Genomic DNA, 60,948 nt, shown 5'->3' with positions numbered 1-60,948 from the left:
GCTCACTAGCTGTTTGGCCGCCCTAAGCCGGTTTATCTCCCGACTAGGCAAGCGGGGGATGCCTCTCTACAAGCTTCTCAAAAAGATGGATGCGTTCATCTGGACTGAGGAAGCACAGCAGGCTTTGAAGAGCCTCAAAGCATCACTGACTTTGGCCCCAATCCTCATCTCTCCCGAACGGGGAGAACCCCTCCTCCTCTATGTCACAGCAAGCAACCACGTGGTGAGCGCTGCCCTAGTCATCGAAAGGGAGGAGCCAGGACACCACCTTAAGGTCCAATGACCTGTATACTTTGTCGGGGAGGTACTCACCGATGCCAAGGTTTGATACCCTCAGGTGTAGAAACTTCTATATGCCGTGTTGATGGCGACCCGAAAGCTCCTACACTACTTCACCGACCACGAAGTCTCGGTCGTCACTACATACCCACTGGGAGACATCATCCACAATCGTGACGCCGCATGGCAAATCTCCAAGTGGGCACTCGAGCTAATGGGCCACGACATCAGGTACATCTACCGCACTGCTATTAAGTCTCAGGCTCTCGCGGACTTTGTTGCCGAATGGACGGAGGTCTAGCTAACGACCCCGAACATCACCCATGAGTACTGGATGATGTACTTCAACGGGTCGGTGATGGCGCCCGGCTCGGGTGCTGGAGTGGTTCTGATCTCCCTGAACAGGAGGAGGCTCCGGTACATGATTCGCCTCTATTTTTTGTCTTCAAACAACGCCGTGGAATACGAGGCCCTCATCAACGGACTCCGCATCGCCATCAAGCTCAACGCCACGCGACTGTACGTCCATGGCGACTCGAAGTTGGTCGTCGACCAAGTCATGAAGGAATTCTCTTGCAAAAGCCCCCTCATGGCAGCATACTGCCAGGAGGTGCGCAAGCTTGAGGACAAGTTCTAGGAGACCGAACTACATCATGTCCCCCGAAAGGACAACGATGTCACCGATTTTCTCACAAAATTGCCTACTAGATAGGCTCCGTCTCCAGATGGCGTCTTCATCAATGACCTCCATGAGCTGTCAGCCCACGTCCTGGAAGGTCTGATCCAGACACACTCCGACACGAACCCAATGCCCAGGGGCTCCGACCTCGGTGCCTCCATGACGACATCACCCGCCGACGTCGCCATGGTAGCACTCGATCAAGTTGACTAGCGAGCACCGCTACTCGCCAACCTCCTCGAGGAGGTTCTCCCAACTGAAAGGACTGATGCACGATGGACCGCTTGACACGCCAAGACATTCGTCGTGTTCGGCGACAAACTTTCCAAACAAAGTCCATCGAGAGTACTCATGAAGTGCATCCCAACTGGCCAAGGGAAATAGCTCCTCCTCAAAGTCCATGCCGGAATCTACAGACATCACGTGGCCCTGAGGTCACTGGTCAGAAAAGCCTTTCGCCAAGGGTTTTACTTGCCCACCGCGCTACGAGATGCAGAGGAGGTCATCCGTAGGTGTGAGGGATGCTAGTTCTACTCTCGACAAACACATTTGCAGGCACAGGAGCTTCAAACCATCCCCATCACCTGGCCATTCAAGGTCTGGGGCCTCGACATGGTAGGACCCCTCAAAAAGGGCCCGGGCGGCTTCACTCACCTACTCATAGCGATCGACAAATTCACCAAGTGGATAGAGGCGAAGCCCATCACCAACATTCGCTCGGAAGAGGCGGTCAAGTTCTTCCTCGACATCATCTACCGTTTTGGCGTTCCTAACTGTATCATCACTGACCATGGAACTAACTTCACCGAGAAGAAGTTCCTGGACTTCTATGATGGATACGGCATCAGGATCGACTAGGCCTCGGTCGGACATCCACGTACTAACTGTCAGGTCGAACGCGCTAATGGCATGGTCCTCCAAGGACTTAAGCCACACATCTTTGACTAACTCAACTAGTACGTTGGACGATAGGTCATAGAGGTCCCAGCGATCCTCTGGAGCCTAAGAACGACCCCGAACCGATCCATAGGGTTCACACCCTTCTTCCTGGCCTATGGAGCTAAAGCAGTGTTGCCCTCAGACCTCGACCATGGTGCCCCAAGAGTGAAGGCCTTCGACCACGACCGAGCCACAGAGGCTCAGTAGGACACGGTCGACCTACTTAAGGAGGCTTGTGAGACGACCCTCATCTGGTCCGCTCGCTACCAGCAAACTCTCCGTAGGTACCATGAAAGAAGAATTAGGGGGAGAATCCTTGAGGTCGGAGATCTTGTGCTCCGAAGAACCCAATCAACGAAGGAGAAACACAAACTCTCTCCACCATGGGAAGGTCCCTATACGATGACCGAGGTGATCCAACCGGGCGCCTATCGACTGAAGGACGACAACGGCGATGTTCTCACCAACACTTGGAACATCAAACAGTTACGTCATTTCTTCCCCTAAAAATTTGGTTTTACCGCTTTCTTTCATTCAACGTTTGCCCCTGCAAACACCCCAGCCCGAACACTTTTAGCCTAGGTTGCTCGGGGGCTCCACGAGGGTGCAATACCACATCTCTTTTTTACTATCATATAGTAATACTTTTTCTGCCCGAACGAAAGGGCGTCGCCCGAGCGAAAGGGCATTCCGTTCCTTTGATTACCCTACGTGACTTTGTTTTAAACTCCCAACCAATCGCACCCCACCATGACCTACGGTTACGAGCAGCTAAGCCTCGCGGGCCATGCCCGGGTTCTTAAGGTTGCAGCATATGGGTCAACGGGCAGGTGCGAAAGAGAAAGGATAAAAAACCGAGCTATGCTAGGAAAAACACAAGGAAAGGATGGGACAAGCTTCCCCTTAACAAAGTGATTTCATCACAAAAACAAAAATGATGTATTCATGAATACACAAAAATGTTCACACAGGGCTCCCCCACGAACTTAACTGTTAGACATACTAACTACTTCTATTCTAAATTCTACTATGACCAACCGGCGGCATCTGCTGACGGCACGGGCGACGAGGATAAGGGCTGCTCGCTCTCTGAAGGGACGATGTTGGGCTCGGTCGTAGGCAGGATGACGCTCGCTTTCGACCCGGCCTCCACTCCATCCAAAGGTTGGGTGACATCTTCTTGACGCACACCATCAGCCACGCTCGCACGACGCGTCTCCATCACCCACTGCGTGGAGACTTGCTCGGCCACCATCTGCGCGTGTGGCACCAAGCTCTCCCCAAGCGCATGAATGGCGTCCGCGCTCTAGCCATCTGCGTACCCTTTGCAGATGGCGGTGAAGTCTAGGTCTGGGTGGTGTGTCGCCACTTAAGTCAGCACCCCTGATGTCCTATAGAACATCCCGTCGGAGATGAGTGCCCGAACTTCGTCCGGGACCTTCACCAGTCGGATGGCGGGCGTGCTGGTGCTCGGCACTGACCCGAACACCTCGGTGAAAACCACCTGGGCGACGTTGCGGATCTAGTCGAGCTCCCCCTCAAGAGCATGTCGCTCTTCGAGGGACTTGGCCAGCACCTCCGTGCTCCGACCGACCACCGCCTTGGCCGTCTCCAACTCCCTCTCTAGAGAGCCGATTTTTCCGCCTAGTTCTGGAAAAAGGACGACAGGCTCAGAAGCAAAGGAAAGGAACAATCAAGGCAATCAACCAAAGGAAGAACAGGTACATTCCAAGGTAGGTGCCTTCGAGGATGGAGAGCCCTTCCTCTTGCTGGGTGACCTTCTCGAGCAGTTGGGCGTTCAACTCCTCCTCCCCAAGAACCTACCCCCAGAGCGCGAGCACTTCCTAGCCAACCTCCGACCGGGCCTTCCGCTCTGACTCTAGAGCCTTCCGCTCCAACTCTAGAGCCTCCAAAGACTTCTAGAACGCTACCTCGATCTCCACTAGGTGAACCATCGCTACGTCGAGTCCTCGCTCGGCGGCAGTCGCTCCATCCGATCGTGCCGCCCGCGCCCCCGTCACCTCGGTCGCTCGGTCTTGGGACTCACGGCGGGTGGACTCTAGCTAGCGCTCGAGCTTGTCGACCTGCTGTGACATCATGGCTTCCCGCTCCATCCGATCGTGCTCCTCCCGAAGGAAACAGGACTTGGGGGACAACATCGCCTCCAAGTCCTGTGAAACGAGAAGCAAGCATGATGAGGCAACCAGTGAAAGACCAAGGAGTCAAGGACAAATGTAGAAAACTTACCTCTATGACACGGGGTAGGTCAACCATAATTGCCTGATGGACGAGCTTAACCCGCTCCAAGGCCTCCTTGAGCCTCGCCTTGGTTTGGGTGAGATCAGACTCCATCGAGAGTCCTCTCCCTCCAAGCAAGTCCCAGAGCACCACCTCCTCCTCGTCGCAAAGGACGAACCGAGCCTTCCTCGAGTCACCGGGATAGGGCCACACTAGCTCACGAGTCACCCCCAACCCGCTGGAAGGTCCAGTCGTCGCAATATCATGAGACGACTGGACCATCACCAACTCCTTTGCTGGCGGGATGGCTGGTGGCTCCACCCCATTGCCTTCCTCGATAGAGCAGGGGATCTCCATGATCTCAACTCCACAGCCTGCCGGCGGATGTCCCACCTCTGGCCTGGCCGTGTCTCCTCCGGACCCCTCCAGCTCTGACCAGGAGGGCGAGCCATGTGTTCCTCCACCGGGCGAGGCAGGGAGCCCGATCTCCCCCCCCCTCTCTTCCACCAGGACTATTGGGGGAGGGATCACAAGGGTCACCTCTGACCCAACCTCCGCTGTTGTCATCGAGATCGCCGCCATCACCGTCGCCGCTGTTGCCGCCGTACTAACGACCGATCGAGAGGGCGCAACCCCTAGAGGGGAAGGTCGTGCCACCACCAGTCTGCTTCCCTCACCGCTTGTCGCGGCTCGCTCTAGGCTAGGCCTCCACTCCTCCCACACAGGAGGCGAGGCGATGCTCAGTCCTATCACTCCTTGGCCACTGTCAAAAAGTACAGGTCAGTCTGCTCAAGAAACTCAACTGTGAGATCAAAACAACACAGATGCATACCTAGATGACAGCGGTAGGGCCCTGAAGACCCGACCCACTGGCAACAAGCCCGCCGGACGAGGATGGCTCACGGGTCGCAGCTTGTGCCCCCTCACATTGACCGAGGGGGGAGCTGACCCAATCGGTTCCTGATTGGCCCACGAGTCACCGCGACCGCCGGTCCGTGGTGCACCCGCTAGGGTAGCTGACGGGGCATCTCCCTGTTGTGGCTCACGTGCATGCGCCAACCCCAAAGATGCGGGGGTGCGGGAACGCTCCTCCAACTGGCTGGTGCGCCCCGCCATGTTCAGAGCAACGGGGGGCGAGACCTGCGACACCTCCAAAGGGCACGACGACTACGGCCGCTTTGCCTCTCGCTCGACGGCGGCGTCCGAGCTAGCGGCGTGCTTCCTTGACGTGGGAACATCGCCACGCCTCTCCGTGTCCCGCCCACCGCTGGTAGATGTGGCCACAGGCTCATGACGCCCCATCTAGGTCGCGACATCGCCGCGGTCTCCATCCTCAGAGGAGCTTGTGTCGCCGTCCAACTCCATGGGCTCCTCCGACTTGAGCTCCACCTCCACGTCGCTCCTATTTTCACTAGCCCATACCCACTGGGCGATCTCCATCTCCTTCCCGTGCCTCCTCCGAGCCTTCTCAGCTCTCTTCTTCTTAGCGTTCATCGCCTCCTTCAGGGTAGCTTGCCGAGCCACGCCCTCTGGCCCCTTCAGAAGATGCGGCTGGGACCTATAGCCCGCAAGTCCCTACGAAACAGATGACTCAAAGTCAAGATACAGGAGAGCAAAAGGGAAAAGGACATGGAATAAGGAAAGGGGAGCATACCAGATTGGACAGCTTCATGGCGTGAAGAGGTCCGAGCTTCCCTTAAAGGGACTCCTTGGCCCTCAGTTGTAGCACCCAGTCGAGTTGGCTCCAGACTGCATTCGTCGCCAACTCCATCGACGATGCGCGGTCGGGATCCATTAGGCCAGAGTACATCCATGTCGGCCGCCTCCTTTTTGCCAGCGGGGCTGATGCATCCGGCCCAAGTGGGGTTGGCCGAGGCCCAATAAATTAAGGTTGCCCGAACCCCAACAGTTCTTAGGCACACCCACTCGGGGAAAGGCCCAATGTCCCTAGAAGACTAGTCCAATAGGGAAGGGTGGCTCTCCCTTTTTAAGGTGGCTTCCTCCTCCCAAGCTAAGCAAGGTGGGATTATTCAGAGGCTCACACGGTCGCCGCCCGACTACAACTAGGCCACTTGGCCCCTTTGTTGCGTCTTTGCCAGCGGTTAATAGTGGAGGATGTCCTCATCATTCCCACCCCCTTAAACAAGGGCCCAGCTTTGATACCAAATGATGCATCCGGCCCAAGTGGGGTTGGCCGAGGCCCAATAAATTAAGGTTGCCCGAACCCCAACAGTTCTCAGGCACACCCACTCGGGGAAAGGCCCAATGTCCCTAGAAGACTAGTCCAATAGGGAAGGGTGGCTCTCCCTTTTTAAGGTGGCTTCCTCCTCCCAAGCTAAGCAAGGTGGGATTATTCAGAGGCTCACACGGTCGCCGCCCGACTACAACTAGGCCACTTGGCCCCTTTGTTGTGTCTTTGCCAGCGGTTAATAGTGGAGGATGTCCTCATCAGGGGCGACCCGATGGCGGAAGATGGTGTGGAACACCCGCAGCCCATCGAGGCCGTGCTGCACCAGCTTCTGAAGCTCTGTCGCAATGATCTATAGCTTGTTCTGCCGACTGGAGGGGCCCCACAACCAGCTCTCCTGCCTCTCTGGCCTTCTACTGGTGAACGGCGGGAATGGCGCCTCCACCGGGTTCTTGATGTAGAACCACTCCCCATGCCACCCCTGATTGGAGTCATAGGGGGAGTACACAGGGTAGGAGCCCAACGAACTTGGCTTCTTCTGCAGTGCGAAGCCCCCCAACCGGCACGGTCTTGGGTGGCTTTCCCTCTGACAAGGCTCGCCCGATGAAGATCCGCCTGAAGAAGTCCACGTGCGGCTCCATCACGAGGAAGGTCTCGTAGACGGTCACAAAGCCGACAATGTGTAGCACCCCAGTCGGATTGAGGTGCTGCAGCTCTAGGCCCCATTTGTTGAGGATCCCACACAAGAACCAATGCGCGGGATATCCTAGCCCGCGCTCGTGGAAGGTGAGGAAGGAGACGACCTCACCGGCTCGAGGTCTCGGAATAGCCTCCCCTGGCGCGGGAGCCCTCTAGTGCGCCACCTCCTTTTGTGACAGCAGCCCCTTCTCAACAAAAGCAACCAGCACCGCCTCGTCCACATTGGATGGCCTCCAGCTCAACATCGCGCTCCGGATTCACGAACGGGGTCTGTGAGTTCTCCTCTCCCTCACTCTACTCTCTCTCCCCAAGGAATTGCCACAGCGCACGAACGCACTTGGCAAAAAGGAAGAAGGAGGAGAGGCAGCAGATGGAGAAAGGCGAAGAAATGGGACGAAAACCCTCTCCCTTCCCCTATTTAAGGTGAAGAGCCAGCAGTTGGGGAAAGGCAAAGGATTGGGGCAAAAAACCCTCTCTCTTCCCCTATTTTAATGCAGATAGGCATATGACAGGATGCATCCTGACTGATGGGACGTGCCCTGCCTGACGAGACGGCGCCTAGTTAAACAGGACGTGGCCTAGGCATGGCTCACCACTACCGTACATCGGGCATAGGAAACAAGGCGCAACCGCATGCAAGCGGCCCTCCGCCTTCCCAGGCAGGACCTAGAAGGGCCCAACGATGGGATCTCCATCAAGGAGACACCAACGGGCTTCCTGAGTCAATCGGAGGGCTTAGGCGAATGCCGAGAGACATGTAAGGGGCAATGGGATGCCCCATGTGGGCCATGCCATCTCCGTCACGAACGACGAACAGGGTCCCAATCGGACATATCCGATGAGAGCTCCTCAAACCCCGTCACTCGAGTCATCAAGGTAACTTTACCAAACCTTTTATTTTATTTCTTTATATGATCATTCATTCATCCATTTTCATTCATACACTCATTCATTCATACATTAATCCCATATATACAAGCATTGCATATGTAATTGCTGCATCACAACGTTTCGTGTTGCGCCACGAAGCGGTAGTCGCCTCATTCGACATGAGCGATGACCGTCCAGGGTTCAAAGGCCGGCCCGCAAAGGGCTCGAGGCCGCCTTGCGTCAAATAGAGCCAGGGAGAAAAATGCAGATGAGCTCCAGCAGCCCTCGCCCGATCTATAGAGAAGCAGACAGGGTCATCTCGACCTTCTCGTTCGATCCTAACCTCGAGCCATGCCCATAGAATCTCTATCAAGGGGAGACCAGTGGGCCACCTAAGTCAGTCTCCGAAATGACCCGAGCATCTACCGGGACATGGGTTAAGGAGCAGTGGAATGCCACATGAGGGCTATGCCGACCCTGTTATGAATGATGGACCCAGATTCCACTCGAACATACCCATTAGTGAGCTCACCGAGCGCGTCACTCGAGCCATCGAGGCAAGCGACATTACCTCAGCCCCTCTGGTTGTGGAAAACACAGACGGGGTAACGCACGAAACTCAACTGACCCCTACCGAGTCCAATGGGGCTTAGGGGCTTGGGACGCCCAACCCCTCGGCGTGCCCGACGGCTGTGCCCGATGCCTAGGTCCGCGAGTCTGTCTCGCCCGATCCCTCGGCTGTCCCTCTGCTGCGCCCAATGTCTGGGTCTGTGAATCTATCTCGCCTGATCCCTTGGCTGTCCCTCGGCTGCGTCGGATGCCTAGGTCCATGAGTCCGTCTCACCGGATCCCTCGGCTATCCCTCGGCTGCGCTCGACACCTGGGTCCGCGAGTCCGTCTCGCCCGATCCCTCGGCAGTCCCTCGGCCACGCCCGATGCCTGGGTCCACGAGTCTGTCTCGCCCAATCCCTCGGCTATCCCTTGGCTACGCCCGATGCCTGGGTCCGTGAGTCCATCTCGCCCGATCCAACGGCCGCGCCCGACACCTTGGTTGGTGACTCCGTCTCGCATGACCCCTCAGCGCGCCCGACGCTTGGGTCCATGACTCCATCTCGCCTGGCCCCTCGGCAAGCCCAACGGCCACACCTGGCGCCTGGGCCCATGACCCCATTTCACCCAATCCCTCAGACGCCTTCGGTGCACTCGCACACGCCCGCTGGCAAGTCAAAACCCCCTAGGCGATTCTACCTAAATCGCCTGAGGGCTCAGGGGCTACACCCACCGGGTGCGCTCGCGCGCACCCACTGGCAAAACAAAAAATTCCCCCGCTGGCAAGTCAAAAACGCCCCCAGGCGATTCTACCTAAATCGCCCGGGGGCTCGGGGGCTACACCCACTAGGTGCACTCGCGCGCACCCGCTGTCAAAATGAAAAATCCCCCAAACGGTTCTACCTGAATCGCTCGGGGGCTCAGGGGCTTCTATCGGGTTCATAAACCTAGGGTCCCTAATGGGCCTACTTCCCAGCAAAAGCTTGGCCCAGCAGACGATGTTGCGAATGACGCACAACTCCTGGGTCGGCCTAGATACCTAAACAACGGGCCGAAAGAACGATCCAGTCTCCGATCGGAAGGCCTGGGCAAGGAGGAGGTGACGCATGCTTTTCTAACTCCGACCCACGTCTCCGACCAGAAGGCTTGGCCAAGGAGGAGGCGACGCTTGCTTCCGACTCTGACCCGCTACTCTGGCCGGGGATACACCGAATCTCTACTTACAGCTCTTCTCCGACCGGCGCAGTCAGAGCCGACTGGGACCAACCAACCGGGGACGCCCACTCGGTGAGGACCCTAGAAACGGGTGGAGCAAGTAAGGCAGGGCGCTCAAGTCAACCGCAATACCGAGGATCGTACCATGCACGTCTGCAGGACGGTATCGCCAGGACATGTCAGAAGGATGCTCTACAACCTTCCAGACATGTCAGAACCCAAGCAGTGTTGTGGGCGCCGACATTTGTCCTACAGTGTTGTGGGCGCCATCAATTTCCATACCAGACGAACACGGTAAAAGCCTCCCACATGCATTTGATATAAACAGTGTTGTGGACGCCGCCGACCATCTTGTACCCGATGGCGTGGGCAACAAGACTGTCGATGCGGGACCCACAGGATACCCCGCAAGGGAGAGAGAAGATCTAGTCCAACTAGGATTCTTCCCATGTAATCTTAGTAGTAGAACTATTAAGTAATCCTACTAGGAAATCTCATTGCAAACCGACTAGGACTCTGGCCTCCTGACTATATAAAGGAGGGCAGGGCTCCTGAGAGAAGAGGACGACAATTGTACAATACAACATATCACGATCAATCCAACGCAAAGGCTAACGCCGACTGGACGTAAGGTTATTACTCGATCTATGATCGAGGGCCTGAACCAGGATAAATTGACTGTCTCTTGCGTTAACCATCAAGTTCAGCATACGCCGAAGCCCGAACATACTGCCCCGGGTACCCCCGTGGCAGGCTATCAGTGGTGAAACATCGACAGCTGGCGCGCCAGGTAGGGGACTTTCGGTGACTTTGCATCCGAAAGCTCGATGGACCTCGATAACATGATCTTCCCGACGGGATCAACTTTCATCTTCGGCTCATGGATCTGCGAGGTGGACAACTACGGCAGGCTCCAAAGCCATCTCCTCAAAGATCCGGATCAGCATGAAGAATTTCCTATTTTGACAACTACGATGGATCAGCTCACCAGAAGATTCGCGCAGCTCATAATATCCGATTCGAATAAGATTTCACAGCTACGCGCATCCGACTCGAATTCAAGCTCCGTGTCCAAGATGAAGTCTTATTTGAGTGCTTTCAAGAAACCGAGTTCTTTTTTGGCAGGATTCCAGAGCACAACCCAAAACAACTCGGATTACCCTCATAGTTCTTTCAAAAAGTCGAGTTCTTTTCCATTTGGGCTCGACAACGCGGCAAAATCCTATCAAGGACAAATCGAAAGGTCTTTCAATCCAATGCTTGGGATACCACTGACAGGAGCCCAGGAGTGTCTCGTGCTAATAATAACATCGCTAGACTGTATCATCCACTAGCCAGGTTCCATTCCTGAAGATAGCGGAACCCAACTAGTCGGCACAACAACAACAGTCATTCTACCTTACCAAGAAGGAGACTCGATCTGCGACATCGAGGCATCTACTGAAGTCATCAGCAACTCTGACAGTATGAAAACTAACACCAATAACAGAACGGCTCATGCACGGGAAGTGCTCATGGTTCGACGTCCTCGGTCACCATTAAACCCCCTAGAAGCACCCGATGTCAGGTCATCAGATGAATCAGAATCCAACATATCACCCTTTGCCCAGGGCTACGATGGAGAAACCGAGAGTCAGAGACAGGCTAGAGAAAGGAAAAACAAGTTGAAGCAAGGGCGCCAACACCGTGCTAGGCAGCGCAGAGAAGCCTGGATCAGATACGAGTCAGATTTGGCTGAATACGATAAAAGAAAATCACAACAAGAAGCTAAAGAAAGACGCACGGTGAATACACCTTACGATAAGATTCGAGAAGCATTAGAAGAACTCAGGGCAACCTCACATCACGGAGAGAAGTACGAACAGCTCCAGGACTTTCTGCGGTCAATGATCCCAAGAATGCATGAAGAGAGAGCCCGATCGAGACTACCCGCCAGATCAACAACCCGCAGGCAAGAAGATCAAAATCAAAGGAAGTCCGCTTTCGAAAGACTTGGGCCAAGTGGAAGCCATAACGGAAAAAGTAGGAAGGAACATAATCAAGGCCACCAATTTGAACAACCAAGGAAGACCAGGAGTAGGGTGCCTACCCAAACAACCTCGCAGACTTATTCCCATCAAAACAACACTTGGCCAGAAGAAGGAGCCAAATCCGAATTCAAAGAAGCCGGAACGCACGACAGATTCCCCTGTTTCGCGAACAGGTTGGCATCAGTACGATTACCTCACAAATTCAAACCGTCTAACCACTCCAAGTATGATGGCAAAACCGAACCAAGGCAATGGCTCAGAATATATTCACAATCAATTGAACTAGCCGAAGGAGACGACGATATCAAAACCTTGTTCTTTCCCATGGCACTAGAAACTATGCCCCTCCAATGGTTCGACAAGTTAAATCCAGGATCTATCAGAAATTGGGAGGACTTGCAAAGAGCTTTTTGTGAAAATTTTGCAGGAATCATTACACACCCAATCACTCATGCAGAACTGAAAGGACTCAAGCAAAAGGGAGGCGAAAGTCTCAGAAATTATTATCGACGATTCGGCGAACTACGGGCTCAAGTGCATGACATCACCGAACGAGAAGTAATTGAAGCTTTCTCTCACGGAATCATGGCCAGGTGGCAATTTCAAGATTTCTGCAAAGAAAATCCGAGAAACAATGAAGAATTCAGGTGAACAGTGGAAAAGATGATTACCGCAGAAGAAAAAACACGAGAGAGGTTTCCGGATAGAAGCAACCAGGACAGCACGGACAAGCAAAATCATTGAAATAGCAGACATCAAGAAAGGAAACGTAGACCAGACAATACCGTGGCGATGGCCGACAAATCAAAGAAGTTTTCCAAACCCAGAAGATATGATGACATTGAAAACATACGTTGCCCATTGCACCCTAATGGGAGGCACACCATCGGAAATTGTTACACTTTCAATGATCGATACGCAAGAAAAGATAGTAAGGAGAACACCAAAGAGGACAATCAGAAAAAAGATGAAGACAACCACGAGGACAAAGGATTCCAAAAACCCAGGGGAACGGTAGCAGTGATCTTCTCAGGGGCTCCAGATTACAGAAGCAAACATCAAGAAAAACTAGCACTACGGACTATCATGACAGCAGAACCAGCTACACCCAGATATCTCAATTGGTCACAGTATCCTATCCAATTTACCAGAGAAGACCAATGGACTAGTGTGGGAAACGCAGGCCATTATCCACTGGTTCTAGATCCAACTATTGCTGGTATGACTGTCACCAAAGTATTAATCGATGGGGGAGCCGGACTCAACATGATCTTTTCGGAAACACTAAGGAAGATGGGACTACAACTCGCCGGGATGATCACACCAACAAGCACACCTTTTTATGGAATAGTACCCGGCAAAGCAGCCATGCCACTCGGACAAATTACTCTACCAGTCACTTTTGGAACACCCTCAAACTACCGTACGGAATTCATCAAATTTGAGGTGGCGGACTTTGAGTCATCATACCACGCGATTCTTGGACGACCAGCACTAGCAAAATTCATGGCGATACCGCATTACCCGTATTTGCTGCTCAAGATGCCAGGGCCTAATGGAGTACTTTCCCTTCGAAGTGACCTGAAACGCGCCTTTGACTGCGATGTTCAAGCAATCCAGATTGCAGCCAGAGCACAAGATGACCAAAGTAGAAAAGAAATAGCCACAATTGCTGCAGAGATAAGCCAAGAAGAATTAGAAATACCGGCTAAAAAGCCCAGCATCATCACGCCACCAAAAGAAGGCGACGTCAAGCAGATCGACCTGGGTACTGGCGATACCTCCAAGACGGCCACTATCAGTGCTCACCTCTCGGCAAAATAGGAACGCGCGCTCACCAACTTTCTTCGGGACAACAAAGATATCTTCACTTGGAAGCCGGCCGACATGCCAGGGGTCCCAAGAGAGTTGGCTGAGCACAGAATTGATGTTAATGAAAGCTCCAAGCCTATAAAGCAACGGCTACGACGATTCTCACCCGACAAAAAAGCAGCGATTAAAAAAGAAATCACAAAACTGATGGCAGCCGGATTCATTAGAGAAATCCTTCATCCAGACTGGCTAGCAAACCCGGTCCTTGTGCAGAAGAAGAACACAAACAAGTGGCGTATGTGCATCGACTACACAAATCTCAACAAACATTGCCCAAAAGATCCGTTCGGGCTACCATGCATTGACCAGATAGTCGACTCAACAGCAGGGTCTGCACTATTATCCTTTCTCGATTGCTATTCAGGGTATCACCAGATCGCATTAAAGGAACAAGACCAGAGCAAGACATCTTTTATTACTCCGTTTGGTGCTTACTATTACAAGACCATGTCGTTTGGACTAAAGAACGCCGGTGCCACATACCAAAGAGCTATCCAAACTTGCCTTGGGGATCAAATCGGTGAAAATGTGGAGGCATACGTGGATGATGTAGTGGTGAAAACAAAGAACCCAGACACTATGATTGAAGATTTAGAGCAAACATTTGAAAACTTGAAGAGATGGAGATGGAAGTTGAACCCAAATAAATGTGTATTCAGAGTTCCTTCAGGACAACTACTCGGATTTTTGGTCAGTCAGCGCGGGATTGAAGCCAGCACCAAGCAAATTCGAGCTATAACAGAAATGGGTCCACCTAGAAGTATCAAAGATGTACAGAAACTAACAGGATGCATGGCGGCCCTCAACCGTTTCATATCAAGACTCGGCGAAAAGGGGTTACCTTTCTTTAAACTACTAAAGAAGATAGACAAGTTTGAATGGACAAAGGAGGCCGACGAAGCTTTCAAGAAACTTAAGGCATACCTCACATCCTCACCAATTCTCACACCCCCCAAGGAAAGACGAAGACATGATGTTATACATTGCGGCGACTACTGCTGTGGTCAGCACGGCAGTAGTCGTAGAAAGAGAAGAAGAAGAACGCGTGTATAAAGTACAACGACCTGTATATTACATCAGCGAAGTATTATCTGAATCAAAGATACGGTACCCGCATGTACAAAAACTACTCTACGCCCTATTGATCACTTCACGCAAGCTTCGCCACTATTTTGAAAGCCACCAGATCACAATAGTGATAGACTTCCCGCTCGGAGACATCTTACACAACAGAGATGCAACGGGACGCATATCAAAGTGGGTAGTCGAACTCGGAGCTCTTAACATCAATTTCACCCCGCGAAAGGCAATCAAATCTCAAGCCCTTGCCAATTTTGTGGCCGAGTGGACAGAGATTCAACAGCCTTTATCAGATACAATCCTTGACCACTGGAAGATGTACTTTGATGGGTCACTCAAACTAGGCGGAGCCGGAGCAGGCGTCCTCCTCATTTCCCCAGAAGGAAAACAACTCAAGTACGTCCTTCAGATATTATGGCAAGCTACAAATAACGAAGCAGAATATGAAGCCCTCATCCACGGGCTACGAGTGGCAATTACCCTCGGAATAAAAAGATTACTCGTATACGGCGATTCAGCAGTAGTCATCAACCAAGTCAACAAAGATTGGGATTGCACCAAAGAAAACATGGGTGCTTACTGTGCTGAAATACGGAAACTTGAAAAACATTTCCAAGGATTAGAAATTTTACACGTCCTACGCGATTCCAACATTGCAGCAGATGTCCTTGCCAAGCTCGGATCAGACAGAGCGAAGGTTCCACCCGACGTATTCATAGAAGAGCTATCAGTTCCCTCTATCAAACAACCCGGTGAAACAACACATGAAATTTAGGCTAAAAGCGTTCAGATCTTGGTAATCAACACTTCATGGAGCCAAGTTTTCATCGACTATATCAAAGAAAACAAATTGCCAACAAATAAGGCAGAAGCCACCCAAGTTGTTCGCAGAAGCAAAAACTACGTTCTAGTAGGAGATAGACTTTACAGAAGAGCGGCATCATCAGGAGTACTCCTAAAATGTGTCTCATTTGAAGAAGGTAAAGAGATCCTAGACGAAATACACTCAGGTTGCTGTGGAAATCATGCCGCCTCAAGAACACTGGTTGGCAAAGCATTTCGCACCGGATTCTACTGGCTAACCGCTTTGAAAGACGCAGAAGAGCTTGTCAGAAGATGCAAAGGTTGCCAAATGTTTGCAAGACAAGCCCATGTACCAGCTCACAATCTTGTCTGCATCCCACCCGCTTGGCCTTTTTCCTGCTGGGGGCTGGATCAAGTAGGACCCTTGAAGAAAGCAAAAGGCGGCTTCGAGTACATCTTTGTAGCAATCGACAAGTTCACCAAGTGGATTGAATACAAACCACTCGCGAAATATAGCGCAACCAAAGCAGTCGAGTTCATCCAAGACATTATGCACCGCTTCGGCATGCCCAATCGAATCATCACAGATCTAGGCTCCCCCTTCACAGCTACAGAATTCAAGAGCTGGGCACAAGACTGTGGTTTCAGTATAGACTATGCGTCTGTTGCACATCCAGAAGCCAACGGACAAGTAGAAAGGGCTAATGGACTCATACTAGCCGGATTAAAACCAAGGTTATACGAAGAACTAGTGGACTATGGGTCCAAATGGATTGAAGAATTACCGAAAGTAGTATGGGGGCTACGAACTTAAATAAGCAGAGCAATAGGCTACTCACCCTTCTTCCTAGTTTACGGGTCAGAGGCCGTACTACCCGCCGACTTGATCTGGACATCACCAAAGATAGAACAATACGATGAAGGAGAAGCAGAACACACAAGAAGATTAGAACTCGATAGCTCAGAAGAAGTCAGAGTAAATGCTACCCTCCAATCAGCCAGATACCTACAAGGTTTAAGACGGCACTACAACAAGAGTACCCATCCTCGATCACTACAAGTCGGAGACTTAGTGCTAAGAAGGATACAAAAGACTGACGGACGACATAAGCTACTCAGTCCATGGGAAGGTCCATTCATTGTCACAAAAGTCACCAGACCAGGCACATACAAGTTAATAACCGAAGATGGAAAAGAAGTCAGCAATACATGGCACATCAGCCAGCTAAGAAGATTCTACGCGTAAAAACAACTCAAGAAAAAACAGACATGCAAGCCACAAGGGACCAACGTTCACAATCAACGAAGGACAATATTCTTCAACAACATATGTATTAGTTTATATTCATGATCAATAAAGATGATATTCATCCACAGCATGTCTTGTCATGACTTCCAACGTGTTGTTTTCCCGAAACAAAAAGCAAAATGGCTGAAAACATGCCTGAGCATCCCGGCCGAGAGCAAAATAGCTGAAAAGATGCTTGAGCCCGCCGATGAGGGTAGCTAAAAGCTAACACCCGAAACAAAAAGCAAAATGGCTGAAAACATGCCTGAGCATCCCGACCGAGAGCAAAATAGCTGAAAAGACGCTTGAGCCCGCCGATGAGGGTAGCTAAAAGCTAACACCCGAAACAAAAAGCAAAATGGCTGAAAACATGCCTGAGCATCCCGGCCGAGAGCAAAATAGCTGAAAAGACGCTTGAGCCCACCGATGAGGGTAGCTAAAAGCTAACACCCGAAACAAAAAGCAAAATGGCTGAAAACATGCCTGAGCATCCCGGCCGAGAGCAAAATAGCTGAAAAGACGCTTGAGCCCGCCGATGAGGGTAGCTAAAAGCTAACACCCGAAACAAAAAGCAAAATGGCTGAAAACATGCCTGAGCATCCCGGCCGAGAGCAAAATAGCTGAAAAGACGCTTGAGCCCGCCGATGAGGGTAGCTAAAAGCTAACACCCAAAACAAAAAGCAAAATGGCTGAAAACATGCCTGAGCATCCCGGCCGAGAGCAAAATAGCTGAAAAGACGCTTGAGCCCGCCGATGAGGGTAGCTAAAAGCTAACACCCGAAACAAAAAGCAAAATGGCTGAAAACATGCCTGAGCATCCCGGCCGAGAGCAAAATAAGCTGAAAAGACGCTTGAGCCCGCCGATGAGGGTAGCTAAAAGCTAACACCCGAAACAAAAAGCAAAATGGCTGAAAACATGCCTGAGCATCCCGGCCGACAGCAAAATAGCTGAAAAGACGCTTGAGCACACCGATGAGGGTAGCCAAAAGCTAACACCTAAAACTAGTCGACCGAAATTGAACTTCAAAAGACCCTCCAGCTCTTCATTCTGAAAAGCAAGAGGCTCGAGGGCTACATCCAGATAGGAATACTTTTTCCTCAGAAAAGCACAAGCGCCACTTGGAAAAGCATTCGGATGCCGAAGTTCATCAAGGCAACATTCTATGCCGAGTCATTTTTACATAGCGTGGACGAAAGGTTATCAACACAAAGATTTACATCTAACAAGTCATAGCGTGGACAAAGCACTCGACGGATCACAAAAGAGGAAGAAAAGAAAAGTACTCGACAAATCGAGGGGTCTCGTCAGGATAACGCACAGAGTTGTTCTGCGGAGCAGAGACGAAAACGGGACAAAGTACTCAGCAAGTCAAGTAACTTCGACCACACCCAGGCAAAGAATACATCAACAAAAATAAAGAATCTTCATTTAAAGAGGAGTGTAATATTACAAGGGGATGGTCAATCGGATCAGGCATTGTCATCAGAAAGGGAAATGTCAATATTTAGACTGTCTACAACCCTACTGGCTAAACCTTCGACCTCAGGCTCCATCCTCTCAACGGCGTCAAGGTATTCTTGGCTTTCAGCTTCCTCTGCTATCTTGGACAGAGGCGCCTCTAGAGCAAGGACCCGGACCTGGGCCAGCACATTCTTGGTACATACTTGAGCACACTTCTTCGCAAACTCTTGGAAACGAGTCGGAATCTGGGGAATGAACTGCGCCCAAGATTGCCCGTCATCCGCTGGAGTCCGGAGAACATCGGCTACTGAACGAAAAGATTTCCACAAAACGTTCCAATTTTCCGTAGCCGTCGCCAGCTTCCCGGACAAGCCTTCAATAGTTTTTTGGGCCTGCACAAGATCTCTGTCAGCTCTGCGCCTAATCAGCTTAGCAAGGGCGAGTTCTTCCTCAGCATGAGTAATTACCTCCTCAGCCTTATTATGACTAGAGCGGACAAGAGCCTTCATTTCATCGATACTCTCCGAGAGCTTCTGCTTCTCAACTCGGAGAACTAGACAAGACACCCAAGAACAAGTCAGCGAAAAAAGAAGTCAAAATACAAGAAGAAACAGGCAGAACCCGCAGCACCTTTGCATTCATTCTTCATAGACTCCACCGCGGCATCTCTCTGCTTCTCCGTCTCCACAACCCGGGCACGAAGGGTCTTCTCCTCCTTTTGGTGCATTTGACGCTCTGTCTCCAACTCAGCCCGGAGAAGGTCGAGATCGGCTTTCAGAGCGTCCACCTCAGAAGACAACTTTCTCTCATTCTCAGATGAGAAAAGAAGCCAGAATGATCACGAGAGAAAGACTGAGCAAAGAGAGGCAAAGAGAGACAAGACGTAAGGACAGAAGAAAAACAAGCACGCAAAAAAGGAGTGGCAGTAAAACCTACCTGGAGCTTTTCACCAAAAGAAGTTGCGAGGGTCGACAAGCTCCCCCAGGCTATGGTCAGCTTCGATAACCGATGGGTGGCATCGAACTGCTGCACCACGTCATCGGAAAAAGAGGGACCGCCGGAAGCAAGAGAAGGGGAAGGAGAGGCCGGCTGGGGCGAAGAAGGAGCGACCAAAGCAACCTCCAAGGAAGCCGGAGCCAAACCCTCAGAAGGACCCGGCACGACGGCCACAGTCACCTCCGGAGCAGCCAAGTCCGCAACTTCGCTAGATAGCTCCGAAGCCCCCGCAGCAACTTCATCAACAGAATGTTGTGAGTCCTGAGGCTCAGAACTCGTTGGCACGGCGGGAGGCAGAGAAGAAGTCGATGAAGAAATGAGAGAAGACGAAACACTGAAAAGTGATAAAAGGAAGCACCGATAAGAACCAGAAGAAGGGAGATAGAAGCCAAAAAGATAAAGCTAGAATCTACTCACCCAACCACTTTCTTCTTCGCGAAGCCAAAAGAAGGCCTCGCAGGGGGAACCACGACGGCGAAAACATCCCCGCCACCCGGCAATGGGAGCGGGATAGCCGACAACGGAGCCGCGGAAGAAGCCGGGGCTGGAGCCGTGGAAGAACTCCGCACTGGAGGAACGGTAGAGCTCGGTACCGAGGCTACCAAAGAACTCAACACCGGAGCTTCAGAAGAAGTCGGCACGGGAGCCTCGGAAGAACTCACACCCGACCTCCGATTACTTCAAAAAGTTCAAGACTAAAAGTCAAGACAAAGAGGAGAAATTCAATGCAACAAGAATATGAAAAACAACTCACCGCCGCATGATGAGGGGTACTTCATCATCCTCTTCTTCCTCAGCCAAGGAAACCAGAGCACCTGCTGCAAAGAGGATAAAAAGTACTCGGTTCAAGAGAGAAACAGGAAAATAAAGGAACAAAGAGTATTAAATGTGCTCACCTAAGAGCATGCTAGCAACAACTGGAGTACCTGAGGGAGTACTTGGTTTGCGAGGCTTCTTGGAGACAGGCAGGCCAGATGAAGACCCATCCGTTCGCCCCCTCTTTGGGACACTGCGAGGACCGCGAGGGACTAGACGAGGAACATATTCTTCATATACGTCAACAAATCCGGAAGAAACCCTAGGAAGGGCGGTAGAGGTTTGGGACATACTAATTGCAGAAGTTCCAGCAAGTTTATCCCCAGTCTCCGCCATGGCGGGGAGAGCATCAAGAGGGATCGGGTCGACAAAGTTCTGCCCAAGCTCCTGCAAAAAAAGGATAAAACACCGAGACAAAGAAAAGCTAAGCAAGAACAGACGCAGCAAGAGTACATAAAGTACTCAAACAAAAAGATAGACAACTCACAGCTGGGGGCGGGTTGTTAGCTGAGAACTCGGAGACAGCAGGAGGAATGATGCTCACTCCTTTCAACATCTTCTGGAGACGCTCGAGTACCTCCTCACCGGTCAGCTCAAGAGCTGGGACCATGCGTGAAGGATCCTCGGCCCCAGAATACTCGAAGCCAAGGTGCTCCCGCTCTTTCAAAGGTTGAACCCGGCGACAAAGAAAGCTCGAAACAATACCGAAGCCGGTCAAACCCTACTGTTTCAGCATACTAATCCTATCAAGGAGTGGCTGGATCACTTGAATCTCAGCAGGTGACTCAAGTTTCTTGTCCCATCGATCATTTACCATAGGACCAGATCTAGAGTGGACGACAAGGGAAGGGATCAAATTGGCAGCGTAAAACCACTCGGCACGCCAATCTTTTACAGAATCGACCAGGTCATAGTCAAAAAACTTAATCTTGAGACCCTGACGAAACTAAATCCCACAACCGCCAAGAACACTGGTTTCTTCACGGCGGGGTTGAGGTTTCAGACGAAAGAAAAAGCGAAAAAGAGATAGAGAAGGAGGGATTCCAAGGAAAGCTTCACAAAGATGAATGAAAACAGAAAGATGGAGAACGACATTGGGGGTTAGATGGTTCAGACCAACCCCGAAATAACCAAGAAACTGATGAAGGAAGGTGGAAGCAGGAAGGCAAAGTCCGGCGCGGACAAAGGAAACGAAGAGGACAATCTCACCAGGACCTGGAGCTAGAACCCGATGCTCGCCCGGAACTCTCCATTCAGCGATGACTTTACTTTGGATCAAGCCGTCGCTAACGAGCTCGCGCAGCTGGTCTTCGCTTGTTGTTGGAGCTGGCCAAACCTTCTGAGCAGCCCTCATGGCCACGAACTCCTGGTTTTCGATCAAAGAAAGGGATGACTCCTCGTCCACGAAGGTCGCCTGTGACTTGCTTGCAGTTTTCTTCTTTCCCATGAACTGGCGGAAGCAAAGAAGGCACTAGGGAAGAGGAAGCTAGGATGATGGTGCTCGGGTGACAGCGACGATGACGGCGGCGGATTTCTGAAAGCTAGGGTTTAAAGGCAAGAGCTAGGCAGCAAGGGAAAGGAAGATAAAAGGTCTTTAAATAGATTTTCCAGTAATAAAAATGGCCCACAAGGCCCGTTAAAACACAGTGTGAGAACGCAACGGTCCATTTATCGACGCAGCTAAAACGACGGAGGGCACAAATCCACACAACGGTACGAACCAACGGGCAGATTTCAGACTTATCCATCCGACACCACGGCAGGGCTATCAGATCGCTACAAGAACAACTCGTCGAACCAAGAAGAAAGAAAGGGCTACCTCACAAGGAATGAAGGAACCCGGTTATTTAAGAAAGAACTCAGTAATCCTATGAACGAACAGGGATCACAGCAGAAAAGTAAAAGACAACTCAGAAGACAAGATTCGTTACATTACAAGCGACTTCAAAAATAGAAGATTACAAATCTTACAAGACCCAACGAACTCGGCACCACAAAAAGCAAAGTAGCAAAGAGGAACGCAGACACGGCTAGGCTCTGGAACGACTACGTGTCCCAAATTGCTACTCGGAAGGACAAACCGCCATCAGCTACACTATTTTCTTCAAAGGACGGACGCAGTGCATCCAAGGCGGAAATCGGCAGCATGGCAAGACAACATGGAGCAGAGAAGGCCGGCGGGCATCTGTCTACCCAAGACCGATGTGATGCTGGATATGATGTTGATCTGCACCAGACAGTCTCAGGACAGGCGACGAGGATCAACCCAGAGCTGCCCGATGAAGAAACGAAGCCCACATCACAAGACTTCCTCCAACTACCGCCACGTACATCCTGGCACAATGCTGTCGCGGGATTAGCCTACCTCTAATCCCTATCACAAGACTTCCTCCAGCTACGACAAGACACACAGGAACTACAAAATATGCCCGGGGGCTGCTCTACTTCACAAACTACCATGTTCATGACCACGAAGGTTTCAACAGAATGTCCAATGGATGAAAACAAGCACTCCGGGACAGTATTTATAGACCAAAGGAGCGGCGCACATGGACTAGGAGTACCAACGAAATAAGCCTAACAAAGGACACAGTGAAAAGACAGGACTCAATAATAGATGACTCAGGCGAGAGGAAACAGTACTCGAAGACGGGCATATTCGAAAGAATATACCATCACAGTACAACCCGTGAACAAAAGGCATTTACACTCAACCACCACCATACAACTATATCTGACAACAGCAGACTATCAAAGAATACGCCAAGACCTCGCATCCGAGTTCTTCCTGAACAAAACAACACGGATATACGCTCGGGGGCTCGGCCAGCATCATAGCTTAATCAACACTAAGCTAGGGAGCTCGGCCTTCATTTCAACTACTCCCGGAGGCTCGGAACCAAAGACAAAGGACCAAGAATACAAGAGACTCAAGACTACAACGACGACGACACATCAAGACTCTTCTCTTCATCCGACTTCTTTTCTAAAGAGAAGAACTCGAAGAAAGCATGGGGCTACGGGATACATAGCCCTAGAATTTTTTGAAGACAAGAATCTGGACCCTCCAACTTTTGCAAGCACCCACCCAAAAAGAACCCGGACATAAGCTTAAGCTCGGAGGCTGCATGCCGCGAAACTACTCGGATGATGGTTTAATCCAAGACTAAAGGGCCGCTTCGGAAAGATACCGCAAAACTACTCGGATGATGACATAATCCAAGTCTCGGGGACTACTTCAGAACACAAATTTTCAAACAACATAAAGGTTCAAGACCCTCCAACTTTTTGTTCCAAATAGCAAGAGGCTCGGGGGCTACACTCAGTGAGTGCACTTTTTCTTCGAAAAAGCGCACGTCACCAAAAGACTTCCTCAACACAGACCACTTTAAGACATTACGACAAAAAGAACCCGGAACAAGCCATATTCGAGTTCTTTTTGATAAAGCTTCAACGGACAATCAGAGCAACTTCAAGACAAGATCCTCCAGCTCCTTGTTCCAAATAGCAAGAGGCTCGGGGGCTACAACCAGATGGATGTACTTTTTCTTCAAAAAGCACTCACCACTCGAAGATCCCAAAAAGCGCTACAAGGTTTCACTCCAGAAAGCACTCGGATGACATTTTGTTCCTACTCAACAAGACTTGAAGGAGCAAAGCGAGACTTTCAGAGCTCAACCATGAAGTGCTCGGGGGCTTGTCGATGCGGGACCCACAGGATACCCCGCAAGGGAGAGAGAAGATCTAGTCCAACTAGGATTCTTCCCATGTAATCTTAGTAGTAGAACTATTAAGTAATCCTACTAGGAAATCTCATTGCAAACCGACTAGGACTCTGGCCTCCTGACTATATAAAGGAGGGCAGGGCTCCTGAGAGAAGAGGACGACAATTGTACAATACAACATATCACGATCAATCCAACGCAAAGGCTAACGCCGACTGGACGTAAGGTTATTACTCGATCTATGATCGAGGGCCTGAACCAGGATAAATCGACTGTCTCTTGCGTTAACCATCGAGTTCAGCATACGCCGAAGCCCGAACATACTGCCCCGGGTACCCCCGTGGCAGGCTATCGGTGGTGAAACATCGACAAAGACTTAGTAGCATACGTGCACCCTCTTTCTCTCACTCTCTCACTCTTGTAAGGCCGTCCCCTTCATCTATAAAAGGGGATGCGCTCTCTCCCAATAAGGACGATCAACACACACACGATCGATTCAACACACAACAATAGAACCACGAGGCTCGAACCTCGAGCACACAGTTGAGTAGCAACCGAGCTCTCAGCGTCCATTCGACCTTTCCATCAGAGACTTGGGACATGTCCCTCTCTCGCCCGTTTGTAACCCCACAGCAAACTTCGAGCACCTGGGTTCAGTAATAAAGTCACCGACCGACTCAAACTGGACGTAGGGCACGTTGTCTGAACCGGTATAAACCATGTGTCATTGAGTGCTAGGCCACATCCGATCATAACGTACGGCAAAACGACAAATATTTACTAGTTGGTCATTTTTCGCACCGACACAATGCATATTGTCTTTTCCGAGAAATGTTGATCAAGGGAGTTATGCCTGGAGTTGTGACTTACAATACTATACTGCATGGTTTGTTTCGAACCGGGAGATTTGCTGAAGCAAAGAAACTCTACCTCAATATGATTAAAAGTGGGAAACAATGGGACATTTGCACATACAACATAATTCTAAATGGGCTTTGCAAAAACAATTGTGTTGATGAGGCATTCAAAAATTTTTGGAGCCTGTGTTCTAACGATCTTCAACTTGACATTATTACTTTCAACATCATGATTGATGCTTTGTTCAAAGGTGGAAGAAAGGAAGATGCCATGGATTTGTTTGTTGATATCCATGCTAATGGTTTGGTTCCAAATGTTGTGACCTACCGCTTAATAGCAGAAAATCTCATAGAAGAAGGATCACTAGAGGAGTTCGATCGCCTGTTTTCAGCAATGGAAAAGAGTGGTACTGCTCTAGACTCACGAATGTTAAATGCTCTAGTTAGGAGGTTGTTTCATATAGGTGACATAAGCAGGGCTGTGCCCTACCTCTCCAAACTTGATGAGAAGAACTTCTCACTTGAGGCTTCCACTACTTCCATGCTTATATCACTTTTCTCGAGGGAGGAATATAAGCACCATGCAAAGTCCCTGCCTGAAAAGTATCGTTTCTTCAATGATGCCAACAAATGAGTGTTGAAAAGAAAAGAGTTCAGTTTTTTGGGCCATGCTCTGTGGTGTGCTTTGAATGATGAAATTATTTAGAGATATTCTCTCATGACCATATCACGAGTCACTGAAAAATATATGTACACTTGTTATGGTTTGGTACCCCAAAATTTCAATGCTACCCTAGTGGCCTGGTGTTCTGTATGCAAATACATCTTTACTTTATATTCTCTTACCGAAGAATCTGCTAAATATTCTCTTGCTTACAAATTGAGCTGACATTAAAAAAAATTGTATTCTGGAAACTGCTGTGTTCATTTAGGTTTTAGTTTGCCCTTACACCATTTTTGTCTGATTCTATCCAGTCCTTTGATTTTCTTCCATATATTGAACCTCATGTGGCAATAATGGGTGATGCCTGTTGGAAGAGGATATTTATCTCATGAGTGATACAAGTGTTAGCAATGGAGGAGGTAATATGCGCGCACACACACTAGGAGGTTGGTATTATAATCTACTTGCCAGCATCAGATGCTCTCCAAAGGAAGGAAATTACAGAGGAGTTCTTCAATTACAGGAGCCTGACACAAGCAAATCTCGGATGATTATTCTGCATATGAACACTGTGCCAAAATTGAGGTACCAATTTCTACTGCTAGTTTCAAGATTTTTTTCAGACACTTTCTGTTCTTGCCTTTTAGCCTACCCCAACTTGCTTGGGACTGAAAGGCTATGTTGTTGTTGTTGTTTTTTTTTGTTCTTGCCTAGACATCTTTTAACACATGAATGAAAATAGCATCAGTCTGGTTACTTTCAAAAGGTATGACCTCTTCACCTGCACGAATACCTGGCTGAACTCTTTACATCTGGATAAATTTCATGCCTGGTTAGCAGATAGAAGCTGGCTAGCTGATCAAACCAACTACTGAAACATCGATTTCAGTTTACAGTTGAAGCTGGCTAGCAGATTGATCCATTGCCCCTTATTTTCAATTTTAAGTCTATTGCTTTGCTAGGCAGACTTCAGACAATGTAATGTACAAGTATGCACTATGTGAAGTACACTTGATAACTCCATATTAAAATTTTGCATTAACTGCTTGCTAACAATCTTCTGTTCTAGTGTTCCAGTGGTGGAAAAGAACATAACTATAATTTGTAAGCATAGTTTCAGCAGTTTCTTCATTTTAGATAGACAGAGCTTATTAAGTACAAATGGTCACCTTCATAATATCCAAAAATTCACTTCTATATTTGATATATATGCGGTGAGTTAAGGATGCCTTGCATTTCCTATCTGCACAGATTGATGCACTTAGCACTGGAAAATTGGTAGCAGCTAGAATCTAATATGGTAGCAATAATTAAGTAGTACCTTGGAAGAGAGTACAGCTCCTGTGAGTTTTGCCCGAATGAATCATGCTATAATTTCAGAGACTAAAATTTCACTGATATTATAAAGGAAATGACAGACTAAAATTTCACTTTGAAGTAAACTTTTGATGGAATATTTATAATCTCACAACACAGTCTCTGCAAGTATGACCCAAGATGATGAAAAGTCTGAACATCTTGCTGCCATGAAATGTTTCAAGAAGATGCTTTTTCCTGAAAGCATATAAGTATGTACACTCTTTCCCTTCCTGTTTCCTGAAAGCATATAAGCACATAAGTTTGAACATTTTGGGTCAGTGTCATTTTGTGGATGACGCCTTTCCTGTTTTGATGTTATATGCGTGATAGCTGGTTGCTGTTAATTAGCTAAGATCTCAGATGATCTTGTTTCTTGCAGTTATGACTACCTTGTGGAGCAGAAGATCAATATGAGGAACATGTTACCTATCTAGCAAGCTGTTGTTATGATCATGTCTCAGGTCATGATTCCTTGTAATGTTGGCCATGATACTCTGTAACTATGAGACCTGTCAGCTGTTGTTCTGTGAAACCGCAGACCAATTATATGGTTCTTTGATTATAGACCAGTTGCTTGATTCTAGACTTGTGGTCTGTACATTTTTTCTCAAGTGTGAACTCTTTTCTTGCAGTGTGAGCTGATGTTGCTGAGTGCAAGCTGCTGCCGTGGGTATGAACTAGATGCTTGTATGAAATGGTAAACTAGTATGAACATGCTGCTTGTATGAACCGGAGAACTGCTACTGTGAATATGTGTTATCCTTCATAGTACGTATTAACTGTACAATGATCCTATGGAGCTGCAAGAACCAGTTCCACCGACCAATGGGATGGTGACTTCAGATTTGTTGCTCAAAATAAAGCAGAGAAAACAAATTGGTGATTCAATCTGTAGCAACAGCAGCAAACTACAACTTTACTGACTATATTTTTTTAAATCCTACTGCCTCTATTCCAAAAAGAATTCATTCTAGGTTTAAACTAACTCAAAATTTTCTTGAAGTTGACTAGGTTTATCAAAAATATTATCAATATTTATATCTCTAAATATTTTTATTATAAAAATATACTCCATAATTCATCTAATGATACTCATTACGCATTAAAAGTATCAGTACATTTTTGTTTGTATGTATCCTTTTTAGAACAGAGTGAGTTACCTCCAAGTGTGCTGCACTTAGCTATGGAAGCAATTAAGCAAATCATGTTCTTGGTACAATAGCCCAAATAAACTTAACGTGTGTTCTCCATGACCTCATAAAAAAATAATTGAACCTAATAAATAGCGACCAAATGAACTTAACATGTGTTCTCCAAGAGTAAAATTAATTGAACCTAATAAACACCACTTATCCACTCCTGGCAACCTGCTCGCTAAACTCGGTTTGAAGTTAAGTCTCAAACAATTCAGGAGACGTAGTTGACTTTCTAAATAAGATTGTGTTAATTTTGAAAAAAAAAGCCTAAGAAATGTAGTTGAGTTGTTATCCACCTTTGGACGGCTCCCACCCTAAAGTGGCGCGGGGAGAAAGAATAGAGATGGGTCCCATCGTGAAGCCTCGAGTTCCATCCAAAAGAGGGGAGTTTGCTAGTAGAGATCCTGGGGCTAGGAACGTTGGCGTCTCCCTGCTAGCCACCACGCTTAAGTCATACATATATTCATCTCAATCCATATGTATTGGAGTGAATTACGGTGGAACTTAGTTTAATTTCCACCACAATCCACTCTAACACGTGTGTATTGATATAAATACATATGTATCCAAACAAGCCCTCGTAACGCCTGCACGGGAGGTGTCGTAACAACCTCACGCTCCACCTCCTTTCCTCCTCCTCGTCCGTCAGGGGGGGGGGGGCGCTTGTAGACTACGCCTCCACGAGCACCCAATGACGTCCCTGAATCTGTCTCTTCAGCTACCACCCTCACAACGTTCACTCCTGTTCGAGCACCAAAACAGGTGACTCTTGGCCACCACGTCCGTCCTCGCTCGCAGTAGCAGCCACGGTCACCATTCTTGGAGGACGCGTAGATAGAGTAGCGGCAACGTCTTTTTCCTCATAGCGGCACTAGTGTTTGAGGTTTGATTAGGTGGAGAGTAATGGAAAAGTGATTAAATCTAAGGCTTTACTTGGCACAGTTCAGCTTCACTAACGAAGCAGCCTTTTTGGATTTAGCTCCACGAGCAACTCTACTGGTGAGCTAAAACTATTTGATGAACCGTTTAGCAAAACAACTTCATATGACAGATAAAAAAGATTAAATATTCAAAATATCCTTATCTTTATTGTCCTCCTCTCCTATTTCTCTCACTTCTCTCTCGACGCCTCACGTTCTTCTCCGATAATGGTGCCCGGCGGCTGCTCACTCGCGCTCCCGTGGCCAAGGCTGCGCATCCTGGCGACCGAGCCCACGCATGCCCTGGTGGCCCAGCTGAGTGGCTCTACGACGACGCGCCTTTATCCTCCCCGCGGAGCAAATCTGACTTCGACACATGATGGGGCTCGTTAGTGCAAGATGAAGCTCATTTGCAAAAGACTCGTTTGGCACAATGCAAAACAACTGCAAAACAACTCATAAAGCTAATGGAGAAGCTGAAAAAAAAGGTCTAGAGAAAAGGCATTTTAGCGTGTGCACGCTATTTCCAATTGCAAGATAGCAAACGGGAAAGGCCAAAGTTCAATAATGGTAAAATCTTAATTTTTCCTTTTTTTTACGTTCAATGACAGAGACCTCGTGTGCATAAAACCTACCCCTGGCTTCCGCTCCAACTCTCAAAACAATCTCGCGGCGAGCACTTCGTTCCAAGCCTCCGTTCGACGCCGCCGAACCATCGCGACGTGAGTTCGTCTTCCCAAACCCCGGTCTCTCTCGCCGCTTCGGTGTTTCCTCTTCCGATCCGTCGGAAAGCTTGCTCCTTTCGTTTACTGCGATCGTGGAAAGTGAAGGAATAAGAGAGAGATATACCCTGATAAATCTTGTTCTCACGTAAGCAAGATTTATTTATTAGGGTATCTCATTTGACATTCTGGACCATGCAGTTGTTTTCTTATGCGGTTCTGATCTATGCAGCCTTCATTGTTTCGCAGTGCAAAATTAGATTTATCGACACTCAACTATCATATATCTCAATTGCAGAGGAATAATTCCTGGACCGGAGGAGCCGCAGAGCCATGGGCAACTGCTGTGTCGCTGGTGCTTGTAAGATCTCTTTTTTTTACTTTTCTATCTTATTCTACACATCGCTGTGCTAGTTTGTAGTTCTTCATAGTCATGTTTGGCTGATAGCAATGCACATTGCGGCTGCGCCAATGGATGGATCGTCACGGGCAACTTAACTCACTATGGCCTTTGCTCTATTTGGAATTCTTTTGTATGAGTGTTTATAGTTTAGTTTAAATCTTCCATGCTGTTCTCCCATTCACTGTTTCACAATCAGTCCCGGGGCATAATGTGGCTGACACCTTGTTCTCCAGCGTCAGACATGGCAACGTTTAAGTGGAGCATCGACAACTTTTCCTCCCTTCTTGACAAGGGTGAAGGATGGACAAACTCTAGAGTGTTTAAGATCATGGGCCATGCCTGGTATGGATTGCAGTTGCAGCTATCCTTTTCGACTCTTCATTTTGTTGCATCACTTAGTTCTTACAACTAGAGCTGCTCCATATATATAGTTTGGTTCATATCCTGGTCTGTCATGACTTCTTTGCAGGCACTTGAAACTGGATCCAATGGACAGAAACAGCTGTGATGAAGAGTGTGTCTCCCTCAGGCTTCAGCTGTCTAAAACTTCAGTGGAACCCAACACTATCGTTGACGCATCTTTCAGATTGATCATATATGATCAGTTATATGGAAAGGATAGTGAACATCACGGTAAAGTAGCAGACTGCACCTGGGAAAAAAACTACCAGAATGTTTTAAACTTGGCTCCATACCTTCCTATTTCCTAGTAAGATTTCCCAGCCATTACTTGTTTCGATGAATTGCTATACTTTGTTGTGCAGTGAGCCATACTTTCCAGACTGCAAGCACAAGTTCTGGCAAGTCATGCATGATTAAGCTTGCGGCACTGAAGAATTCATCTGGATTCCTCGTCAAAAACAACTGCGTCTTTGGTGTCAAGTTCATTAAAGTTGTCACCACAAAAGCAAAGACGACATCAGAGAAACTCTTTGTCAAGAATGCGAGCACCTTGCCCGAGGCCAAAGCTGCTTACACCTGGTGCATTGCGGACTTCTTTGGAATGGAGAACCCAGGGTACTCCCCGGAGTTCACAGCCGGTGGATACAAATGGTAGGGTGATTTCATCTGGATTTCCTTGCCTTCATTCAAAACATGGTTTAAATGCCACTCGGTGCATTTGAGCACCAGAGATTGGGAGGAGTTGCACTCATTTAGGCATGATCGGTTCCATTGCGGGGTTTTACATTAATCCTCCAATCTTGCAGGTCGATTCGCCTCGATAAAGAAGAAAACCACATCTCCTTGTACCTGAAGAAGATGATAAATGATCTCCCCGAAGACTCTGCCGTCCTGGTTGAATTCACCTTATCCATCAAAAACCAGGAAGGTGGCAAGCATTTGGAAAAAAAAGGTTTGCTATTTAGTACAAATTTGCTCAATGGATAGGTCTCCGGATGCTAAATTGTTTTCACATATTTAAACCCTTCTTTTGCTGTTGGGAATTGCAGGCCTGACCCAGTTCTCAAACAATGATCCAACCTGGGGATGGGAGAAGGTTGTTTCGATGGAGGATATTCAGGACTCATCAAATGGTTATCTCATCAAAACCAAGTGCTGCATTGAGGCTGATGTCACAACCGTTGGCTCCTCCAAGATGAAGTAGTTTCGGTAATTGTATCTAGTTGTGCCAAAAAATTACTTATCTCAAAAAATAGGCCCTTCATTCATTTTGTCAAGGACACCAAATGTTCATGCTTCTTGCATTTGGATGGGATCTTAATTTTGCTAAAATATGCAGCTGAGCGATTTTTGCAGCAGTCGTTGCTATCGAATTTTGTTAGCTCTGTTTCTCTTCTGAACAACACATTAGTTGCTACTCCTACTCGAAGTAATCTACTATGTTACTAAAAGTTACAAAAAGAGCTTAATTTTGTCGGTACTGAAAGTTTCACAGTATAAGAGTAGTTGCGACTACAAACATCTCCCATTAACATCATCAGTTGGTACTTGGTAGAAATACCACTTAACTCAGATTTAGCTTATGGGTTCAAAAAATAAAAAAATAAAAATCAGAGATTGTTTAAGATATATGGCACAGTAAACTCGCCAACAATTGCACAGATTTACAGTACACTGGTCAAAAGATGCATCACATACTACATTAAGAAGGGAACATAAAGAAGTCTTACAACGCGATTGCTCCATCCTATACTCATCGTGATCATACAAAAATACCACCACAGAAAAATACTGTGACCTCTACCTAAATTCAACAAAAGCAACACACCGTGAAAGATTGATCATGCTATCATCATCAACTAACAGGCATCTTCTCGAAACAAGAATGGAGCAACAAAACTCTGCCATGTTTAAGACTGAAGTATGTGCAGTGTCACTGCACCAATAGATAACTTTCTGGCCATGACCCTAGAGAGACGTAATCACAGAGGTTTTTATCCACACATACGCTCATCAAACATGTAGAGCAACAGTTTTGGATATATAGTTACAAATGATTCATTCGCCACATGGATACTACAAGGAGTATTATATAGCAGCACTAGTTTATACAACAATCATTCTAGGTGAGTTTAACAGCCAGCCTACTACATTACTTGACACTCAAATATAGTTGAAATCAGAAATTTGTATAGATCTTAAACAAAAACTCTTCCTTTATAGTATAATAAAAATAAATTCCTTATACTCAAATATGATTGAAATTGGAATTTTTTTACCTAGTTTTGGGATGAGATAAAATGGAGATAATGGCATGCCGTTAGTATATTGGATAAAATTTGAGTGAAAGGAAAAACGAAAATCACTTGGGTATACAGTCCATTCTTTATTTTTTCCCCTTCCGGACAATGATGTCTTGGACAATGAAAACCACTTTTTTATTAGAATATAAATGAACATCCTAATGAATTTATGTTTTTATGAAAGCTATTTTTTCATGGAAAACCTATGCATATGATATTCAAGTTCCTAAAATAAATAATTAAAAGTTTATTATTAATAAGCAAAGTTATAAAAGTTTGACTCAAACACCAAAACATCATACCATACAATTTGCTCCTGTTCCAATTACTTCTTACTAAACTATCTTTTGTTAGAATATAACACTCTTTTTAAGAAACCACAAAAAAATGATTTCAAATTGTTCGTTATAGATTTATTAAAAAACTATTATTTTAGTCCCTTCCTACGTGTAATTAAATGTTTGCAAATCTTGTTACTATGTGCTATCAATTTATTGCCTAGTAATGCTATTCTAAAGAAAACATTAAGCAGTGTAGTGTCAAGAGTTGTTGCAATAGCAGTTTGTTTTCGCTGAACTATATTATATATTATACAAGTTAGGATATTGGGTCTTAAGATGACTGTTGTTGAAGCCATTTTAAAAGATGAACTTGTTAGAGGTACCATACTGAAAAATCAAAAATCATATTTATAAGTACAAAACAAGTCGTGATAAATAAACCCGAGAAACATGGAAAGGAAAATTCCAAAACTATTCACAATAATGAACTGCCCTTTTGCTTGTTACTTGTGTGTTGGTTAAATAGCTTCGCTAGCTAGCGGTTTGTTTGGTATGGATGTAGTTTTTTTGGGGGGGGGGGACGTTCCTAAAGGATATTAAGGTCTTATTTGGCACATTTTCAAACGGTTCCAGTTTTTTCTATGGTAGTGAAGGAGAGGAGCCGGTAAAGTAAAAAAAAATAGTGATTTATTGACTTTTAATTTATTTCGAGAGAAGAGTGAAAAATAGTTCTTCATTATAGTGCATGACAAGTGGAACCATCTAGAGTTCTACCAAACAAGACCTGGATTCTAATTATGAGGTGAATAAGACTTCACCCTGATTTCTAAAAAAACTTTAGCAACGTCTGATTTTAAAATCATCTAGTAATAGAGATTCTCCGATTTCTCTTCCGAACTTATATTTTTGAACATTATTAGTCTTAAGAATTATATTACCATCACATCATACCATTTTTAGGGTATGTATCGGTGACAGCGCCCTCTCCTCGTGCTAGCCTTCTTCCTTCTCCTCGCGACCCCTTCTTCCTCGCACCCCACCTGCGCCTTCCTCCTCCTCGTGCCCCACCCAAACCTGCCTCAGGGGCGGTGTGGGGGGTACGACCCCGGATACCCATGGTAGACTACATGGGTCGCGCTGACAGGGGCGGTCCAGCCCACAAGACGAAGACTTACGGCGCACGGTACTGCTCGGCGTGTACCATAAGGCATCAAGGGCAATATCCTGAAGATGCTACGAGATCTGTTAGGATATGTTCGATCCCATAATTCCTGTAATCTGTTATTACTTACCGGTTATCTTCTAGATCTAACCGACTTATAACCCTACCCCTCAGCTATATAAGGCGGGTAGGGGACCTCTCAAAACACACGCAATATCATACGATAGCCAATATAAACCAACAGACCACAGGAGTAGGGTATTACGTCGTGTTGACGGCCCGAACCTGTCTAACTCTTGTGTCTCTGTTGCCTTCTTGTTCTGGATCACGCGCATCTCTGCTGATCAATCTACCTTCGTGAAATATCCCTCGGAGGACTGCCGATGATATTCTATCGACAGTTGGTGCGTCAGGTAGGAGTGTGCGTGCTGTTTCCATGATGAACAAGATGGTACGATTTGCAGGCTCTTTGTCCTCTTCGAAGCCCGACCAGATCTTTACGGTCGGATCGATCTCCTGGGTCATCAATGCTGATGGGGACGGAGAGATCATCAAGCCGGTGCAGATCGATTCTGCACAGACCACACCAGCACCTGCAACAGCAGATCCAATCTCAGAACCGCCTTTGAGGTCGTCTTCACCAATAACTCGCCGCCTACTCCCCCGCTATCCGAGGAAGCAGATCGACAACGACGATCTGATCGCGTTCATCGATCAGGTTGGCCAGAAGCTCGCCGACTGCCTCTCCATCACGAAATTGGCTCTGACCATTCTGGTTCAGCGCCGACCACCCTCTGACTCCGATCTATCAGAGGCTAATCGGGAAACTCTAGGGGTTACGGTCGCCACCCATCAGGACGCCCTAAGGGGCAAATTCGTCGACCAGGTGGAAGACATCTATCCTCTCACCGACCCGATCACCGCCCAGCTCTCACCGACTGTCAATATGCTACAAATCGGCCGACGTCCTAAAGCACCCCTCCACACCATCCTGGAGGAAAACATAGACTCCGAGTCCCAGGGCTCTATGGAGACTGTTGCTGAAACCGCTGCCGTCCAACCTCCTTTCCCACCATTCCGCGGAGGTGGAATTTTTAATGTCAGCGTCGACAGCCCTCCGCGGGATGGAGAAATCGATGAGGACCGCGCAGCTCGTGTCAACAGAAATGCCAACCGTGCGCAGCGCCGAGAAAATGAGGCCACCATTGTGCTAGCTGAGGCTGCTCACAACGGAGAGCAGCTCGAATTGCAAGGGAGGCCACGCCCACTCCGCTGCAACCTCAATGACGAATCCGTCCATGTCGACGGCCACGATGCCTACAAGACCCCAAGCGCCAACTTAGCTGTGGCCACTAATAAGCTCGCTCGGCTCAAGCAAACGCTAGAGGTCGCCAAGGTCGTCGCAATGCTTAAAGTTGCGCACTGCCAGGTCAACGAGACCCGCCAAGATCAGGGGCCTTCCTACTCACAAGCTTGAATCGCTGATCTGCCGGGCCAAGATCCAATCGCCACCCTGACAGAAGCCGTTACGCCGACCAGCATCGTGATGATGGACAACCCCTCAAGGGGGAGCTAGGGGCAACCGTAGTGACTACCCTCGCCAACATGACCAAGAAGTCAACCAAGATGTCCGAGCACACATCAACAACCTCCAGGATGCACGATGTCATATTGACAGACACCGTTTCTCTTGGCATAAAGAGGAAGTATGCTGGCATCAAGAATATGAGCAAGAATTCGGTAATCCGGATGCGGCCCTCTAGCCACTTAATGCTGGCAACGCCGCCGATCCAGACGGTGGCGATCCCGAAGGGCCCCGAGCATTCACAAGAGCACTCCGAACACTCCAGTGGCCCCATGGTTTCAAAATCACCGGGGTCGAGCCCTACGAGGGGTGGATGAACCCCATACAATGGCTACAAGCTTATGCCACCGCTGTGCGCACCGCTAGGGGAGAAACTAGTGTCATGGCAAACTATCTTCTCATCATGCTCACGCCAATCGCAATGAACTGGCTCATGAGCCTTGCGTCGGATTCCATCGGATCTTGGGAACATTTGAAGAAGGTCTTCACCAACAACTATATGGCTACGTGTACTCGGCCGGGAACCAAGCACGATCTGAATCAAATTTATTAGAAACCGTCCGAGCTCCTTCGTAGCTACATCAGACGTTTTTCTGAGATGAGGAATTCTATTCCCAACACCACGGAAGCAGAAGTCATTGCTGCCTTTATCCAAGGACTCCATCACCATGACCTCCACTCCAAATTCAATTGTAAGCCGCCAAAGGGGATTGGCGAGATGATCATGACCGCCGATCAGTACGCCGACGCTGAAGAGGCCGAAGTTTGCTTCAACGAGGATGCGGGCACTCACCGCCCAACTCGCTACAGCGATAAGCACCTCGATGAATGACACCACAGTGATCGCCGCCATGATGATCGCGCCCACCATCAGGACAGTGGTCGTGATCGGCCGAAAGGGTCTAGAGTTGCTCAATATCGCTGCCGCTGACCAGACAACATCTTCGCCACCATTGACGAACCTCGCGCCAAACGCAACTACGACAAGTAGTATAAGAAAATCCTCGAATGCCCGTGCCCCCTCCACAAAAATAGCAAGCACAAGATGAAGAACTACCTTGGCTTGGCTAAGGAGTTCCAGACCAAGAAGAAGGACGATGACAACGATGATAGAGCCAGAGGTCGCCGACCACCTGGGGACAACAACAACGCCTTCCAGGATCATGACAAAGTGGTCACCACTATCTTCAAGGGCCTCGCCGCCACCAAGAGCAGAAGAGATCTGAAAGGATCAGATCCCCAAGAGGGGGTGAATTGGGCTAATTCTAAAATTTTTTGCAATAATTAAACCCTACGCTTAGCCCACTTCACCCCTTGTCCCTAGACTGTGTTTCTAATGTTCTACCGCACAAAAGTTTAGCAACCTAAGTTCCAATCCTACTCTAGCATGGTAATTCTATGAATGTAAAGACAAGAATTGAATTGCTCAAAGTAAAGAGAGGAGGAGGAACACGATGATGTTTTGCCGAGGTATCAGAGAGTCGCCACTCCCCACTAGTCCTCGTTGGAGCACCCACGCAAGGGTGTAGCTCCCCCTTGATCCACGCAAGGATCAAGTGCTCTCTATGGGTTGATTCTTCGACACTCCATCGCGGTGAATCACCCACAACCGCTCACAACTTGAGTTGGGTCATCCACAAGCTCCGCCGGATGATCACCAAACTCCCAATCACCACCAAGCCATCTAGGTGATGGCGATCACCAAGAGTAACAAGCACACTTGACCACGACAAGCCTAATAAAAAGGGTGGATGCACACTTTGCTACTCTTGCTTTCACTAATGAGGCCTTAATCTTGGATTCTCAAATCTCAATCACCTCATTAGGACCTTACTATTCTTGGCACTCTCAAGGGTGTTTCTCAGCTGTTGGAATGAGTAAAAGTACCCCCTTGAATGAAGGGAGGAAGTATTTATACACCATCGTTCAAAATGAACCGTTATGTAGCACTGTGGGGTGACCGAACACTCCGGTCAAGGTGACTGGACGCTCTGGTCAGTTAACCCGGCACTGAGCCATTTAAGCTATGATCGGACACTGACCAGCGTCCGGTCAGCCTGACCAGACGCGTCCAATCACGAAAACTGCTCTCTAGAACCTTACTGGAGTCGACCGGACTCTAGCGCCCAGCGTTCGATCACTCACCTCTCAGCGTCCGGTTGCACCAGACAACTTCACCTTGATCAAATGAACCGACCGGGCTCTGTGCCAGCGTCCGATCATACTAGAACCAACGTTCGGTCAACATTTGACCCTATATTTACTTCCAACTCGAAATCATATGTGAATGAAGTTTGCTCCAATTGATCTTAGCGCTACTTAGGAGCTATCTAGTGCTAGATTTGACAAGTGTGCACCATACCTAACCCAATAGACTCACCTAGGTCAAGCTACTAGTCCATACCCCCTTAATAGTATAACCAAAGGAAAAACAAAGTTCTAAACTACTCTAAGTGTCTCTTCAACACCAAACGACACTTAGAACTAGTCCATCCTTAACCTTGTCGTCCATCCTTTGAAAACCAAAACGATTTCCATCGTAGGGGCATGACAACCATGATTGCCCAATCAATTGCCATTACCATGACCTAACTTAATTGCCTCTGCAAAACACACATTAGTCATAGTAATCACGTATTGTCATTAATCACCGAAACCCAACTAGGGGCCTAGATGCTTTCAATCTTCCTCCTTTTGGTGATTGATGACAATACCACCTCGAGTATGTAAAAGAGATAAGGTTTTCAACATGCTTGGTTCATATAAGCTTTTGGCAATAAGAACAAAAGAGTTAGGTAAGCTTATATGACCCAAGCCAACATGGTGTACTCAATAGATATGAAATAAGCATGAGTACAAGAAATAAAGCTCATTTGCATCGGAGTAAAATGTGGAAGCAAAGCAAATGAGCATAACCAAGTGACATGATATGACATATATAAAGATCAAAGTAGAGAGAACTCATGTCACATATCACATAAATATCACGATCACATAAATATCATGATTACGATCACACTTATGTAGTTCAATGCATAAAAGTAAACATGAATGCATAATTAGTATCACACATAAAAATCCAAATGTAATAGATAAGCTCCCCTGGATATATCGCTCCCCCTAAGACTATCATACTCGATCCCTCTTCCCCTTTAGCGTCAAACACCAAAACCTAAGGGTCGGTCGGTGGGGCTACAATGGACAAGTCGGGTGCTTAGGTGCGATGAGCGATCTGGAACTGGGTAGCATCATCATTTGATCCTAAGCTCTGAGCAGTATGACCCTCTGTCGCTAGAAGTGATGCTAAAGCAGTCTACATCGGATCTGGGACTAGTGCGGCCTGTGACTCTATAGGTATGATTGTAGCAGGTGGCTCTGATGATGCAACTGATGATGGGAGCATCTCTATAGTCCCAGTAATAGAAGCAATTGTGGAAGGACTAGGGACATGTAGCTCTAGCGATGTAGGCTGCCCTGTCAACTCACTGAATATAGAACCAAGGCTCCTGGAAACTGGGGTGAGCACTAACAAACTCTGAGGCAGAGTGAAGCCCGTATGAAGAGGTGTGAACTACAGGGCTGGCACTGGCGAGACAAACCACTAGGACACCTGCTCTGTAGGTGAAGGAAACTGTGTCGCTGGCTATCCCTGACTCTAAAGCCCACTAGGCTATAAAGCTAGAGTCATATAAGTGGTGGTAGGCTTGCCGATCTAGGGTGAAGGCTATGGTGGTGGAGCCCCAATAGCAGTAACTACATGCTGCATGAATCCAAGTAACTGCTGCTACATGAGGAGTTGCTGCTGCTGCTGTATAGCCTGCTACTGTCGCTAGAACTTGTCATGTCTGGCCTGAAACTATGCAAATGTAGCTATGGTCTCTTAGGCCTAGCGAGCCTGATCCTACCTCATCCACTCAAGTATAGCAAGTAGAGCAGGGTCTGTCTGCGGTGCTGGTGGAGCTGAGCTGGAGCTACCGGCCTTATGGTCATGTCATCGAGGAGACATCTGAGGGATATCCTAGTAGTCATCATCTGAACTATTGCTGGGGTCATTCTCGACCATACCCTCCTACTGAGCATCTAACTGCTCCTCCTCTATAGCTGCAATGCCCCTGATAGTCTCATCCTGTTGGGCTGTAGTCTCAGGCACCTCTAGGCGACGACGCGACTAGCTAGGAGTCTTTGGCCTACTGTGACGGAGCATCTGAGTCATGTTATAAGCTAAAAACTCTGTAGTAGCACCAGAATACTCTACCAATATCTCTGGAGGCCTTACTGTAACTACCCTATGAATCAGAAATGTAATCCAGTGAGCATAAGGTAGCTGATGATAACCCCTGAACCCCTCTACAAGAGTATCCTCCATCTCTGATAGTATGAGATCCCAAATATCAAACACAGTCTGCTGCATTAGAGAGTTCAGTAGCCATAACTGAATACAAGTCAACCCCTCATGATATCCCATCCTCGGTAGCAGGGTCCTCCTTATGATAGCATCAAGCACTCTAGCTATAGGAGAAAGATCTCTAGGTGTCCTGCTCGACCCCTCATCGAATGGCTCTGTGAAGCAATGACAGACCAGATCTATAGGAGGCACAAGACCGCCATGAGGGCATCTGGGAGGCGATGTCTGACCATAGCAAACCTCATGTAGCTGGACGGGTTGCTCTTGAAGCCTGAGTATCTCTCTAGCCCTGAAGCTTATCAGCCTATAGTCTCTACCTCTGAATGCAAAGTGTATGAATCTGTGCTACGGGTCAATCCAAAGTGTAGCATAGAACTCACGGACCCATGAAGGTACTGTCTATCCATCCAAGTAAATTTGTCAGCCCTGGTAGATAAGATAGGTAAGGGCGAATCTGCTCTCCTGCTGCTGCTACAATGGACTCAATGGAGCAAACCCTCTTAGACCTAAATACAACCCCACTATTAAGATATGCATTATAGAAATCCTCCTGCAGTGGTGTATAGAAACCCTCAGAAGCACACTCATCCCATCTCGGTAGAAACCACTCCTTGAACTGCATGAACCTGAGCTGCTACACCTGTTTGGCCATGGTGCCAGCTCAGTCTCCTCTGCCTGCTCTCCCTCCTAAGCCTGCTCTGTCTATTGTTGTGGCTCCCCTTGAGGCTAAGTCTCCTCCAAGATGACACGCCGTCCCTCAAGCATGATAGTCCCAGCTGGACTACCATGATGACGCTCAACCTGCTCAACAGTTGCCCTCTATGCTGGAGAAAGCTGATCTGCAATAACAACACCACTCCTAGCACCTCCTCTCTCTACATGCTCTGTGGCGGCTGCAACTGCTGCTGCTCTCTCTCTCTCTGTATCAGCATCTGCATACTTCCTCTTCTTTGTCGCAAGCTTCTTCATCGCCTTGCCTTTCACCTCAGAAGGCAAGCGAGGCGGGGCCTCGGATCCTCATCACCAGGACCACCTCAGGCAATCTTGACATGTGCCATCTAGAATGAACTGCTACCTCGATCAAGAAACAACTACCAACTATCACTTCTAAGGCTTGGCCTCGATCCGTACTCACGAGCTTGGCCCCGAGTTGACTATCAACTGCCAAAGTAACCTCAAAAACATTGACTCGCTACACTATAGAATAGATCGGATATATGAATAATTTCAATATACATCTAGAGATATAAAACCCTAAGAAGCAAGCAATAGATACAAAATTAGAAGTGAGGGCTTGCTACCTGACGAACTGACAAACCGAAAAGAAGAGGAACGAATCACGAGCACCACCGAATTGGCAATTAGGGTTAGGGTTGCGCTTGTTGGGGGCATTGTTGATGCACGACGAGATCGAGGCAGCTCTGGTGGGAGCAATGGTGTGGCACGAGTTTGCTCTGCAGAGAAGTAGCCGAACCATGGCAGAGCTAGGGCACGGAAGCATGCGACGGCTTGGGCACGGTCAGGCACGATGAAGTAGCTAAACCATGCGTTGCTGCGGTGGGCACGATGGTGTGGGATGTGGTGGCGTGATGTGGTATGGTAATGCGGGAGCGGTGCGGGCGTAGGAGCGGTGTAGAGCAGAGGCGAGGGCACGATTGTGCTGTGGAGGAGGCAATGGTGGCATGGGAGGCGGCACGGCAGATGGTGACTCGAGAACCAGCGAAGTCGGCGCGGGTGGAATAGGTCAAGGCGTGATGCAGCGCTGCGGTTATATGAGGTGGCCCACCCGTGATAGAAAAGGAAATGGAGAAGAGTTCAGATCCCATACAATTTCTATTGATGGGATGCTCCAGTGGCAATGACCGGACGCTGCCACCTAGAGTCTGGTTGACTCCAGAGAGGTCTAAATCCCCTCGAGTCACGGCCGGACGCGTCCGATCACAACTGACTGGACACAGCCAGAGTCTGGTCCATCCTGTCTTCATCATCTTTGCTTGACCGGACATAGGAACGCCATCTGACCGGATGTAGGGGAAGAACTATTTCAGCGTCCGGTTACTCCTTCGCAGCATTGGTTCACCTCCTATGAACTGACCGAACGTTGGACATCAGAGTCTGGTGCAGCGTCTGGTCACTCTTTTTTAGCAAATCTTCAAAGTCCTCCGCACTGCCTATTCCTAATCAAGTCCCAACTTTAATAAGACCCAAATAAACACTAATTGGGACTGATGTGAGTGACCTCTCTCAAACCCTCAAAATTTTTAAAGTATTTTGCCTTTGGCTATAATTCTTTTTAAGAAAATAGGCAATAAAAGGGTGATTGAAGAGAAACGGCAAAACAACATTCATGCATATGCAATGCAATACTTGAATGTAATTCTAGTTGCTTGTTAAGTTTGATCTAAGGTTAAGCTTCTTCACACGCTTTTCGAGGTTATCTTAACCATGTTAGACAAGCCCTAAATGCATTACTAAAAAGTAAACATGTAGTATATTACAATGCAATGCTAGGGACAACACAAGCTCATTTTCTAATGAAGTTACTAAAATCAAGCACATTGAGCTCATTCCTCAACCGACAAAATGTCGCCTCATCTAGCGGTTTAGTGAAGATATCCGTCAATTGATCCTCAGTCCTTACACCTTCTAGTGAAATATAATTCTTAGCAACATGATCTCTAAGAAAGTGATGGCGGATATCTATGTGCTTGGTGCGAGTGTTGAACCGGATTATTAGCAAATTTTACTGCACTCTCATTGTCATACAAAAGTGGTACCTTTTCTAGAACTACACCATAGTCTAGCAAAGTTTGCTTCATGTAAAGTATTTGTGCACAACAAGCACCCGCGGCACTGTATTCCACTTCGGCAGTGGACAAAGCCACACTATTTTGCTTTTTGGAGGACCAAGATACAAGTGATCTACCAAGCAAATAGCACCCTCCGGATGTGTTTTTCCTATCAACTTTGCAACCGGCATAATCCAAATCGGAATAGCCAATTAATTCAAATTTAGCTCCTTTGGGATACCAAAGACCAATGCTTGGTGTGTGCTTAAGTGATGTAGACTAGGTTCAATCTTTCAAAAGGTATGATAGCGTCGATTGGTGGAGACTCGATGTTCATGATCTAGGCTTCGAACCAAGACTAATTCAGACCCCTGCAACCGTTACACCACTGCTCCGTTGGTTATCAACCACGCGAACATGATTGACCTCACCGAGAAGGCTTTCCTGTAAGCGAATCGAGAACACAAGCAAGAACAGGATGAACGCAATCTAAAATTACAAATAAATATGAGGCTTATGATAACAAGAAGGAGTTCAAGTCTTTATTCAAAAGGACTAATCGCCATAGGCGAACAAGATCAAGAACTGGGGCCCTGGTTCATAGCAAGCAGCCTTGACGGCATAGTTGCAGCAAAACGATATCTGTTTTATGAGGAAATCAAGAACTAAACAAAACCTAAACCCTAAGAAGAGCGACGGCTGCTATTTATAGAGTCTTGGGCATCACCCCCCGGACGTGCCCCCTAATGGGTCTAAACATGATACACGGTCCAACGGACCAAAAGACAGTGTCGTAGCACCCTAGCAAATTCTAGACGCTAATTTGTTTCGACGATTCCTGTTGATTCTGAAGGTATTTTTATGTGAGACCACTTGGACTAGTTTCCTTATCAAATTAGCTTTCTAACCATATGTGCATCATCAAAAACGGAGTCCAGATGCATCCTAGTGACCAGCTTAAGGCAGACTTGTCCTAGAACCTGAGATAGACTCCAACTTCAGTTGGACTGGGCCTCCACCATGAGAATGATGAATTGGATGCCCATGCTGGTCCTCCTCTACTTGGCTTGTATGTGATGAAGAAGTGATGTCCTCATCATTAAGATACCTAAGGATTCTTTTAATGGCACTCAAATGAGCTTTCTCAGGATTAGCTTGAATCTAGCACATATACACATACTAAACATAATGTCGGGCCTAGATGCGGTTAAATATAACAAGCTATCAATCATAGAGCGGTAGAGAGCTTGATCAACCATTTTACCTCTCTCATCTAGGTTGAGATGTCCATTACATGGCATTGGTGTCGGCTTACATTCATCCATATTGAACCTCTTGAGAAGATACTTGGTATACTTTTCTTGAGAGATGAAAATCCCTTCTCTCATTTGCTTGACTTGAAAATCAAGAAAGAATGTAAGCTCTCCAATCATAGACATCTCGAACTCCTTCGACATCAATTCACTAAACTCTTTGCAAGAATCTTCATTTGATGATCCAAATATGATATCATCAATATATACTTGACAAATGAAGATATATCCATCAAGCTTCTTGGTGAATAGTGTGGCATCGACCTTCCTAATGGTGAAGCCCTTCTCAATGAGAAAATCCCGAAGACGCTCATACCAAGCTCTTGGGGCTTGCTTAAGCCCATATAGCGCCTTGGACAACCTATAAATATGATTAGGATATCTAGGGTCTTCAAACCTAGAAGGTTGATCAGCATAGACTAGTTCATTAATAAAGCCATTTAAAATGTACTTTTAACATCCATTTGATATAATTTCATTCCATGATGTGATGCATATGCAAGGAGGATACAAATGACTTCTAATCTTGCAACTGGTGCAAAGGTCTCTCCAAAATCCAACCCTTCAACTTGAGAGAACCCCTTTGCAACTAGTCTTGCCTTATTCCTCACAACAACGCTTTGATCATCTTGCTTGTTGTGGAACACCCACTTTGTTCCAATGACTCTTGCACCTTGTGGTCGCTCTTCAAGAGTCCAAACTTCATTGCGGGTGAAGTTATTTAACTCTTCATGCATGGCATTTATCCAATCCGGATCTTAAAGAGCTTCTTCTACCTTAGTATTCTCAAAGCAAGAGACAAAAGAGTGATATTTAATAAAAGAAGCAAGTTTTTGAGATCGAGTCATTACACTATTTGATGGACTCCCTATGATGAGATCTTGTGAAAGAGCTTGCAGTAGAGGTGAATTTCTTTTATCAACCACTTGAGGGTGAGGTTGTGGAGCATCAACATCGTGTGCTTGTACCACCATTTGATCATGGAAGACATGAGTATCTTTATTTTCAACTCTCCCTTCTTTATCACCATCTTGTGGCACATTTGATGAAGAAGGTGGATTAATCACTTTATATCATCTTCATCATCTTGAGGCTTGTGTCTCCAACCATAATATTCTTCATGGCCTCCCTCAATGGTTCATCACCTACATCATTAAGATTCTCATGTGCTCCTTGGGAGCCATTAGATTCATCAAATTCCATATCATATGTTTCTTCAACCAAGCCGGTGACATGATTAAATACTCGATATGCTTTAGACTTTGATGAGTAACCAATAAGAAAACCAATATCACAACATCTTTAAAATTTCCCTAGGTGTTGCCACTTCTTATAGATGTAGCATTTGCAACCACACACCCTAAAGAAGGAGACGTCTGGCTTCTTTCTATTGAGCAACTCATAAGGTGTCTTGTTAATAAACTTTTGAAGGAATAGGTGGTTGGATGCATAGCATGCGGTGTTGATAGCTTCTGCCCATAAAGCTTCAGGTGTGTTGTACTCATCAAGCATTGTTCTTGCTAGTGTGATTAATGTCCGATTCTTTCTCTCAACTACACCATTTTATCAAGGAGTATATGTTGCAGAGACCTCATGTTTGATCCCAACTTCATCATAATAGGCTTCAATGTTTGTGTTGTCCTGGCAAACTTCTTGAAACATGATGCCACTTCGGATTTGTCATGAAGGAAGAATATCCATGTGTATCTAGAGTAGTCATCAACAATCACAAGACTAAAAATTTCCTCCCAAACTCTTGTATGTTGTTGGTCCAAATAAGTACATGTGAAGGAGCTCTAGCACTCTTGTGGTTGACATGAAAGCTTTTGTAGGATGAGTGTTTGCAACTTGTTTGCTGGCTTGACATGCACTACAAAGCTTGTCCTTCTCAAATTTCACATCCTTCAACCCTCTCACCAATTCATTCTTCATAAGCTTCTTGAGTGAACTCATTCCAACATGAGCAAGTCTTCTATGCCATAGCCACCCAAGTGATGTTTTAGTGAATAGGCATGTCTTTAAGTTAGCAACTTCAGAGGTGAAATCCACTAGATATAGGTTGTTGTATCTAAATCCCTTGAATATCACTTGTTCATCATCTTTCTTGGATACAACAACTTCCTTCTCGGTAAACAAGCATTGGAAGCCAAGATCACATAATTGTCCAACGGATAGCAAGTTAAAACTCAAAGAAGCAACATATAGCACATTTGAAATAGAGTGATCATTTGATATTGTCACTTTGCCCAATCCCTTGACTTTGCCCTTTGAATTATCTCCAAATGTAATTCTTTCTTGGCCATCTACTTCTTCATCTTGTGAGATGAACATACGAGGATTACCAGTCATATGTTGTGTGCAACCACTATCAATTATCCAATGACTTCCACTGGTCTTGTAGTTCACCTACACACACAAGAGATCAAGCTTGTTTAGGGACCCAAACTTGTTGAGGGCCATTGACTTTCTCTACAAGTGACTTTACTACCCAAATTTTTTTAGGCCTATTCTTGTTGAGAGGTCTTAAGAATATAACTTTCATCTTTCCACTAGAGTCCTTTCTAAGCATGTAATGAGCATTGAAAGCAAAGGGTCTAGCATGCTTGGGCAAGGGTTGTGGTGGTAGAGTTTGACATTCATGGGCAAAGTGACCTTCTTTTCCACACTCAAAACACCTCTTTGGCTTTGTCTTTGATTTGTGTTGTTATTGTTGAGCTTGAGCCTTCTTCTCTTGATTTGCCAAGTACCCAATGCCACTTCTATCCATATTCATGATAGTGTTCATTAGTAACTCACTTTGAAGATGTTTGCCTCTTGTGAACTTGCTCAATGCAATCTTGAGATACTCTTTTTCCATCTTGAGCTTCTTGTTCTCTTCCTTGAGTGCATCATCATTTTTCTCTTCCTTGAGTCTCTTGTTCTCTTCTTTGAGCTTCTCATTCTTAAGAATCAAATCACCATCATGATCAAGAGTTTCTAGCACAATAGTGTTGTAGGTTTTGAGCTCTTCAAGATCTTTCTTGAGCTTTTCATTATCAAGCTTGAGCTTGACATACTCATCATAGTTGTCAGTTGCAACCACTTGCTTGCCTTTGCCACTAGATCCTTGCTCAATGCTCTCAACAATAAAATCATTACATGATGTAGCTATATCAATCTTAACATCATTAGTAGCATCATGTGGCTCATTGGATAAAAATTCTTGATCGATGACAAGATTATCATGATTGATCTTGAGAGTTGTGTATTCTTCTTTTAGCATATTATGGCTAGTGATGAGCTCATTATGAATCCTCTCAAGTTTATCATGTTTTTCTTTAAGCTCTTTCTTAGAAGATTTGAGCTCCTTGAGTTTGGATGACATACCATCATTTGCTTCTCTAAGCTCAACACTAGCCTTTTCCGCTATGTCACATTTAGTTAAAAGAGAGTCATTCTTAATTTCAAGCTTTTCATTTTTAGCTCTAGTCTTTTTAATGATCTTAGTGTATTGATTTAGCAATTTAACAAGATCAGGTGATTCAAATTCATCATCATCACTATCACTATCATCATTACTAGCATGTTCATCACCACTACTATCATCATCATTTGATACCTTTCGTTCACACTTGGCCATAAGGCATAGGTGTGTAGAGGATGATAGCGGTGGTGTCAGTGAAGATGATGAAGAGTTAATCACAATGGTGGCCACCTTCTCGTTGTCACTATCATCATCGGATGAGCAACTAGATGAATCAATGTCCGTGAGCCAATCACTGACGATGTATGCCTTGCCATTCTTCTTTTTCTTGTGGAAGTCCTTCTTGCCATCCTTCTTCTTGTATGGCTTGTTTTTCTTCTTCTCATCTTTATCTTCAATACTTGAGTCATCTTTCTTGCCCTTGTACTTATTCTTGTACTTGTCTTTCTTGGGCTTGGCGCATTGATGTGCTAGATGATCAAGTTCTCCACAATTGTAGCAATCCATCTCCGAGATTGGCTTCCTTCTAGTGCTAGTGAATAACTTCTTTTTCTTCCCATCAAACTTGACACCATTCTTGTTGAGCTTCTTTAGTATCTTGGTGGTTCTTCTCACCATGAGAGCAAGACTTGCATCATCAACTTCATCATTACTTGAGCTCTCATACTCAATTCTAGCTTTGCCCTTCTCTTGGCTAGCCGTGGATGCCAAATCTTTGTCTTTCTTCTTGGTAGAGGATGAGCCATCTTGTGGCGTGATGTGCATGTACATCTCATGAGCATTGATCTTTTCCAAAATTTAAGTTGGTGTAGCGGTGGAAAGATCACCTTGATGAAGCACGGTCACAATATGTCCATATTTATCAATAGGGAGGACACTCAAGATTTTTCTTATAATGTCGAATGGTTGCATTTAAGTGAGTCCAAACCCATTGACTTCCTCTACAAGAATATTCAAGCGTGAGTACATTTCATTAGCACTCTCTTTAGGAAGCATCTCAAAAGAATTAAGCTTTTTCATTACGATATGATAGCGTTCTTCACGCTCACTCTTAGTTCCCTCATGGAGCGCATAAATGTCCGACCATAGTGCATGTGCGTCCTTGTGGTTCCTCATCTGGTTAAACACATCTTTGCAAAGGCCTCTAAAGATGGTGTTTCTAGCTTTTGCATTCTATTTTTCGTAGTTCACTTCATCGCCTTGAAGGTGCATGGGATCCCGAGGTTTTGGTAATCATTGTAAGGTGGCTCTAAGTATTCCAACATCTAGAGCTTCTAAATACATCTCCATGTGGATTTTCCAATAAGAAAAATCATCTCCCTCAAAGATAGGAGGAGGACCATCCCCGTGAGACATCTTTCTCTAGATGGTTAAGCCTAAATACGTGAGCACGAGACTCCGATATCGATTAAAAGGATCAAGATGCCCAAGAGAGGGGGTGAATTATGCTAATTCTAATTTTTTTACAATAATTAAACCCTACACTTAGCCCACTTCACCCCTTTATGCCTAGAATGTGTTTCTAATGTTCTACCGTACAAAAGTTTAGCAACCTAAGTTCCAATTCTACTTTAGTATATCAATTCTATGAATGTAAAGACAAGAATTGAATTACTCAAAGTAAATGATCAAAGTAAAGAGAGAAGGAGGGACGTGGCAATGTTTTGCCAAGGTATCAGAGAGTCGCCACTCCCCACTAGTCCTCGTTGGAGCACCCGTGCAAGGGTGTAGCTCCCCCTTGATCCGCGCAAGGATCAAGTGCTCTCTACGAGTTGATTCTTTAACACTCCGTCGTGGTGAATCACCCACAACCGCTCACAACTTGAGTTGGGTCATCCACAAGCTCTGTCGGATGATCACCAAACTCCCAATCACCACCAAGCCATCTAGGTGATGGCGATCACCAAGAGTAACAAGCACACTTGACCACGACAAGCCTAATGAGAAGGGTGGATGCACACTTTGCTACTCTTGCTTTCACTAATGAGGTCTTAATCTTGGATTCTCAAATCTCAATCACCTCACTAGGACCTTGCTCTTCTTGGCACTCTCAAGGGTGTTTCTCAGCTATTGGAATGAGCAAAAGTACTCCCTTGAATGAAGGGAGGAAGTATTTATACACCCTCGTTCAAAACGAACCGTTATATGCCACTACGGGGTGACCGAACGCTTTGGTCAAGGTGACCAGATGCTCTAGTCAGTTCACCCACCACTGAGCCATTTAAGTTGTGATCAGACACTGACCAGCGTCTGATCAGCACTGACCGGACACGTCCGGTCACAAAAACTGCTCTCTAGAACCTTACTAGAGTCGATCGGACTCTGGCGCCCAGCGTCCGATCACTCACCTCTCAGAGTCCGATCACACCAGACGACTTCACCTTGACCAAATGAACTGACCGGACTCTGCGCCAGCGTTCGGTCACACCGGACCAGCATCCGGTCAATATTTGACCCTCCATTCACTTTCAACTCAAAATCATATGTGAATGAAGTTTGCTCCAATTGATCTTAGGGCTACTTGGGAGCTACCTAGTGCTAGATTTGATAAGTGTGCATCACACCTAACCTACTAGACTCACCTATGTCAAGCTACTAGTCCATACCCCCTTAATAGTACGACCAAAGGAAAAACAAAGTCATAAACTACACTAAGTGTCTCTTCAACACCAAACGACACTTAGAACTAGTCCATCCTTAACCTTGTCGTCCATCCTTTGAAAACCTAAATGATTTCCATCGTAGGGGCATGACAACCATGATTGCTCAATCAATTGCCATTACCATGACCTAACTTAATTGTCTCTACAAAACACACGTTAGTCATAGTAATCACGTATTATCATTAATCATGAAAACCCAACTAGGGGCCTAGATGCTTTTAAGATTGAATGCTCACCGTCCGCTGGGTGCTTGTCGTCAGCACAGAGGACACTATCACCAACCCTAGCCATCGCCCCTAGTCTGAGGTCCCCATCACCTTCAGCAGGGCCGACCAGTGGGTGGACATCCCTTACACAGGGCATTTTCTCCTCGTTCTCGATGCAACTGTCAAGAAAGTACTCTTCAGGAAAGTACTCATCGGCGGCGGAAGTGCTCTGAATCTCCTCTTCGCCGGAGCCCTAAAGGAGCTGGGCCTTGGAATAGAAGACCTCACTCCCTCCGACTCCTCCTTTTGGGGGTGGTACCTGGCAGGGCATCCAAACCGCTTGGAGAGATCACCCTCCCGGTATAATTCGGCACGGCTAGCAACTTCTATGTCGAGCACATCAACTTCTACGTCGCAAACTTCAACACCGCCTACCACGCCATACTTGGTCGCCCAGCTCTGGCCAAGTTCATGGCCATACCGCACTACGCCTATCTGGTATTGAAGATACCTTCGCCTACGGGAGTTCTGGCTCTATGGGCCAACCTCTCCATCACCTACGCCTACGAAACAGAGAGTCTCTCCCTCGCCGAAGCCACCGACCTCTCAATCCAGATGGCCAACATGGTCAACGACGCCAAGATGGTGCCCGCCGACGACCTAGAGATCCCAGCGCTAGAGCCTCCTCGTGCCTCCGCCAAGTCTAAGGAAACAAAGGAGGTCAGCCTCGGCCTCGACGACCCCACCAAGACCGTCAAGATTGGGGCTCATCTCGACCCCAAATAGGAAAGCGCGCTCATCTCCTTCCTACGTGCCAACGCTGACGTGTTTGCTTGGAAACCTATAGACATGCCGGGGGTACCATGGGAGAAGATCGAGCACTCCTTGAATGTCTCGCCGACCGCCAAGTCAATCAAGCAGAAACTCCAACGATTCACGCCAGACAAGGAGGCTATTAGGGAGAAATAAAACAGATCCTAACAGCCGGATTTATTAAAGAAGTGTATCATCCTGAGTAGCTAGCAAATCCAGTTCTTGTTCAAAAAAAGAATAAAGAATGGAGAATGTGCATTGATTACACTGATCTCAACAAACACTGCCCTAATGACCCCTTTAGTCTGCCTCGGATAGACGAGGTTGTAGACTCCACCGCCGGCTGCGAACTCCTCTCCTTCCTCGACTGTTACTCCAGCTATCACCAGATATTTCTCAAAGAGGACGACTAGATCAAAACATCGTTTATCACGCCTTTCGGCCATGCCCTCCTCCTCGTCCTCGTCCTCGCCCCCGCCGCTGCCCACTGCCCCATCGCGGCCCGCTAGGGTTTTGCCTGAGCTCCACGGGGGAACCCTAGCGCGCTCGTGACGGCAACCTTCTTCCCCTCCCCCTCCTTCCACGGTGAGCTCCAGCCATGGACGCCCCTGCCCCAACCTAGCCCACCCGCCTCCGTCGCTTCTGCAACACTAAGCCGCACTCCCGCTGTCCCCACCGCCTGGCCGGCCTGCCTCCCACCGAACCCCCTTCTAAGCCCGCCGGAGTTGAGGAAGAAGAGTGGGCTGCCCGCCGAAACCCTAGATGTCGCCGGAGTTGAGGAGGAAGAGCGTGGGGAGGTAGGTGACTGATGGAAAAAGCAAATTTTTAGGAAGGAGTAATTCTGTTTTTTTTTAAGTGCCAACCTATTATTCCTTTCATTTCATTATCGTTAAGAAGAGTGAGATTCCCCCTTGTAGCCAGTACCCACCTAAAACCCCAGCCCACCCAACCCAAGAGCGAAAATGGATCTAAACCAGTTCGTCCCCTCCCAGCAATCGGCGCTGACCATGGACTCGGCGGAGAGCACGGCCGCCGCCGCCGCGCGCGAGCCCAACGGCGCCGCCCTGGCCATCGACGACCACGACGACGACCACGACGCCGTTCCCGAGGTGGCCGCCTGCATATCGACGATGCTCGACCGCGGGGGCAGCGTGGAGAGCCACCGCCTCTTCCTGGCGCGCCGCACCGCGCTGGAGATGCTCCGCGATCGCGGGTACGTCGTCCCGGAGGACGAGCTCGCCCGCACCCTACCGGAGTTCCGCGCCTGGTGGGAAGACAAGCCGGAGCTCGAACGCCTCGCCTTCTCCACTACCCTCGCCTCCGACCCATCCAGCAAGGTGTTTTTTTTTTCCTTCTTCGTCGTCTTCTTTTCAGTTAGTTTTTACCCTCATGGTATCATACTATCATCGTCGGTGAGGCTTCAGATGTTCTTGCATTAGGGTTAGATTCGTGTTCTAGCGCACGATTTCAACCTGCATTCGGGTCCTGCTCCATCAGGTCTGGCTTTATACTTCTGATTTAAGGAACCTCCCACAATTGATTCTTGTTACTCATTAGTGCACTAGAACCCGATTGTGCTCAGTTATGCATTGTGCCGTGTAGGTACTGCGAAATTGAAGAGTTTAGGAGAAGAGGCACATCGGCTCTTTCCTACCCTTTCTCACTGATTCACCCTTGCTGTTTGCTGATGTTAGGTGTGGTTGCCCGTATTGTTTAGGGACATTATTATTCTTGCGCTTATGATTGTCAGGGTTGAGAAAATTGCAATTATAGGACACGAAACAATGCGCTTCGCTATTATAGGACTCCAAACGTCGACTTCGCTAAAATGACCCATGAAACGTTGGCATTTTGTTATACATGACATTTGGTCTTTTTAATCACTTTTCTCAACTAAAATACATGTATTTTGCCATGATGTGACCGTATTGCCCTCAGGGCTTCAATTGACGTACCTTTTGCGTGCTGGGGGACAGAGCGCCGAGAAACCTGCTCCACCGTGAGCCGTGACCATTTTCTCACAAAAAGGCTGCCAAGAATACAACGGATGGACCAGATCACCACTCACCAGGAGAAAGGTACGAGTGTTCCTGTGCTCAGCAGCCAGCGCTTTGTGGTTTTGTGGAGCGCACCGAGCCTGGATTGAAGTGGCCTGACACGCACATGCTTTTGGTTTTGGAGTACGTACCATCCTTTTGTTCTCAAGAGTTGAAAATACCGGGGGAGGGGGGAGGGGGGGGGGGGGGGGGGGGGAGGTACGTCAATTGAAGCCCCGAGGGCAATACAGTCACATCATGGTAAAATACATATATTTTAGTTGAGAAAAGTGATTAAAAAGATCACATGTTATGTATAACAAAGTGCCAACGTTTCAAGGGTCGTTTTAGCGAAGTCGATGTTTGGAGTCCTATAATAGCGAAGCGCATTGTTTCGCGTCCTATAATTGCAATTTTCGGTTGGCACCATCCTGCAACTGGGATGGTATCAACTTAATTTGTTATGTATGTATCTACAAAAGTTAAATGATTGCGTGCATAGGTATAGTAGGGGTACTTTTATCTGTTGTCTTTTCATGCATATAAGGTGCTTGTTTATACCAATTGTTCTTGCCATAAGAGAAGTGAGTAAAGGATGTGTCTCAACTATGTGTTATGCAGGTGAAAGTTGTGTTCTGTCCACCCGAACCTGTCAAACTCGCAGCTATCCGGGTGGTATATACCGGAGTTAAAGACGAGAACTTGTCCAGACTGATTCTGATCCTGCAGGGCAGAATAATGTCTAAAGCCAGAGAATCTATCAAGGAGATCTTTCCATATAAAGTTGACATGTTCCAGGTCAGTTTTTGTCTAATCTGTTGGCTGTTCTTCACATTTTGTTCTGTCTCTTTAAGTGAGTGACAACATGGACTCTTTGGGTTGTAACTACAATGCCCAATCTGAATTTTCACTATGTGTTCTGCAAATTATGATCTTGACATCAAGTGTTAATTCGGAAGATAATGTAAAGTTGATATTTTGCTGTTTTATCTTGTATTTATTCCTGTATTCATATCAATGCGCTCTTCCAATGGTAGATCACGGAATTACTGGTGAACATCACTAAGCATGCCCTCAAGCCCAAGCATCAAGTGTTGGCTGCAGAGGAGAAAGCCAAGCTCCTGAAGGAGTACAATGTGGTGGATTCACAGGTATGCTCCTCTATAATTTGTTGAAGTTACTTAATGATGATTTCTTACTGCTTTTATTATACTGGAATTGGAAGTCATGGTGCCATGTGAATTTTGTTAGCCTTCTTTTGTTACATCTTGTGGAAAACAGCAATGCAGCCTGGTGATTGCTGTCGGTTGTTGCTTTTCATCATACTTGCTAAGCTGCTGTAACACCATGATTTCAGCACTCGATTTTGTTTGCAACATGATCATGGCCATATGGGATACTGAAGTCTCTTAGTGTGCTTTCTGGGTGTGATGATTGACATTGCCGATAACTTATTTTTTTTGAAACAAAAGGCAGGAGCTCTGCCGCTCAATTAAGACGAAAGAAAGTAATAATGTACAAGAAGGTTAGCCAACCGAGTAGCCAAAATGGCACCCGAGGGGCTAACCACCCCACGCGACGCGAAAGAGCACAAACACGACACACTGCCATGGATCATCGTTGCCGAGCATGGAAGCAAAGCTGCCAGCAGCTTGGACATCCCATGGCAGCCCACCCACTGGTCACCTCCCGATGGGTCCTAAGGAAACGGCCGCCACCGGTCATCGTTGCCAAGCTCAACCAGCGAAGAGCAGCTCCGACTTCCAGTCGCGAACCCATGCCTTGCATCGAGGCCGCGGCGATAATCCAGATGCGACGCCTTCAGGAAGGGAGTGACGCCGTTGGCGCCACCGTCGCACGTCCCGAATGGACCGGGTTTTCACCCATGGATAACATGCTAGAGGGGAAAACACGACACCCCCAACAGGGAAGCGGCGCCCAATGGCGTCGCCATCGCCAAGGCTTTCGCCCAAGAATCCTTTAGCACGAACGCCGGGTCGCGAAGCCGGACCCCCTGCCAGCCTACACCGCCATCGTCGCTGTCACGCCGCCCCACGGAAGCCCCTTTAGAGGGGCATCGACGCAACGGTTGCACGTAGCAGCCGCACAGCTGCGTCGGCCGTCACCCCCTCCGTCCGGGCCACGCAAAGCCGGCCCTGGCTCCGCCGCTCGCGTCCTAGTGCCGCACGACGAGGCCATCACTGACCACCTCCGTCGGCCCAGGCACCCGCCGATGTCGCAGCCGACCTCGCCGCCAGCCGCAACAGGGCGTGTGCCCCCACCATCTCGGGCGCCGCCCCCGCCCTGGGATGGCCGGATTCGGACACCAGGTCCCGAACCCAGCGCCCCCTGCCGCCGCCGCCTCCGTCTTGACCACAACCGCAGGCACCGCCCGCCGCCGGCCCCGAAGCCGAACTGGCCACCTAGAGCCTAGATCCGGCCACCCGGGCACCGGATCTGACCCCACGTGGCCTGGACCGGCGGCCCCAGCAGTCGCTGCTGTCGCCGTCAAGAGAGGAGGAGGGGAGCGCGCGGAGGAGAGCTCGCCGCCGTCCCCTGCGCCAGGGCGCCCCCGCCCGCACGCCGCCGGCCAGCACGCCACAGGCCCGCGAAGACGACCTGAGAGTGCCGCCGGTCCGCAGCCAGAGCCCCACTCCCGCACGTCACCCCCGATGGCCACAACCAACACCACGCGCGGGGAAGATAGATCCGGTGGAGGGGGGGCCGGATCCGTGCGCGCCGGAGCAGGAACCCGGTCGTCGGCCGCAGCACGCACGGGAGTTCCACCGAAGAGAGAGAGAGAGAGAGGAGGAGGAAGAGGAGGAGGAGGGAGGAGAAAGAACCCCTAGCCGCCGCCATCCTTGCCTTTCGCCGGCCTCCGGCGTCGAGCTCCGGCGGAGGCCAGGCATTGGAGGCGTGGGGGCGGGGCCTAGCGGTGGCGGGAGGAAGCGTCGCCCGAGTCGCCCTCGAGGAGAGAGCGACGCGGGGGCCTGTCGCAAAGAGTATTTTGCCAATAACTTATGATATTACCCTGCTGCATGCACTAGTCACATGGAAATATTGAGTGTATGTTATGGGGCTGGAGGATTGAGAGGGAGAGGGAGAGGGAGAGGCGGCGACGGAGCTGCAGTACCCGTGGGTACTGTTCACGCAAGGGAGAGAGGGCAGGAACGGCTGGCTCCCAGGGGAAGCCAGCAACTTAATTGTTGCTTGTTCCTTGACTATAGCTGATACATGGTTCTATTTTTTATAGAGATGACTGACTTGGCCCCTAAGGAAATATCCTAACCGAATCAATCTAACATATATCTTTCCTAACAAACCAAACCACATATCTCTTTCCTAATAAACCAAACAATCTAATCTAATCTGTTCACGCGCTACAGCACCGTGTCGCTACAGTACCGCGTGGGCCCTGGGCCGGCTCTACTTGCCATAACACTACTTCACCCCTCGAAGACAGCTCGTCCTCGAGCTGTGGCTATTGCTAGAGCGGAAGACCTTGCGGTCCAGAGAAGATCGCCATGGCAGACCTGCTTCCTCCTCGAGGTGCCAAACTTGGCTGCTCCATCTGATCTGCGTGGAATCGAATCCGCCCGGATCGAATGCATGGAACGCTTGCACGTGGAGTCGATGGTGCCCTCCACGAGCAGCCACCCCCGCTATGGGTGCAGCCGAGCGGGGTTGTGCTGGAGGCGTACTCCAAGCGACCGATGGAGCTTTGAAGGCCTGCTGCTTAGCCGGCGGAGAATAAGCGAATGCAAACAACCACGGCCTTGCTCGAGGGATCGGTGCTGTGGCTCGTAGAGGCAGCGACAAAGGCACCATGTCCGCCAATGTCGGTGCATGGATGATCGCCTGCATTGGTGACACCTGGTGGGGTTGTTGGCGAAGCTGGTGATGAGACTGCCGGAGTTATGGCAGCCGGGGCCTTCATCGGTGATGTGGCGAACTCCAACGGGGCCTGTGCGGCGGCCGAGGGCGCCGTGCCCGTGCTGTCCATCGAGGGCGACGCGGCGGAGAGCGTCGGCATCAGGCTGCCGCCGTGGAACAGGGGGCCGTCCACCCCGCCGTAGAAGACGCCCGGAGCCGGGGCGCCGCCGGGCGCCAAGACAGCCCCGGTGGCCGCAAGCGGCGGTAGGTGCGGCTGGGTACTGGGCGCCGTGTAGATGGGTTTCGATGAACCGGCGATCCAAGCCGGAAGCGGTGACGGCGACGGCGGGAACTTGATTTGCTGGATGGGAACGCCCTGGGACCGCAGCAAATGGAGGGGCACCCCCGTCCCGCTGGTCTGGGGCATGCCGTAGGGGAAGATCGCCTGCGGCTGCGACGGCTGTGGAGGTGGTGGTGGTGCTGGCTGTTGTGGAGGGGGAGGTGGTGGGATGAGGGCGGCCAGGGTCGCCTGCATGGCCGCCATGCCGCGGGCAATCGCAGCCACGTCGGCGGCCAAAGATTCCAACGTCAGGGGCGCTCTCGAGGATGCGGACGACAATCCCGACGCGGCCGACGGCGCTGGCGCTGATGGCAGGGCGTGGACATGATCGAACCAGAGATCTATGATACCAGATGTTATGGGTGTTATGGGGCTGAAGGATTGAGAGGGAGAGGCGGTGACGGAGGTACAGTACCCGCGGGTACTGTTCACGCAAGGGAGAGATGGCAGGAACGGTTGGCTCCTAGGGGAAGCCAGCAACTTAATTGTTGCTTCTTCCTTGACTATAACTGATACAGGGTTCTCTTTTTTATAGAGATGACTGACTTGACCCCTAAGAAAATATCCTAACCGAATCAATCTAACATATATCTTTCCTAACAAACCAAACCACATATCTCTTTCCTAATAAACCAAACAATCTAATCTAATCTAATCAGTACCGCGTCGCTACAGTACCGCATGGGCCCTGGGCCGTCTCTACTTGCCATAACAGTGTAATTCAGTGAATTCCATCATTTATATTGTGCTTACAATGCTGTTGTGTTTATGCGTGTCTCACTAAAATGCAACTTGGTGGCATTGAAACTGATGATCCTCCCATATTTTCATAGTGGAGCACTGTTATCACATTATAAAGAAAAATAATAATTGCAGTGTGAAGTTTATTTCACCTTCTGTTTATGTGTGTTCTAATTATATATTGCTGCCTCCTTACATAATGATATGCAACTCAGAAAATAAAAATATGCTTGTAGTTGTGGAGGGGATACTGCATTTCATTTATTTTGGCTAGTTTATTCTTGACATGCCTCAGGTGCAATTCCCACTTGTTATTAGCTTGTTGGTGCTTCCCTTGGTTATTTCTTTTGATGGAGCTAGCCCTACTTGTGGCTAAATAATTTCATGTCACTTCACTGAAACTGGTGCTTGTATCTTTCAGTTGCCTCGCATGCTGGAGAATGATGCTGTTGCTCGCTATTACGGACTAGGCAAGGGAACTGTTGTTAAAGTTATATATGACAGCGAGCTTACCGGGAACCATGTGACATACCGATGTATTTTCTGAGGGCCCCGTGCATTTCGGTGGATGAAGAGTCTCATAAGCAGTTTGTAAAAATTACCTCTCAGAGGGGCAGGTGATACTGTTCTGCTAGGCCAGTGTAAACTCCTAATTATGTAGGATGGAACTTGCTGTAAGCTATTGGTAAAACCATCTTGTGCCAAGTTACTATGTCACTACAAATTGCCGTACCTAAGTGCTGGTCTTAAGCTTGGAAGCAGTAAGACAACTAATTCTGTAGTAAGTTATCTCTGTCACTTTCAGTTGTCTCTGATGGCCTGCTAGGCTGTTATCATAGCTGTCCTCTTATATAAATATAACTGAAATGTGTTGCAAAATCACTTGATTCGAATCAAGCAGTATCCAGTTATAGGATTCCTTTATATTTTGCAAATCAGTGGCAAACATCTGTGTTACAAATCAGTAGGCCAAAGGCTAAGTAAAAGAAAGAACAAAGAGAAGGGGAGGAAAAAAGGAAAAAGAGGGGGGTTAATTGTCCTATTATCAGTCTGCAGCTAACTGTGCCTTGGTCTGTTTTTCTGGGGCAAAATTTCTCCGTTGTCCTCTGCCTTTCGCTTTCGGCTGCTATCGCAGCTGCTCTTGTTCGTGGGGTTACTACAATCGTTGCTGTTGCTGTTGCTGTCACTCTGCTGGTGCTGTTGTTCCTGCTGGTAGTGCTCCCTGCATCTGCTTTTCAGTATGTGGGGCTTGAGCTTGCTCATGTCTGATAGCCGCACTGGTTTTAGGAAAAACTCGTCGGCTCCTTCCTCCAGGCATCTGATTCAAAATACAATTGAGAAGTGAGTCAGTGATTTCTATACTTTTTTTTACCTAAATCTGATCTCAACTAAGAATATATCTTCTTTTTTTACTTTTTTGTGTTTTTATCTTTAATGTACACTTGTCCATTCATAAACATCATATCTTTTGATTCTTTATTTGGCTTCTTTTCTGCCGTCTGAGTGTGTTTAATAAAACTTTCTTCAGTTTGTGCACCGTGCGAGTAGACAGGAATAAACCGGGACAAAGACGAGTGGTGCTTGCTAGTGAGCTGTCTGCATCAAGAAGCCTGTTTCATGGATACGGCAATATGGAAGGAAGATCTACAAGATCGATTCCATATCTTTTCTCTTTTTTTGTTGGTTATTATTTGACAGCAAACATGTCAAGATTATGCTAAGCCGGTGTGAGCTGTGTCATGGGTGGGGCGGTTCCTCTATTATACAACATGTGGCACTGCAACCAAAAAAAAAAAAAAAAACATGTGGCACCAAAACATTAAGGATTCGGAGAGATTTCCATATCCAGTTTGGTCCAAGCCTATTCATTTGTGTCTCCATAGAGAGAGAAAAAAGGAACTTTATTAGCTCTCTAAAAGTTTTCTACTAATTGTCTAGTAATTCCTCAGCAAGAGCATGCTGTCAGTCATGCAGGACAGGAACATAGTAAATGGAAGAGTTGTTCTCATGCTGTAATTCTACTTGCTTCTCAGTGCACTTTTATCTTTGTACACTTAACTTCGATTTTTTTTCCCTTCATAAACACCAGGAGATGATCCGAAACAAATTATATACATAGATCCATAAGAGTGTTCACCTGTTGATCCTTGAAGGGATGTTCTCAGACGACATGATCACGACTGGGATATCTCTAAGAGACGACGATTCCTGCTTGAACAAACCAAGCATGCGTCTTCATTAGACCCTGCTCTCTTCAGCAGATCATACACCAAGAAACACTAGAGGAGATAACATGGTTGATAATTACCTTGATCTTCTTGAGCAGATCATACCCTGTCATGCCAGGCATGCAGTAGTCCGTGATGATCAGGTTCACCGTGATATCCTGCTTGTTACCCACAAAGAACGAAGCAAAACCAAAACACATCATCAGAAACCTTTCGTCAGCTCAGACTAGCAGGAACAAGCAGAACAAACAGCTGCACACGACGATCTGTTCATCTTCTCCTTACCAGCTGGTGCGCGTGGACAGAGACCGTGCTGGCGTCGTCGTCATGGATGCCCAAGAACTGCAGGGCTTTGCTCCCGGAGTCGACAGTGGTTACTGCAGAAACAGAGCCAAAAAAAACTCTCCATGAGGTCCGTTCAGGGTCGTCGATCGTCGTCCCAGCAACCAAAGCAAAGGAGGAGCGTGCGTGCGGAGGTGCAAGCAGGTGAGTAGG

General features: G+C 47.7%; 4 protein-coding genes and 1 long non-coding RNA gene across 5 annotated transcripts in view; 4 read left to right on the top strand and 1 right to left on the bottom strand.

Moving 5' to 3' along the window:
- Positions 1 to 24,560: 24,560 nt before the first annotated feature.
- LOC136488025 (protein Rf1, mitochondrial-like) lies at positions 24,561 to 25,220 on the top strand. The gene has a single exon (XM_066485081.1). It carries the CDS (start codon positions 24,561 to 24,563, stop codon positions 25,218 to 25,220), a length of 660 nt encoding a protein of 219 aa, XP_066341178.1.
- Positions 25,221 to 25,603: 383 nt separating this feature from the next.
- LOC136486405 (uncharacterized) lies at positions 25,604 to 27,264 on the top strand. The gene is made up of 4 exons (XR_010766789.1): positions 25,604 to 25,696; positions 25,774 to 25,835; positions 26,727 to 26,818; positions 26,989 to 27,264. It is a non-coding gene; the product is annotated as an uncharacterized lncRNA (long non-coding RNA).
- Positions 27,265 to 29,327: 2,063 nt separating this feature from the next.
- On the top strand, positions 29,328 to 31,599 carry LOC136484981 (uncharacterized). Its single transcript, XM_066481936.1, has 7 exons — positions 29,328 to 29,447; positions 29,746 to 29,808; positions 30,084 to 30,192; positions 30,320 to 30,483; positions 30,615 to 30,903; positions 31,059 to 31,204; positions 31,302 to 31,599. Exons 2-7 carry the CDS (start codon positions 29,781 to 29,783, stop codon positions 31,454 to 31,456), a joined length of 891 nt encoding a protein of 296 aa, XP_066338033.1. The 5' UTR covers positions 29,328 to 29,447; positions 29,746 to 29,780; the 3' UTR covers positions 31,457 to 31,599.
- Positions 31,600 to 52,151: 20,552 nt separating this feature from the next.
- LOC136486266 (DNA-directed RNA polymerase V subunit 5A-like) lies at positions 52,152 to 59,035 on the top strand. The gene is made up of 4 exons (XM_066483143.1): positions 52,152 to 52,572; positions 53,893 to 54,069; positions 54,309 to 54,422; positions 58,647 to 59,035. The coding sequence occupies exons 1-4, from the start codon at positions 52,198 to 52,200 to the stop codon at positions 58,770 to 58,772; spliced, it is 792 nt and encodes a 263-aa protein (XP_066339240.1). The 5' UTR covers positions 52,152 to 52,197; the 3' UTR covers positions 58,773 to 59,035.
- A 77-nt stretch (positions 59,036 to 59,112) lies between these two features.
- LOC136486267 (two-component response regulator ORR9-like) overlaps positions 59,113 to 60,948 on the bottom strand; it is a 2,089-nt gene continuing 253 nt past the window's right edge. Inside the window, exons 2-5 of the mRNA XM_066483144.1 lie at positions 60,739 to 60,830; positions 60,534 to 60,611; positions 60,363 to 60,433; positions 59,113 to 59,543 (exon numbers count right to left, since the gene is read on the bottom strand). Of these exons, the coding sequence (XP_066339241.1) occupies positions 59,282 to 59,543; positions 60,363 to 60,433; positions 60,534 to 60,611; positions 60,739 to 60,830 (503 nt within the window). The 3' untranslated portion in view covers positions 59,113 to 59,281. The remainder of the gene's footprint in view (positions 59,544 to 60,362; positions 60,434 to 60,533; positions 60,612 to 60,738; positions 60,831 to 60,948) is intronic.

Source organism: Miscanthus floridulus, chromosome 10, assembly GCF_019320115.1.
Source record: "Miscanthus floridulus cultivar M001 chromosome 10, ASM1932011v1, whole genome shotgun sequence".
Lineage (NCBI taxonomy): Eukaryota > Viridiplantae > Streptophyta > Magnoliopsida > Poales > Poaceae > Miscanthus > Miscanthus floridulus.
This window is presented reverse-complemented; position numbering and strand designations above follow the sequence as displayed.

Coding starts and splice junctions, on each gene's coding strand:
- LOC136488025 (XM_066485081.1), top strand. CDS start 24,561: ATGTTGATCAAGGGAGTTATGCCTGGAGTTGTGACTTACAATACTATA.
- LOC136484981 (XM_066481936.1), top strand. CDS start 29,781: ATGGGCAACTGCTGTGTCGCTGGTGCTT. Junction 30,193..30,319: donor AAGATCATGGGCCATGCCTG/GTATGGATTGCA, acceptor ACTTCTTTGCAG/GCACTTGAAACTGGATCCAA. Junction 30,484..30,614: donor AAAGGATAGTGAACATCACG/GTAAAGTAGCAG, acceptor TTTGTTGTGCAG/TGAGCCATACTTTCCAGACT.
- LOC136486266 (XM_066483143.1), top strand. CDS start 52,198: ATGGATCTAAACCAGTTCGTCCCCTCCCAGCAATCGGCGCTGACCATG. Junction 52,573..53,892: donor CCTCCGACCCATCCAGCAAG/GTGTTTTTTTTT, acceptor TGTGTTATGCAG/GTGAAAGTTGTGTTCTGTCC. Junction 54,070..54,308: donor ATAAAGTTGACATGTTCCAG/GTCAGTTTTTGT, acceptor TTCCAATGGTAG/ATCACGGAATTACTGGTGAA.